Source organism: Taudactylus pleione, unplaced genomic scaffold (genome assembly GCF_031769625.1).
Source record: "Taudactylus pleione unplaced genomic scaffold, aTauple2 ptg000018l, whole genome shotgun sequence".
Lineage (NCBI taxonomy): Eukaryota > Metazoa > Chordata > Amphibia > Anura > Myobatrachidae > Taudactylus > Taudactylus pleione.
Window position 1 is genome coordinate 7,899,888 of NW_028284420.1, and position 72,089 is coordinate 7,971,976.

A 72,089-nucleotide genomic window follows, 5' to 3' on the forward strand; every position below is an offset into this window, starting at 1 on the left:
GTGCTAAAAACATATTGCATAAGATATATTATGCATCATCAAAAGAGAATACAGATATAAATTATGCATCATCAAAAGAGAATACAGATATAATGTACAAACATATTGAATATATCTATAGCGCCCTGTTTAAGTATAGAAAATAAAAATTCTCATAGTACTATATGTAAACAACTGAATAAACTAAGGGCTGTATTCAATTAGGTGCGAAAAGTTAAGTTTGGCAAAAAGCGTTCACAGGTGAAAACTTTTCACGTGTAAATGCATATTGCTCTATCCAATTGCCTGTAGTGTTGCTTAGACAGAAACCGGCAAAAAGTTTTCTCCATCTCAGATCAAGTGATAAAATGTGCAAACTCCCTATTTTTGGCTAAAGATATGGGGGCTTGGTTCAGAACCCTTTGGTGAATAGGGTGAAAACTTTGTCGGCGGTAAGTTTTTGTTTTATGACGGCTAATTGAATACCGCCCTAAAACAGATTGTAGCACAGCACATACGGTAATCTCCAACAGACATGACAAACCTGCACCAAGTTAAAGAAAGGATAGGGATAGTGTCAGAACCGGGGACTCTGGATTTCTCAGTTGAGGACCCAATACCTGCTCTCTGGTGGTATGGGAGATCTGCAATAAGGATGGTCTGATAGAAGACCTCCTCATAGATTATATACACCAGGATGGCAAATGTCACATAGTGGCACAGGGACCAAGACAGGATTATGGTGGACACTGGAGTATGGACCAGACTTGGAAAATATATTTATGAAGGAATGGATCAGAGTTGGAGCATGTACTGATAGTGGAATAGAAGGAGCATATATACTGATGCTGGAATAGTTCAGACTTGAGAAATACACTGGAGCCGGACTGGGACCAAATTTGAAGAAATACACTGTAGCCAAATTCGTCAGAGACAAGCATAACCAGCATGGGAGCTGAAGTCAGGAGCATGTATCAGCGACGAAGATCAGACACTGAATGCCGACAGGAGCAAGGCTTTATATCTTGTGACTCACAGGGATATGCGGATGCTGTCAGATGCAACTGACCTGGTTACCCATTGGAGCCATGGCGGCCAACTGGCCAGGATCAACACGGTGGCATCCAGTAACCAGGGCTGGTGAGAAACCTGAAGCCCCCCCAGCACACTGAGGACCCTCCAGTGACACACCTAGCAGGACAGGAGTCGCCAGGACAGTGGGATCGCTGCCGGAGCTATGGACCCCTGAGACCACCATCCCCCTGAGGACCCGCCGGCAGCACCCTTCGTGAGACCCCAGGCTGCGACCCCTGCCATGACAGAGCAGCAGGACCCTGAGGGGGAGTACGTTTCTTGACAGATAATCTTCTATTCCCAATAAAAGTTGTATATCAACCTATAAATTATCTTTGTAAGCTTACTCACAAAAGGGGATCCCCGAATAAAAAGGTTGATATAAAAAACCTGTAATGTGGTGGGTGTGGTTTAATAAAATGTGTGAAAATAAATTTAAACCAGGGGTTTTCAACCCTAATTCTTAAGTACCGCCAACTGGTAATGTTTTGAGGATGTCTTTAATCATGCACAGGTGAGTTAATCCATTTTGCTGGATCAGTAATCATGCATCCTGTTAGTGGTACTTGAGGATAGTGTTTTTTTGCTAGTGAACTACAGGAAGCCCTGCCATACTTAAAGTTTGTAAGTATGCTGGAGCTTCAGTCATGGAAGCTGCTATAGTTGAACTTCAAACTGAAAAAGTCTTAAGCTTTAAGGTACACACTATACAATTATTGGGCAGATTTGACAGGAGCAATTTTGAATTTACGTCGACCTTCCTTGACAAATGCTCTATAGAATGGTGAAAACTGCATCAAAATCCGTCCAGTGATTCTCGAGCATCAAAATCCATCCAGTGGTTCTCAAGCCCGAATAAACAGACAGGCGCCTACCAGGGACACCTATACTATCCATAGATTGCTTCTAGTTCTTCTATAGCACCTACCAGAAGTACAAATCAAGTTGTCTTTTAATAAAGGTCTATATGACTGAACCGCGTCAAGCAGTGCGTTTCAGACTTTGTTAACAAAATATAAACTGCCAAACCCCTGCCTGGACCCTCTACACACTGGAGTCCCCCATTAGATGTGTGAGAAATAAAGATGGAAGCAAACATTTTATTTACACATTACTAATAAGAAGTTGAACACGAAGCTATCTCAGGACAATCTGTAATTGCAAGTTTCACATTTAATAAATGAATCAGCACCCTGCAGACATAGTGTCACACAGAGATATCAGTGCTGTGTCCCTCACGACTCCTGTCTCCACTCCATACACGTCCTTCTGAAAACCAAAGACAACATGATAAAAGTTTCACTATAATAATGTGAGGAAGATCTTAGAGGGATTTCAATTAATTACAGGGCAGGAAATAGCATTGTCAGTTGAACCAGGCACTTCACTGAACTGACAATTAGAGAGAACCAGTGAGGATCAGTAACAATCTATATTTAGCAATAGATATGGTTCTGTATAGTAAGGTGGCACCAGATATCTCTTTGCACATTAGAATGGTCAATAAATACAGGTCAATTTTGCATGTATAGCAGCAGCTCGACTCACTTTAATAGGTGTGAGGTGTCTGTCACATGGATAGTCAAACCAAAAATTGTAAGGTAGAGGCGGTACATTGTGCAGATGGTAGTCAAGGGACAATTTAGCTGGGAATAAGAGAAATGTGCAGATGGGTGGAATTTATGGATACCTACCTGCTGAGTTATCTTCACTTTCACTATGGTCTGATTTAACCTGCTCTTCAGTTCCTCTTGCATCTTCAAGAGCCTATGATTGAAGGTAAAAAATAAAGAGATAATAAATGTGGTTGAACCAGCCCATTTTTACATTATCATTTTCTTTTATTCGTAAGGTGCCACAAATAGTCCGCAGCACAAACATAGGGGGTGAACAGAAAACACATTTAACAGTATTAAACAATGCACATTGACGAATAAAAAATAATTGTACAATACACAATTATAAAATGACCAATCAACAACAAATTGACAAGAACAGAACATAGAATTGCAGATCTAGCTATTGACAAGACCAAGAACATCAGTGATAAAGTAGCTTCCGTCTGAGATAGGCCAGTATTCAGCAGTATGTGTTCGAGAAACAGTGAGACGGGTACAGTGCTAGGAAGGAAAACACAAACGAAAGAGGGCCCTGCTCATGTGAGCTTATATCCAAGAGGGAAGGGGAAGGCACAAATAGAGTGTCACTAAGTGGGGAATAGAGATGATAGCAAAGTCAAAAGATTTAGGAGGGTGATGTGCTTTGAATGAATAGGTGAGTTTTGAGGGCACGCTTGAAGTCTTAAAGATGTCTGAGTGTGTTCCACAGGTCAGGAGCAGCATGTGCCAAATTCTAGAGGTGGGATTGCCAAAAGAAATGAGATCACCAATTAAAGAGGTAAGAGGAAAAAGAGTAGAGGGCCAAGAACAACTTCTCTGTGGTCAGGAGTAGATACAGAAAAGGAGCATTCGGTGAAGTAGAGGGTAAACTAGGCAAGGACAGGGTCATAAAGGCTGATGGAATGGAGGATTTGCAAAGAAAGAGTGGTCAACATTATTAAAGACAGCTCTGCTGTTTCCATTGAGTGGAGAGAGCGAAAACAAGATTGAAGTGAATCTCCAAGGGAGTTAGATAATAAAAGGTGACACAGTTGTGAACAACCCACTCAAGAAGCTTGGATGCAAAGGGAAGAAGGGGAATATGATGGTAGTTAGAGAAGCAGAGTCAAGGAAGGGCTTTTTTAGTATGGGAGATTTAAGGGCATGTCCAGAGGAGAGAGATAAGTTGGGTAGATAGAAAAGGTAGGAGCAGGCCTTAAGAGAAAGGAAACAAAGGACATGAATGAGGATTTGGTCCACAAGGTAAGTGGATAGATGTGGAGGAGAAAATGGTGAGGACTTCATCTGCAGAAACCTGGTGGAAGGAAGAGAGAGAAGGATTGAGACCCCGTCACTGGGAGTAGGTGAAAGGGAGGACAAGATGGGTAGACAGGAGAGAGGGAATTGATGTGATGAAATATCACGATGTTTGGACTCAATTTGATAGAAGTGTATGGCAAAGTCAAAAGCAGGGAGCAAGGACAGAAGGGGAGTAGGGAGTTGAGCATGGCAAGGAGGTGATGAGGTTTGGGGAAATAGGAGGAAAGGAGAGCCTTAAAGTAGGACCGTTTAGTGAGAGACAAAGCAGACATGTAAAGGAGAAAATGAATATGAAGTAACAGAAATCAGCATGAGAGTGCATCTTTTTCCAGCAGCTTTCAGCAGTATAGAATAATTTTTGTGGGTAGCAGGTACATGAGGTGTGTCAAAGTTGGGGTGGGGATAATAATGGCAGCCTGTTCAAAGGAGTCAAAAGCAGAGTTAAGTGTGCAATTGAAGAAGGATACAGCTTCTTTGCAGCAAGAACAGGTGGTGATGGCCAAAGGAAGAGAGCGCAGAGAACAGGGGAATATGATATGGTCAATGGCGTCAATGTTTTGCCTGGAGAGGATAGCAGATGAGAGGACTGTGCAGATGATAAAGAAGAGGAAATGGTGACCAGAGAGAGGGAAAAGGGAGCTGTCAGAGACAGCACAAAGGTGAGAAAGCAGGTTCATTGAGGAAAAACAAGGGCTGAGGAAAAGGAGGGAAGTTCGGAGGCAGCAGGGTCAGATGGATTGTCAGTAGGGACAGGCTGAGGGAATTAGAGATGAATAGATCATAGATGTGAATTTGTTATGCACTTTGGCATTCTAGGAAAGAGGGAGGGAGGTTAAAGGAGAAATTTTGATGATGTTGTGTGGTGTAGCTGGTTTATGGGGGTTTGCAGGGTTTTGATCGAGTGGGTGGATGAGGAATGAAGAGGGGGGCTCACAAACAGAAAGAGTAGGGAGGTCATTGGGAACTGGTGTTGAAGGTGTGAAGAGAGTGGTGCACTATGGGTAAAAGAGAAGCTGAGATGGGGCTTGACAGGGAGCAGAGGGGGGGCAAGGGGTGGAAGGGGGAGGGGATAGATTGGACCAGAGGCAGCAAAGGGGACAACGGGAGGTAGGGGACAAGGCAGAGGAAGAGTGCAGGCCTGTGAGGCAAATCAGCAGAAGAGTAGAGGAGAAACATTGGGTGGGGAGGACAAAGGGATGGAATAGGGAAGGGTGTGTGCATAAGAGAGGAGGACATGGCGTACAACAGAATATAGAGAATGAGAAAAAGAGAGAGAGGAGCAAAGCATTATAGAAGCAAAAGATAAACTAGAGATTGTATGATAGGAGTATGGCAATGAGAAGGTAGATCAAAATTGAGATGAAAGGAATGAATAAGGTACTGTAGCAAAAGGAGGGAGATATAGTGAAGGGGTTAAGGGAGTTAAAAGCAGTGGATTAGATGTAATGGGATTGGTGAGGTGGTAGAATGGAGCCAAGACAATAGCAATACAGACAGTGAGGTTTGACAGTGGCAATTCAATCAATTTGGTAAAACAATAACAGAACAATATAATGTGGAGCAATAGAGTGGCAATTACAGTAATGTATCAGGAATGAGGACACTACCAACGGAGAAATGTCAGGAGAACAGAGATGACTGTGACCAAATGAAGCATACATTATTTAGTTATGCATAAGTCACAGAGGGAACTAGTAAAGGGGAGCATGAATGAGAAAGTATAAAAGGTTATTTACAGTCAGGTGCATAAATATTGGGACATTGACAGAATTCTCATATTTTGGCCTCTATTCACCACCACAATGGCTTTGAAATGAAACAAACAAGATGTGCTTTAACTGCAGACTTTCAGATTTAATTTGAGGGTAATTACATCCAAATCAGGTGAACGGTGTAGGAATTACAACGGTTTCTATATGTGCCTCCCACTTTTTAAGGGGCCAAAAGTAATGGGACAAACTAAACAATCCTAAATCTAACTTTCACTTTTTAATACTTTGTTGCAAATCCTTTGCAGGCAATTACAGCCTGAAGTCTGAAATGCATAGACATCACCAAACGCTGGGTTTCATCCCTGGTGATGCTCTGTCAGGCCTCTACTGCAAAAATTCTTCAGTTCCTGCTTGTTCTTTTGGCATTTTCCCTTCAGTTTTGTCTTCATCAAGTGAAATACATGCTCAGTCAGATTCAGGTCAGGGGATTGACTTGGCCATTGCATAACATTCCACCTTTTAGTCTTAAAAAACTCTTTGGTTGCTTTTGCAGTATGCTTCGGGTCATTGTCCATCTGCACTGTGAAGCGCCGTCAAATAAGTTCTGAAGCATTTGACTGAATATGAGCATATAATATTGCCCGAAACACTTCAGAATTCATTCTGCTGCTTTTGTCAGCAGTCACATCATCAATAAATACAAGGGAACCAGTTCCATTGGCAGCCACAGATGCCCACGCCATGACACTACCATCACCATGCTTCACTGTTGAGGTGGTATGTTTTGGATCATGAGCAGTTCCTTTCCTTCTCCATACTCTTCTCTTCCCATCACTCTGGTACAAGTTGATCTTTGTCTCATCTGTCCATAGGATGTTGTTCCAGAACTGTAATGGCTTTTTTAGATGTTGTTTGGCAAACTCTAATCTGGTCTTCCTGTTTTTGTGGCTCACCAATGGTTTATATCTTGTGGTGAACCCTCTATATTCACTCTTGTGAAGTCTTCTCTTGATTGTTGACTTTGACACATATACACCTACCTCCTGGAGAGTGTTCTTGATTTGGCCAACTGTTGTGAAGGGGTTTTTCTTCACCAGGGAAATAATTCTTCTGTCATCCACCACAGTTGTTTTCTGTGGTCTTCCGGGTCTTTTGGTGTTGCTGAGCTCTCCGATGCGTTCTTTCTTTTTAAGAATGTTCCAAACAGTTGATTTGGCCACACCTAATATTTTTGCTATCTCTCCGATGGGTTTGTTTTGATTTTTCAGCCTACTGATGGCTTGCTTCACCTGATAGTGACAGCTCTTTGGATCTCATATTTAGAGTCGACGGCAACTGATTCCAAATGCAAATATCACACCTAGAATCAACTCCAGACTTTTTACCTGCTTAATTGATAATGAAATAACGAGGGAATAGCCCACACCTGTCCATGAAATAGCTTTTGAGTTGATAGTCCCATTACTTTTGGCCCCTTAAAAAGTGGGAGGCACATATAGAAACCGTTGTAATTCCAACACCGTTCACCTGATTTGGATGTAATTACCCTCAAATTAAATCTAAATGTCTGCAGTTAAAGCACATGTTGTTTGTTTCATTTCAAAGCCATTGTGGTGGTGAATAGAGGCCGAAATATGAGAATTCTGTCAATGTCCCAATATTTATGCACCTGACTGTATAAATATTGGTGAAACATGAAAATGAGAAGTAAGTAAGTATCAAGTGATCTTTAGTATGAGGAAACAAACAGCAAGGCAAAAAATACAAAATATATTGAGATGGCAGCTGTAAGAACCCTGAGTTTGTGTACAATTCAGCAGGTAGTGTCCAGGCAGTGATCAATGCAGGTGTGTGAGGTGGCTGATTACAGGAACACACAGGCAAGGGTTGGGTGTAGTCATGCTTTAGAAGTTTTCCACTCATAATCATAATTATTTGTCACTGTACTATAGAAATCAGAATACTTTCTTCATGGTAAATCACTACATTACATATTGTGGCGATTAGCTGTGGGGCTCATCAAAAGTGGGGAGTACTCGTCTTAGGGTATCACATGATAATCTCACATCTTACTACATGACACTCAATCTATGGACATGCAATATGCAACTTGTCATGCTTCTAAATATACAAGTCTTTAAAAAAATGCTTTATTTGACTAGGTCATTTAACAATAAATAAAGGAGAACAGGGAATCTCTATTCTGAGTGCCTACTCATCCAGGCTGTTCTTTCCCATATGGCACCAGTCGCATGGTGGACCAGGTAATATTTGTGAGAAAACATACTCACAGTAATGATAGCTTGCTCTGCTTCATTGTTCTTTACCATTCTTGCTCTTTCTAATGCTTTCTCAAAGTTTACAATAGCAGATTCATAATCCTTTAGTTTTACTGAAAAACAAATAATTCCATATGAGAAAGTCTTAAATCTTTAAACATTACTATTCCTAGTATGTTTGGTGCATCAATTGTGATTTCATATAAAGGAGCAATATGTTCAATTTAATATGGCTCACTTACCATATACTGTATATACGGCTCATATCTATCTAGGGTACAATGGATTTACATGTCATTTTGGTTGATTTTGTGATGGTATTACCTCCAGCTGTCCGTGCCTCTACAATGTGAGACAGGGCTGCTGTGAAGTTATAGCAGGTTCCATGGCCTTGATTGTGTTACTGTAGGGGCTGTGGGTTGAACCTTGATGCTCACTATCTTTAATGTCATTATATACATCTGAGAAAGCTCAGAGGTGATGAAGATTTAACGGGAATGAGAAAAAACTTTAACAAAAATAACATAAAAAAAATAATGAAAAACTCTGCCATTCATTTACCAGCAGAGAAACGCGCAAGGAAGGTTCTAGTTGCAAATTAGGTGGATACGCATCACTATGATTATCACAGGAGAGGCCCATGTCTCAGATATTCTTCTATTAGTATAGACAGTGCATCTATTTATCTATGGGAGGACTTTATTGTGACATGTGAAGCAATCTGTTTTTTGCAGCACTTGGATACTGCTAATATGTCACTAACTGATTGCAAGCTGCTACTCTTCATTGACACATCTGTTATACAGCAATAGTCATAATTCTCACTATCGTGTTGCTGTTACAGATTGTACTGTTTGGATTCCAATAAATAATTTCATTTTGGGCCACTATCTATCTTGCGTGAGGGACTTATTTAGGGCTTCAAATTCCATCCGCAGAATTAAGGACTTTCATTATCATTTATTAACCTCCTTTGCTGTTCTACTGCATGGTTATTGTATGTGAGACCGCTGATTTGTATGTTTTGAATTAATCTGACTGATCATGTTTCATACATCAGAGTGTATGTTCTATTAACATCAGTGTGACATAAGTTATGAGTTCCTGTATTACTTCTTTCTAGAAAAAAAATGTTGTTATGTAGTGTTTGAGATTGGTAATTTTTCAATATACAGCGCATCTGGAAAGTATTCACAACACTTCACTTTTTCCACATTGTTATGTTACAGCCTTATTCTAAAATGGAATAAATTCATTTTTGTCCTCAAAATTCTGCACACAATACCCTATAATGACAAGGTGTAAAAAAAGTTTTTTTGCGATCTTTGCAAATTTAATAAAAAAACTAAGAAATCACATATACAAAAGTATTCACAACCTTTACTCAATACTTTGTTGATGCACCTTTAACAGCAATTACAGCCTCAAGCCTTTTTGAATATGATGCCACAAGCTTGGCACACCTATCTTTGGGCAGTTTTGCCCATTCCTCTTTGCAGCACCTCTCAAACTCCATCAGGTTGGATGGGAAGCGTTGGTGCACAGCCATTTTCAGATCTCTCCAAAGATGTTCAATTGGATTCAAGTCTGGGCTCTGGCTGGGCCACTCAAGGACATTCACAGAGTTGTACTGAAGCCACTCCTTTGACATATTGGCTGTGTGCTCAGGGGCACCGAGAGGGGGGGCCCGGGCTTGCTGGACGGGCCTGGCACCGCTTCCTCCCCCTCTTACATCACAGCAGCCCAGCACACACTGCTGTGTGCTGGGCTGCACTGGGAGACTTCCCGCGGCTGCTAAGCAGTCTCCTATGCCTGTGGGTTATGCGCCGGGCTTAGGGGGCTCACTGCGCCCCCGTAGCCAGCGCGCAGCAGCAAAATTAATTTTTACCTAAGGGGTTGTGGCCAACCCCCGATTAGGCCACACCCTTTTTTTACCGGGGCCCCGCACGGGTCTTCACGGGCCGGTATGTGCTTAGGGTCATTGCCCTGCTGAAAGATAAACCGTCGCCCCAGTCTGAGGTAAAGAGCGCTCTGGAGCAGGTTTTCATCTAGGATGTCTCCGTACATTGCTGCATTCATCTTTCCCTCTATCCTGACTAGTCTCCCAGTTTCTTCTGCTGAAAACATCCCCACAGCATGATGCTGCCACCACCATGCTTCACTGTAGGGATGGTATTGGCCTGGTGATGAGCGGTGCCTGGTCTCCTCCAAACATAACGCCTGGCATTCACACTAACGAGTTCAATCTTTGTCTCATCATGGTCTGAGAGTCCTTCAGGTGCATTTTGGCAAGCTCCAGGTGGGCTGCCATGTGCTTTTTACTAAAGAGTGGCTTCCGTCTGGCCACTCTACCATACAGTCCTGATAGTTGGATTGCTGCTGAGATGGTTGTCCTTCTAGAAGGTTCTCCTCTCTCCACAGAGGAATGTTGTAGCTCTGACAGAGTGACCATCAGGTTCTTGGTCACCTCCCTGACTAGGGCCCTTCTCCTCCGATCGCTCAGTTTAGATGGCCGTCCAACTCTAGGAAGAATCCTGGTGGTTCTGAACTTCTTCCATTTACGGTTGATGGAGGCCACTGTGCTCATTGGGACCTTCAAAGCAGCAGATATTTTTCTGTACCCTTCCCTAGATTTTTACCTCGAGACAATCCTGACTCGGAGGTCTACAGACAATTCCTTGGACGTCATGCTTGGTTTGTGCTCTGACATGCACTGTCAAGTGTGGGACCTTATATAGACATGCCTTTCAAAATCATGTCCAATCAACTGAATTTACCACAGGTGGACGCCAATTAAGCTGTAGGAACATCTCAAGGATGATCAGTGGAAACAGGATGCACCGGAGCAAAATTTTGAGCTTCATGGCAAAGGCCGTGAATACTTATGCACATGTGATTTCTTGGTGTTTTTTTTTTATTAAATTTGCAAAAATCTAAAAAAAATTTTTTACACTTTGTCATTATGGGGTATTGTGTGTAGAATTTTGAGGACAAAAATGAATTTATTCCATTTTGGAATAAGGCTGTAACATAACAAAATGTGGAAAAAGTGAAGCGTTGTGAATACTTTCCGGATGCACTGTATATTGAGAAATTACCCATCTCAAACACTACATAACATTTTTTTCCTAGAAAGTAGTAATACAGGAACTGATAACTTATGTCACACTGATGTTAATAGAACATACACTCTGATGTTTGAAACATGATCAGTCAGATTAATTCAAAACATACAAAATGTGGAAAAAGTTAATTGAATACTTTCCGGATGCACTGTAAGAGCTGCATATTCCTGCTGTTGTTTCACACATAGGGCTCTATTTATTAACATTATTTTTACTAAAAATAAAGTGAAAAAGGGTTTTTTCACACCCTTTTCACATTATTTTAGTTTCACCTACAGTTACTAAAGGGCAATTGGAGTAGAATTCGTAAAATTCTACTCCAACCCCTAAGTACCACTTATTTTTAGTAAGCAGATCGCATTTCCCATAATTGTAATGGGAAATGTGATCCGACCAAAGTTACTAAAAATTGTAAAAAAATACCGGAGCAAGCCCTGTGATAACGCAATCTGGAGGTGGCGTTATCCAGGGTCTCCCTTGGTTACCGGACTCCTGCCCTGCTCTAACGGGGAGAGCAGAGCCGGGTGCCGGCCCCAGTGATCAGCTGTGTGGTCTAAATAGACCACACACTGATACAGTGTAAAAAAAAAAAAAATTAACTTACCTGACTCCAGGGACCGGTGGTCGGGGCTCCGGTGATGTTTCCCCTCCGGTCAGCTGGTCTCCCATGCTGCACTGCGGCCCGGTTATCAGGTGATCGGGTCCCAGTGCAGTATGGGATATCACGTGACCGGAGGACATGGAAGAAATCACTGGAGCCCGGATCATGCAGGCAAGTGTAATTAAGGGAGGGGGGCGGGGGGAAGGGGCTCTATTTACTACAATCCGCATTTGTAATGCAGATTGTAGTATGATATTACCGACTGAATTCGTATTGCGAATTCAGGCAATATCACAGGGATTTACTAAAAATCCCTTGCAGGGACAGAGCTTGCGATAAAGCTCTGTCCCTGCGAATCCCCTCTGCAGCCTTATCACGGTATTTTCTAAAAAAAAAATAAAAAAAAAATACAGTGACAAGTGCCCGCGCATGCGCTGACCGGCCGCCGCTGCTACCCCCGCCTTAAGCCCCGCCCCCCATGATCGCGGACCCCCCGCGACCCCCCTCCCTTATTTGCACTTACCTGCATGATCCGGGCTCCAGTGATGTCCTCCATTGCTCCGGTCAACTGACATCCCATACTGCACTGGGACCCGGTCACCTGATGACCAGGCCGCAGTGCAGTATGGGAGACCAGCTGACCAGAGGGAGCACATCACCGGAGCACCAAACTCCGGTCCCTGGACTCTAAGTAGTTTCACAGGTGCTGGTTTTATAATTATTATTTTTAATTATTTATAATAATTCCTGTGTTTTTTATGTGCCTATAAATAAGAATATTTAAAGGATAGCGATAATTATGTTGTCCATGACAACACCTTTTTATCATAAACTGTAAAGGTTACTAAAAGTTTGTTAATATTAGAGTTATGTACTTAGACTTTTTCTAAATAGTGGGAGTGAAATTACCTTGTGCCTGTGCCAGAAGGACACTAGCATTAAGCTGCCATTCCACATCCCCAGCTTCTTCTGCCTCCTGTTGAGATTTAAGCCCGTAGTCTCTTGCTTCTTTAAACAATTCTAGCTCCAAATAGCATCTTCCAATTTCATGGAACAGCCAGGTTTTCTCAAGGTTTGAAGTGGCCAAAGAGATCTTCTCCTCCCACCTATAACCATATAATAAATATATTTATATTAAGCAAAACCTCAAAAGAATAGTTATGGACAAGGATCTTATGCTGGGTACACACCTGAACTCCCGATGCGACATAACGATATATCACATTGCCGTACACACTACGTGGTCCGACATATGACGATGCAATATATCATTGCATGCTTCATGTAACACTGCGTCATCTGTGAAAATCATCCCATCTGATGTGCAGCACAAACGATGCAACCACCTAATTCATCAAAGATGAACTGGGTGGATTTGCCCGTACACACTATATGATGGTCGTTATATAGGTTGCTCCCATCTTTGAACTTTACTTTTGGACCTGTAAAGTCGTGTAAGATCTTTCTTCACTGTGCCCTTAGCTTATCGTGAAACAAGCAAGGGTAGTAGTTTATGTATATTTTAGGATAAACTGTTAAAATAGTTTCATTATCATGAGATTGAGGCATCTATGAGGGCTGATTGAAAAGTAATCATACTGCCACTGTTTTTCTGTCGCCCAACTCGCTATGACCAAACAAAGACGACTACGGCAGTCCAACTGCAGGTTCAGACACATCGATGTATAAGCTTCACAATAACCAGCATAGCTGTGCCATGTCTACCTACAGTATGGGACAGAAAAACAGAGGCAGTCTCATTACTTTTCAATCAGCCCTCATACATTATCAAGGCCCATATGGTCTTTACCACCTAATGTATTTTAATAATTGTAAGTGTTTCATACTTATTATGCTTAATTGTAACACATCAATCTACATTTTTGTATTTTTGTGAAGCATTAATAAAAAGATTTGATAAAAAAAATAATAATACTTATCTATGGCAGGTATTGTGTTAATCTTGTTTAAATCCACTCTTTATAATCCAATACTTACACTTCTACAGCTTCCTTAAACTTCCCAATGCGTGCATAGACTCTCCCTATGTTATCCAGAGCTCGGGATTTTGATTCAGTTAGGTCACTAAAAATAAACAAACAAACAAAACAAAAAAACATCTAATTTTAGGATTTTATTTTTAGTACTTTAAACCCAACTCACTGAAACTCTGATTCAGATTAAAACATAGTGCTATTTTACACCTAACATAGAGAATGATAAACAATGAATAGAGCAGGCTAAGATCTTCTAGGAGACACATATAATTAGAGATTTGCGTTTACTAATCGTAATATTAATAAACATACTTTTCTTTTGCTATTTTGAGGTCCATTCTGTGACTTTGTAGAGCTTCTTCCATCTGCCCCATGTCCATCTGAGCATTCCCCATGCAGCTATAAAGGTTACTCATAAACTCCTGCTTATTTGGTATGTCATCTTTCGAGCTCTGGATGTCCTTTAATACTTGTTTGGCCTTTTTATAACTGCCCTGTGCATTCCCCTCAGAAAGTACTAGAAGAGGAAACATGAAAAACCAAACATAAATCACCAAACCATAGTGTACAAAACAAGGCAGCCACCTCTCATTCGTCAGCCATTTAAATCACAACGCCACTACATAATGGTACACAAGATAACAAATTAATACCAAAGAAAAACCTGGCACTAATAATATATTTAATCATGATTGTAATGGTATCCCAAAGTTATCACTCCAGCAGCAAAAGAGTCAATGTGCTTGTGGTAGCACATATATAAAATCATCTAAAAATAGAGACAAAGAGACTCTTGGAAAATACCCTTGCGCTAATATAAAAAAGATGAATGAAGAATGGTACAATTTGTTATAAATAAAATCATTTTTATATATAAATATAAACACATTAATTATCTCAAATATAATCTAATTTGCACCGGCCAACAGAAATAACAAATTTAGAATTACATATAGAAAACTCCAGGAAGAACAGCTGACGCGTTTCACACCTTCAATGGGGGTTTTTCAAAGCCCCCATTTAAGGTGCGAAATGTGTCAGAGGTTCTTCCTTTTGGACCCCAGGATATAGTCTGTGAAATCCACCCGCTTGCCGCTGACTTCTAGAGCTCCGGAGCGACGTGCATACATTGCAACTTTTGGATGCAAACAGCCCATGAGGTCGAGGTTGAGATCGCAACATTACATTTAACAATGAAACAACAGCCTGACAGGTACTGATCAAGTAATCTACTGGTGGAGTTATCATATCTCCCTCCCTCCCTTGTCACCTTAGAGACGCAGTTTGGATCTCCCGAGGAGGAGTGCTGGCTGTCGTGCATGTGCCTAACTATTTTGGCTGTCATGGAGTTACCTTACGTCTATATAAATTTGTTTGGATAATATGGAGCCAATTTAATGGACAACTACACCTTGATTAACTGTGGTAGCAGTATACCAGATGAGAGATTTTGCATATCCTCTCTCTCAAGAGGGCATACTAATTACACTAAGGACTGCAAATTGGGTGTGGACACAGAACTTATTTACTATTGAGACATTTTACTAATATATTCACCTCCTTCAACTGTAACAATAGTTTGGATTCTATGGAGTTTTCTATATGTAATGCTACATTTGTTATTTCTGTTGGCAAATTAGATTATATGTGATATAATTAATGTGTTTATATTTATATTTTAAAATTATTTTATTTATTTATAACAAATTGTACCATTCTCCATTCATCTTTTTTACACAAGTGTCTGCAAAAGAGGATATGCTTCTCTAAAGCAACATGGCTGGATCTTTTTTCGAAACGCTTGACATCTATAAAGCTACCATCTAAAATCATCACCTAATTTGATGAAGAGGGCAGATGTCAGGTGAAACGCATCATTTATCACTGGTCAAATACCATAATCTTGTACTATATTGTACTAAAGAGACTTTGTGGCAGATATTATTCCATTATTTGTTGGAAGATTGGACTATATATAGTATATAATCTACACTAATCTGGTTAATCTTGCACCTAGGAGAAGCTAATCCTTTTAAGTACAACCCCATCATGTTTTGTAGCCTATGAAGGGTGCTATTGCTCACATTGTGCATAAGTCAGACCTATGAGTAATTTCAGATGGAATGTGTAAATTTGCACTTTGGCAAAATCATATTGTGCTGCAAGGAGGGAAGGCAAATGTAAAAATGTGTAGTCATATTTAAATTAGGAAACACACAAATAAAATGGTATTATATGTTTGCGCCAAGCTGGCTGCTTAGGTGAGATCTCCTAAGGGGGAGGTATCTATCTCCTCCAGTAGTAAAACTTTCAAAAAATATCAGGTATCCCTCCGTAGCGCCTGCTCAAAAATAATCAATTTAATACTTAGCTTATATGTATCACGGATATCTTTGGACTTCTTATTTCCAACTGGTAATGAGGTGTTACCAATATATATCGTGATATGTGAAAAAAAAGGAAGAAAAACAAAAGAGATCTAGTGCAGATGGTCAAACCATGAATACATTGAAATACACGTGGAATCTTTTCCAAGCAGTACTGATGCTATATGTAAAACGAATACTTGTGTGGAAAATACTTAATATATAAAACACATTTATTCCAAACACAAGTTAATATAAGCACATACAGTACAATACACAAAAGGTGCTCCTGGATGGATAATGAGCATCCTTTAAAACATCAATACACCATGATCACAGGTGAAGTTGGCCTCCTACCAGAATCCAGGTAAGCAGATGCATATAATAACTGGGAAGATGTAAAAAACCCGGGTTCAGCCTCAGCTATTTGTCCTCATCTTATCCCACACTGGTTCTGGATGGATCCTGTGGCCCCTCTTTGCTGCCAACGCGCTTCTACCATTAAGGTCTTTGTCAAGGCAATCAATTTGGATCCATCCAGAACCAGTGTGATGCTCATTATCCATCCAGGAGCACCTTTTGTGTATTGTACTGTATGTGCTTATATTAACTTGTGTTTGGAATAAATGTGTTTTATATATTAAGTATTTTCCACACAAGTATTCGTTTTACATATAGCATCAGTACTGCTTGGAAAAGATTCCACGTGTATTTCAATGTATTCATGGTTTGACCATCTGCACTAGATCTCTTTTGTTTTTCTTCCTTTTTTTTCACATATCACGATATATATTGGTAACACCTCATTACCAGTTGGAAATAAGAAGTCCAAAGATATCCGTGATACATATAAGCTAAGTATTAAATTGATTATTTTTGAGCAGGCGCTACGGAGGGATACCTGATATTTTTTTGCAATATTTAGATTAGGGGCAGGTGTGCTGCAAGGAGGGAATATACGTTTTATGCCATTGCACAGCCCAGCTTATCATGAGGATTATGCACGTCATCTGTGGAACAGCACAGATTGTAGCATAATTAGTATTCGTAGCAACCAATAGGGACACAGTTCCCACTACTTATAAAGACCAATCACAAACCCATTGACACCCCCCCTGAGGAAGGCCAATCAGAGACCGATACACGTTGGGACACCCCCACTGACTTTCAGAGACACTGACAAAAACTGCTGGACACATAGGAGCAGCATGCTCCAGCCACACATTGGAAACGCGGCTCATACTTACAGATTGAGCCAGCAAACGTACGCCAACCCGGCGGAAGAGGAGTAGTCCGTTTTAAATTACACTGCGACTGCAGACAACGAAGGAGTGAGCCGGAACATGTGACCATACTTGGCAGTCACCAATAAAGTAGAACGGAAGCAGAGTTTGCAGACTGCTACAAACTGTAGAACAGTCTGAACCTACAGAGTGCCTATATATGGACCTTTGAACTCAAATGAGTTTCTGGTGGACATTTCTAAAAACTGATGATACAGAGAGTGAACTGAACTAGGCAAAACGCGCTAAGGATTGCATCTGGGACATTAATCCCAAATAGCACCTGGGACAACAGAATTACCGACAGCACCTATACTGAGATGGCCCTGGAGTGGTGAGTATACGTGCGGGCCGCCACCAATATGACGTAATACCCACTGACCTACACTGATGGCTGCACAGCAGTTTCCCTGGGGGATGTATAATAGGTGACGAGAGCACAAATTATACGGAGAGCTATCCCTGAAGGAGATGCTGACACCCTTCAGTGAATTAAGGCAGAGGTGACCACATACATCTTTCTCATCTCCCCCTACCAACTATACTCTCTGATGGCTGCACAGCAGTATCCCTGGGGAACATATGGTAGTTGCCATGAGTACAAACCATACAGAGAGTTATCCCTGAAAGAGAAACTGACCCACCGCAGTGGATAGGGGAATAAGGAGAGTATTATATTCATCATACTAAACCGACAACAGGGGTCCAAAAGCCATCTGACAATTTTTAAATGCATATTTGTTTTACACTTAGCCGGAGAACATTATTTCTGACTATACATATAGACCACAATCAGTTGAGCGCACTTTTCTCTCCATAATTATTCGCAAACAACAAAGGTGGACCCCTCTTTTTTAAGTGCCGCCACAGATTGTGGAATGAATTTAGATCCCCAGAGCACAGTATATCCAAATATCATTACGCAGACGTAATGTCTGGTAGGCTATAGCACTACATAACCTGACTCCTGGGAGAGGTATCCAGGGGAACGGACCCAGCGTTTTCCAGATAGAGCTGTGGCTAAGCCTGTAGAAAGTGGCCGCCGGAGACCTCTGCGGGGCGGGATCTGAGGAGGAGAGCAGCTCAGAGCGTCCAGACTGCGGTGGAATGGCTCCATGAGCTGTGGGAGGGGCTGCTGCAATAGAGAAAGCTGACCTCCCCTGGCTGATTTTGACCACTGGGATGCTGGATTCCCGCACCATATGTACCCTGGTGGTCTAATGGTTCACGCGGTCGAGGCTGGTGTTCACTTTCAGCACCTCTGGTCTGTCCCCTGAGACCTGAGGTAAGACTGCCCAGCCACAGGCTACCTGAAGCAGTAAGCCGCCTTACCTGTCCCCTGAGTTTGATTTGCAGTCTGGGGTCCTCCGTGGGGCCGGCTAGCAAGAGCCCCGCCGAAAGTACCAAGCAATGCTATGGAGCCGCAGCGCCCGGAGGGATGATGGAGTGGCAGCACAAAAGTCCTGAGGACAGTCTGATGCTGCGCACTTAGTGATAAAGATAAATAAAATTAGAAATCATAAAAATAAAGCTTTGGGCTGCATAAGGCAGCCACTGTTATAAAGGTGATCCGAGCTCCTGCCGGACACCAAGCAAACTGATTTGCCTCAGGCTCAGGGGCGGGGTTATGGGGGGAGGGATCGTTGCATCCTGGTAGTTGAAAGCTTAACTATTTGGTGTCCGGTCCTTATCCACCACCTACACCCCATGGTATCCCTGTGGATCCCTATGGACCCTGAAGAAGAAACATAATTAACTTACTATAATGAATCATAATGTTCTAGAAAGTGTTTGATGTTCTCAAATTCAATATACATATAATAAACATGTATAAACACAAGCCTCTCTCACAGTGTAAAAACATGTACATACACAGGTCAATCTCTTCCATGCTCTTAAGGAGAGTTTGATTGGGATCCGAAAGTTTGTTCTGTTCCCGGTTCCATTTCTGCTGCATAATTTTGCGATCCCTCTCCCGGGCATAGATAGGCTTCTGCTGTCTCCAGAACTCAGTACGGGTGTCCAGGTAGGTGATGGCATTGATGATAAGGTCCTGCAGCTTTAACCCACTACGAGTGTTTCCTTTTACCAAACCTGTTTACAAGGAAACAGAACCAAGCTGTGACTATCATTTAAAATATCAGAAGATACACCTGAAAGCCAGATGTGTCTCCTAAGTGTAACTATTAATTTTATATGATTTCTGTATTACATTTAGAGCTAAAACGGAAAAGATGATAGTAGGAGCTACCTTTGCAATGTGAAATTTGAAGGACATTTAGAACTATCTGAAAAAATGGCGACTTCCATCTTACATAATATTATAACTGAAAAACATTGTAAAGGATATATCCACCTGTGATGGACTTTTGGAGTAGGCCCAAAGGGGTACTTGTAAAAAAGAAACCATACTGTGTGAGTTAAAAGGGAGTGGGGGAACACTGACCTTGGACTATCCCAAAATGGTTTTGCTAATTTCACCCCTCTCACACAGGTAGAGCTACGTGAAATACTTCAATAGTGCAGCGAAGGCTGTATTCCCTGTGCGATAGAAGCTTACCTCCCCCCGACCCTTGTTGAATGGTTCCAGAGAACAGAAACATATACTGTAGATCAATAGATGACATAATAATGTCTCCTGATGAGTCTATTCATTGATCTGGTTTGGCTGGTTGGAATTTTGTGAATCTGACAGATATAAATCTCTTATGAGTGCATCACATATCCTATATTCTTGTATATTCTGATGCCAGTCTGTATATTATTCAAGACCCTGTGGTTACCCCCACCCCCAGCCCCCCCAACAAACTCTTCGTATTTCCCTTACCCCTCCTTCTTTGTTGGTTACTTACCTGTTTTTCTATTCTTCCCGTTACTTTTTCACTCTTTTTATTCTCAGGTGTACATTTGAGATTTTGTCAATATGCCATGTTCATGCTTATATTCTATACCACTTTGTACATTTTACTACTTCTACTTAAATGTACTCGACATATTGTGTTCTGGTGTATTATCATTTTATATATGCCTGCAAATCTAAAATTTCAATAAACCTTACTTGCAAAAAAAAAAAAAAATTAATTTTTTTTTGTTAAACTCAACAAAACACCCACCAAATCTTTCCATATGCTAAGCAAGGCTTACAGGGCAGATTGTATGTCACGAGCGGCACAAAAGACTTAGGGACAGTTGAGAGGATGTCGAAGATGATGAACGTCCTGGAAGGCCTTGCACATCAAAAACAAATGAAAATATGGAAAAAAACAAACCTTTGAATTCACCATCGACTCAGTATCCGAATAATAGCAGAAATGGTAAACATAGACGAAGAAACGGTTAGGCAAGTTTTGCAACAAGATCTTAACATGACAAAAACTTTGTGCTAAAATGGTTCCAAGACTTCTCACTGCTGAGCAGAAAGAAAATCGAAAGCAAATTTGTACAGACATTTTGGAACAAATTCAAGTGGATTCACATTTTTTAGATCAAGTTATTACCGGTGATGAAACCTGGATCTTCCAGTATGATCCTGAGACAAAAACACCATCCTCACCAAGAATGAAGAAAGCATGCCAAAGCAAATCCATATTCAAAAAAATGTTAATTGTTTTCTTTGAAATCAAAGGTGTTATTTTGGAAGACTGGGTACCAGAAGGCACAACAGTGAATCAACATTACTACTACAAAAATGTTCTAGCAAGTTTGCAGAACAGAATCAGAATGGCCAGAGTTGTGAAAAAATGGTTTCATTCTCCATCAGGAAAATGCACCAGCCCACACAGCTCTCTCTGTGAAGCAGTATTTGGCTGAGAAACAGATGCAGTGCTTAAACACCCTCCAGACCTAGCACCGTGTGACTTCTTTCTTTTTCCTAAAGTCAAATCTGTACTCAAGGGAACCCATTTTGCATCAGTTACTGAGGGAAAGAAGAAAACGATGGAGCGGTTAAGACAAATGACAGATAATGAGCTACAGCATGGCTTTGACCAATGGAAAATAAGAATGTAGTGGTGTGTGGATGCAGAAGGAGATTACATAGAAGGGGAATGGAGTTAAAAAGGTACTTAATATAATTAAACAAATTATAGCATAAGTCTCATTATTTAATAGCCACACTACGTACATTTACAAAAGTGCAGGTTTATAGAAATGGAGGTGTTACCCATAGCAACCAATCAGATTCTACTCATCATTTATCTGGCACCTTCTAGAAGAGAATAGCTAGAATCTGACTGGTTGCTACAGGTAACACCTCTAATTTCTATAAACCTTCTCTTTAATAAATCTACCCCAAAGTGTGTGTGGGAGGAATCATAGACCTGCAAGGTTTTCAAAAATTCCATGTTCCCCTGCGAAAAGGAATAAAAAAAAACCTCCATGTTAGACCCATCCAATTCCCTTAATACCAATTAATTGAAAAAACTGGTGCTGGAGAATTTGGCTGGCAAGTCAGTTCCTTGAAAAAGTAGCGTATATGTTGGCCCTGGATTTTAAGAGTCAAAAATGGTAAGGTCTGAAAGTACTGCCTCAGTGCAATAGATAGCTTTGGTCATTGAAAATGAGGCCTTGAAATAGTCAACTTACTTAGAAAGATCAGAGATAGACAGAAGTAAAGTAATAGCCAAGGCAGGTCTGGGATTTAAAGAGGATACATTCAGGCACCTCCAGGATCAGGAGGCAGGAAATTCAACTAAAGACTGTGCTACGAACTGGGTGCAAAAATATCTAATTTACCGTAACAGAGTCAAGCATGTGTTTGTGATGCACAGCCATACCTTTAGCTCCAAGTCTTGGTGCCATGTTTTGGGTGTGCATGTCGTCTGTACACATTTATGTCAATGGTTTTGATGTTGTGACTAGCGAACAAAGATTGTTTGTATTAGACATGCGCTTGTGACATCACACATTATTACCTGCAATCTTCTTATTCATGGCACCAGTTTTCAATACTCCTTGCCTGAGCATGGCAATAGTTCTGTGCAAACTCCATTGTCTGTTGCTAAACTTATGTACACTTGACCTCTGCTAGTGACCTAAACCATTTCGCATTAGTCAATCCTGAGCTTGGCTTGTCACCTTCTCTAGACCCATAACTCAGCTAATGAGTTCAGCTATGTTGTCTGGGAATATATTCTCAATCCCTACTAATTCCTAGTGATGTAAGCGGCATTGCTAAAGTTCCTTGGTGCATGCGCAGTCAGCCAATAATCGCTCAACTGTGTAAATATCAGCATTGAGTACATCTCTGAATCAGGTCTCGTGACCACAATTTAATTTTGGAATCACCCCATTCTGCAGCTCCAGAAAGTCCAACCCTTTTTTTACGATAAGCTGTTCAGTTTTTCTCCTAAATACAGCTCAGTTTAACCTTATGGCTTAAATAATTAATTAAGTGAAGGATATCGGGACTGTCTTTATTATTCGTGGTGCTTGGCGTGAAGCATTTCACTACACAGTGACTAGTAACACACTTCTCTACCAGAGTAAAGCACATATGTGCAAATGGTTCCCATTGACAGTGAAGTAATTAACTCTGGTGTTTAGTAGTATATAATGATTTATATATTGCCTCCACTCAACTAGGCACACTTGCACAAAATAAGGTGCACAGTAAGCTATAGATAATATTGAACAGTTGCAGCTTTATAACCATGGTTGAAAGCCTCTACAAATAATGGTGACCAATACCAGGAAGTGGCTGATGCACATAGTTTCTAATATACTAAAGCTGCAGGTGACTTTCGGGTGGCTCCATACATATAGGATTGGAAAAATGGAAGAAGAGGGAGTTTCCTAAAGTCAGTGAATCCCTGGATCCTCCCTATATTGTAGAAGAGAGGCCATTAAACATATAATAAAGTACAATATAGCAATTGCCCTGTCTCCTCACCCAAGTGTCTGTCTAGTGCTAGCAATCTCCTCAAATTAAATTCGGGGAAGGGGACACAAATAATAATTTACCATAAGATCAGTTATCCAGCACAGAAAAGCTGAGGAGTGTATATGTATTAGGGGCGCTATCATATAGGGATTTATGTATCAAGCCGTGAAAAGCGTGTGGAAATAGAGAAGTTGCCCATAGCAACCAATCAGCTGCTACCTATTTTATAGACTACTTGATAACTGCTACTTCAAAGCTGATTGGTTGCTATGGGCAACTTCTCCACTGGTTCACTTCTCCACGCTCTTCACTGCTTGATACATAAACCCCATAGTCTCTTACGCCTCCATGTATATTGGCTATCTGGCTGCAGGTGAGACTTGTAAATTAGCTATATGTTGATATTTGATTCCATTTGGGGTATATAAGCAATGGTGTCATATGAGACTATCTGGAGGTATAGTGGCTATGTGGTTGCATGTGGTTATATGAAGGTGAAATTAGTTTTGTGAGGCTATATGAAGATATATTGCCTATGTGGTTGCATATGAGACTATGCGAATGTTTAAAGTCAGGAGTTAATCTTGTTAAGGGGAGCAAATCCGATCTTGGACAAACCACGCTTTGATGCAAATCAAATAATTTTTTTTCTGTGAAAGTACTGGTCGCTTTTACATGTAGCACAAAATACTGGACACTTCTATTTTAGCTTAGACCTAAGATGTACTCCTCCTCCCCATCCCAACAATTAATCAGTCTGTACACTGTAATCCCCCACCCCTGCACCATAATGGTATTACTGTGCTTTTATGTACCGGGGTATAAAATTGCATCTTCTATTGTTTACACCTAACTCTAAATGAGGTGCAGATGACTATACCTGAGGTAAGCGCTATTGTTTTACCTAGTGTGTACAACATGTTAGAGTATAATTTCACAAAAACTAAAAATTCAGGTTGGTTGATATGTTATTGGATAAGTTAGACGAGAAAACCTCACTTACCTGAATCACCCTGATTCGCAGAGTCCCTCTATGTGCTTAAGTTTTAAGAAAATCCATCTGGGCAAGGTAGAGGACTCTCTGGCTTGGGACAACCAAATTGGTGGAAAGCAGGTAAATTATAGTAATTATTACCTGTATCCAGGGCCGTTTCTAGGGGCGGGCGACCAGTGCAATCGCACGGGGCGCTCCGCCCTGACCCATAGGCGAAACTAAGGGGTGGTCCAGCGGTGCATCGGACCACCCATTAGCCAGTCTGCAGAAGGAGACGCCGTTGCAAAGAAACAAGCAGCAGCAGGAAGGAGGTAAGTGTGCGCTGCGCTGGGCTGGTGGCTGTGGATACATGATAAGAGAAACAGGAGGGGGTCTGGCTGATTGACAAATGGGGGGAGGGTCTGGCTTATTGACAAATGGAGGGGACGGGTCTGGCTGATTGAAAAACGGGGAGGGTCTGGCTGAATGACGGGGGGGTCTGGCTGATTGACAACCAAGGAGGGGGTCTGGCTGATTGACAAACGGGGGGGAGGGTCTGGCTGATTGACAAATGGGGGGAGAGTCTGGCTGATTGACAAATGAGGGGAAGGTCTGGCTGAATGACACGGTGGGGGTCTGGCTGATTGATTGACACACTGGGGAGGCTGAGGGACACAAGAAGAGTTGAAGCTGAAAGACACGGGCAGGAGGCTGTAAAGGCAGGAGGCTGGAGTGACGGGGCAGGAGGCAGGAAGCTGGAGAGATGGGGCATGAGGCTGTAAAGAAAGGAGGTTGGAGAGACACAAGGGGCTGGTGGGGATACACGTGGCAGGAGTCTGGTTGAACCTCTGTTATATTATGATGACATTGGTTATATTTCTACACAAACATGCATCTTCTGGACCATGTGATCTACTACATGAATAGTGAATACCAACTAAAGAGACACCATATGCCCAGGGAGGATCAGTTTTTTCAGAGGTTCCACGTTGCAGAGAAACCACCATACAGGTAAGGTGTATTTGGAACGGAATGTAGTAATTCAACTCCAAACACACGGACATGTTTTACAGCAAATTGCATTTTTTTCCTCGCATGCTCATGATTATGGGAGAAGGTGGGGGAAAAATATATATATTTTTTAAGTTAGCAATGCTTGGACAAAGTACCGAACCTCTCATACACCTTTGACAACGAATAATCAGGCACTTGGAGGCATTTAAAGAGCACGGTACGGCCAATACTAACATGACAGTTTTCAAGTGTATTTGTCTAATATATTTAAAAAATTGGTTCAATTATGTGGGACAGACCTCCCAGTAAGTACCCCTCAGTTTCCCTTCCCTCTCCCTCCCTGTAACATCTACTCATTGTTCCTGCCTTCACCCTCCTTGTAACTCCACCTCGGTTTCCCTACCCTCAAAAGTGACAAATTGGGGACATGTCACAGGGACACGCCCTCTCCTGGTTTGCCATTCCCCCTTTCCAGGAGCGCGCGCGACTTCGCCGCGCACAGTAATGCCCTTTCCACACCTCAGTGACCTGCACTTAAAATATGATTGCATTATTAGTGATGTCACTGATTACATGGCTCAGAGAAGTAAATATTATAATGGGAGGGGGGGGGGGGGGCGCATTTTGAATTCTCGCACTGGGAGCCAGATTGGCTAGAAACTGCCCTGCCTGTATCTCACCTTTTTCCATGCTACAACTTGATCATTAAACCCTGTATAAAATACTCTGCTCCTGAACATCCCACTTAATATGATAGGTGGTTTAGTACAGGAGTCTAACTTAAAGTAAAACCTAACTAATTCAGCACTGGTAACTGCAAATGATAAATAAGATGGGAAGTTTAAGTCCACATCATTTTGTACTGAGTGCATGTTACAGGGTCTGCATTAAATTCAATGCACTTCAAAGGCACTGTAAATAAATAGTTTAATTTATCATATCTGAGTGGAGCAATCTCCCCACACAGCTGTCTCACACTGGGGATTGTAAGTAGGTTCCAACCTTCATCCTTTAGTAGACTCTCCAGATACTCCATGTCATTGTAGATCTCTCCCAACAGCTGGCGTGCAGTCTTCTGACTTTTCGATGGGTCCACCTTTTTCTGCTGTTTGGGGTCTTTTTTGGGTAACTTTGCTGGTGTTTTTTGTTTAGCTTTCTTGCTCTGTGTCCAACATAGAAATAAATTAAATTGACACAGTTTACTAGGTTGCAGACTTAAATAGCAATACTAAAATGGAGAAGTAACATTTACAAAGCAAAGTAAAACAGAATTGTAATATTGGTATTTAGAGTATTACTCATTCAAATGAGTTAATATGGAAGCTTTATGAACTCTAGATCAAAAGACAATGGGATTCATTCATGAATACATTACATTTTAATTCTTGTTAGACAATATCAATGGTATATTACACCTTGGGTATTAACACTAGTTTACTAGATCTTGGAGCTTTATTACTGGCATAATGCAGTTGCTGTGTAGGTCGTTGACATACTAGAACTTGGGTTATTATCGCTAGTATATTATATCTTGTTGGCCTTTATAACTAGAATATTTCATTTTCGGCTAAACCCCCTGATGTATTACTCACCTCTTCTTGTTTACTGAGAAACTCCATCCCCTCTTTGTGTTCTAGTTTCACTGAGGTTGGATCTACATTAGGAAAATAAACAGATCGTGTTATGTGCACAAAGAATTAAATGAACAATAACATATATTATACAGACAAACAATACCCAACCTTAGCTGTATATTTAGTGACATATTAAAATATGCTTGGGAGGTGATTCAATTAAGCGCGCTGTTAATAGCGCCGGGAAGCATTTTCAGGAGCTATTTAATCCAGCGCATCGTTAGGATGACCAAAGGATTTCTTCTTGCACCCTCCTGAGACTGAAAGGAACCAGGATTCACACACTAGGCGTAAACTATCATCGGCAATGTGGCGCCAGTCCGGACAGACTGATAAAAAATCCTCCACCAATGGGCTGCGGGTGCACAGATTGATTGATGGCTGGCAGCTGGGACACTGCACATTTATCTGGCAGAACCAGCAGCACCTGCGGCCATTTGGCATCTTGGTCTCCCAGCAACCACAGGTGCTGTCCCAGTTCGGTATCCACGTTACCTGGTGACCGGAGAGGCTGTCAGACCCTGCGGCTGGTAGAAACTGTGTGAAGGTAACAAGCCGCGTCAGTGTCTTGTGACAGTACCCCTCCCTTGATGAGGGGTTAAGGAACCCATAGAACTAGGGTTGTCTGGGAACTCCCTGTAGCCTGTCCTGGAGCATTCAGAAACCTCTCAGGAATACAAGATCTCTTTTCCAGCCCATAAACCTTCCAATGGACCAGAAACTGGAGGTGTCCACATACAAATTTGGAGTCCAAGATCTTTTCGACGACATACTCCTGGTCGACCCTGAACAACCACAGGAGGCAGCCTTCTAGGGTGTCTGAGTCTAATTCTTCTTGATAATACAGCCAGTTTAAGCAGGGAGCAGTGGAAGGTGTTCTTAATACTGAGGATCCTGGGTAGTCAGAGACGGAAGACTACTGGGTTGATTTGCGCAATGATCTGAAATGGACCAATGTACTTCAGGCCCAGCTTCAGAGAGGGTTAGCGAAGTTTAATGTTCTTAGTGGAAAGCCAAACAGAGTCGCCCACCTTCAACTTACAAGGCTTCTGGTGCTTATCTGCCACAGTTTTGGAGCGGTAGGAAGCCTTCAGAAGAGCCTGATGAACCTTGTTCCAGACAGATATAAGTCAGGAGACTGATATAGGAGCGTGAGAAGTTCCGGAAACCGGATCAAAGGAATTTGCTCTGGGGTGTGAACCAGGGGATCTAGACTGTTCTTTTAGGGGGGGCGATTTAATGATTATGACTCCGCCTCTTTCCTCTATTGGCACCTCCCCTTTCTTGTTCCAACGCCTCCCCTTTACAGCTTTTATTTTGTGGCCACATGTTATAATCAATGTATATATTTATGTATTCACTATGTGACTGTGAATACACAGGTTTAGTACCAGCAGCCATCTCCCTGCTCCCCCCTCCCCAGCCATCTACTGCAACCCCCTTTCCTGTCCTAGCCATCCTCCCCTTTGTGAAGGGCTGAAGAAGCCATCTCCCTGCTCCCCCCTTCCCTTCTTCCTCTGCCCGAAGGCAGCAGGAGCCATCCCCTCTGCCCTCTGTGCGGAGGGCAGTATAGCAGCGGTGTAGGACGGAAGCTGTAGCGTCTCCCTGCAGTGTCAGTAGCGCACAGACAGTGCCACTGTGCAGGGATGAAAGTCTACTCTTTGCAGAGCAGGATTAAGGCTTGTGGGGGCCCTGGCGCAACTAAGTTGTTGGGGCCCCCACCAAGCCACATGGAGCCAAGCCCCCTCCCCCGCCACACGTTAAACACGCACATACACACATATAATACATATGTAGCAAACAAATATTTTATATAATGTACACACACACTAACACATACATACACAGTATACACACACTAGCACATATATACACATTAACACATACATACACACTAACACGCACAGTATACACACACAAACACATACTGTATATACAAAACACACACATATATACACAATAACACATACAGTACTGTATATACAATAACACATATATACACAAACACATAGGACCTGATTCAGAGCCTCTCGCTAGATGCGATCGCTCGCCCCCAGCGTATGCAAATTCGGCTAAGTGACGGCATGGCAGGTGATTTCACGGCAAGGCATAAGCACGCCCACTATGTCTTGGCGAGCGAGCACTTTGTGTATGTAGACGCCCATTAGCGTGTGTTGAGACGCCCACTAACGCACGTCATCTCCAGGAAGTGTGTGTTAACATTGGTACATCGTGGACCATCGGAAGCGATCACAGTGCTTGTGTTAGACTCTGCCCTCCCGCAAGCAGTGTAAAATACAACCAAGTGACGTGTACGGTGACACATCTTTGCCAATTATGCACACCCACAAAACTCCGTTATGACGGCCAGACACGCCTGCGTTCGCAACACCACTCCCCCGTTCACAAGCACCTTCCCCAGTTAGCACCCACAAACGCCAATCTCTGTCACTCAAAGTAGCGGCCAGTCTGTGTGCTACAAGCGCCCGAATCCCCATCGCAGAGACTGGCTTGCGCACGCGCATTGCAAATTTTACGCATGCACAGACGGGCAACTATCGGTCAGTGCGAGCAGCCGCAGCAGGTCTGAATCAGGTCCATAGATCAGAAACTTTGGACAAATGTACATTGCATTTAGCACTTCACCAGTGCTTCTATCACAATATATATTTTTGATACCAGTTGTACAGTCCTGACGAAAAGGTCTGCGGACCTTGAAACGTTGACATGCTGCTGTACTGTTTTTCAATATGATATAAGTACATATATATTTTTTCTATTTTCTAAGGGAGTGCCTCCTGCGTTTTGTTCTTCCCCTGGGGGTTTCCATATCTCACATAGGAGGAACATTGTGACTGTATGCATTGTTTAGGAAGGCACCCCGTCCTTTGCAGTTTTTCCTGAGTGCCGAACTTTTGCATTTTATATATATATATATATATATATATATATATATATATATATATATATATATACATACATACACATATACATATACATACATATACATATATACATATACATATACACACACACACACGTTGATTAAAGCACCAGTTGTTTTACCACTGCAATTAGTCCTGGAGTGCCACCTTCTTTCTGTTTACTGCATGTGGGGTGTGCTATCTCCGGGAAGGTACCCAGGCAGGGTACACCTAAGCTCCAGCTGCCGGATTCATGTTTTCATATATATCAGTATATACACACATAGTATTACACACATACAGTAAATAACAGGTAGAGAGCTCTGTTATTTAACCCTATAAGAATTGTTTTTCAGTTAAACTCATCCAGAGTGCCATCTTTCTGTCTGTGCTGGAACATGTTGTCTTCATAGGCAGAAGACCAGTGTCCAGCATATTCACCCCTGACTGATCTCACTTGGGGGTGAGATCGGTCAGGGGAGTGGAAGTTTCCTAGGGGGGTGGGGTTACTAGCAATATCAGTGTAGGCTGCTTGCATGGGAGGTTGGGATTGGGCGAGGCTGCCTAGATCTGCGCATGCTGCTGGGGGGAGTGGGTTACAGTGTGGGAGGAGGTTCTGCTATCACCGTGACTCCGGGGTGGGCACTGCCATAGGTGCGGGGGAGGTTGGTTGGGATGAGGATGCCTAGATGAGCACATGCTGCCGAGGGTGAACTGGCTACACTGCCGGGGGGTGGTGGCGGCTGCGGCTGCTATTGCTGTGACTCACACTGCAGTGCACACATCACAGGGGAGGAGCTGACTGAGGTGAGGAGCAGGAAATGGAGCCGCGCTGCTGCTATATTGTCTGCTATATGTGTCTAGTAGCACTTCAACACAGTGCATCAGGTTCTCTCCAGGGCCGGATTTTGAGTGACCCGGTCACGGGCTCCTTGGGACTCAATGGACCCTAGGTGGACACCTAGGTTACCTAATGGTAAATCTGCCCCTGTATCAGGGTCATCATAGAGCAAGCCAACAGCAGTAAAAAACAGGTTTACCAAATTCAGGGCTGAATGGTTCTTGGAGGAGCGAGATGACAATTCCCATGCTTTGAGCTTCAGAACCAGAGGACAGTGGCCAGAGAAGAAAGTACAGCTCTCCTGGAAATTTAAAAAGGCTCTTCGGCCCCCGGAAAACGGTTCAGGCAGAGTAACCTTGGGCTCTCCGACTGCTGCCTGGGCGAAACAAGCTATACGAACCTCCTCTATATGAAGGACCAGCTCCTGAACCTTCTGAATCACAGCCTGAATCTGGGTTGCAAAGACTTGCGCTGGATTCATGCTGGGATCCATCACTGCCACAAAGTCTGGCCGGTGATAATGTTACGATCACCAGTACGATGCCGTGTAAGACCCCTAGAGCCACTCTAACAAGGTCTTCCACCAATAACAGCCCCTAGACTTTCCCTTAGAGCTAGTACGCTCACCAGTACCTGGGTTGCCGTCTGGTCTTCTTAATACTCGGCGCAGTAGGGGCTTACACAGGTGCATTATACAGGTGATCACTGGAGGTGTAGTGGGTGATGGTGGTTCAGGCTGGCACAGGTCACAAAGTTAGTCACTGTTCTGAAATGGTCGCTGTATTGTGACCAGAATGACGAGGTGCGACCTTGAGGGTGGAAATGCAACTTGTGTGGCAAGTTGCGACCTTGAGAGCCGAGATGCAGCTTCTGTGGCAAGATACGGCCTTGAGGGACAACTTGTGTGCCAAGGAGCGGCCTTGAGGGCCAGGATGCCTCGAGGTCCAAGGTGCGACTTGTGCGGCAAGCTACGGCCTAGAGGTCCGAGGTGTAGCCTTCAGGGTTGGGATGCGGCCTTGAGGGCCAAGGTGCGACCTTTGAGGCAGCGGTGCATCCTTCATGGTAAAGGAAGTTATGCCATAGGCCGGCGCCATAATGGAGGTGGCATGAGCAGAAAATGTAGTTGGCACCAGGGCTGAGATGGAGATCGCCACTCTGAGGCGAATGCCTCGGGTGCGGCGAGGTCGCAGGCTGAGATTGATCTCGGAATGGCAGAGAACAGCAAGGTAAACAGACAAGGCATAGTAGTCACGAACTGGCAGGAGACCAGCAGACAGAGACACTGACAGGAACCAGGATTCACACATAAACTATCACCGGCAACGTGGCGCCGGTCCAGACAGACTGATATAAGATCCTCCAACAATGAACTGCAGGTGCACAGATTGATTGATGGCTGACAGCTGGGACACTGCACATCTATACGGCAGACCCAGCAGCTGGGACACTGCACATCTATCCGGCAGACCCAGCAGGGTCTTGGTCTCCCAGCAACTGCGGGCGCCATCCCAGTTCGATGTCCACGTTGCCTGGTGACCGGGGATGCGGTCAGACCTTGCGGCCGAAGGAAACGGCATGTTTGTTTATTGTTCTACATTGTTTATTATTCCTGCATTTTGTCGTCACACATTTTGAAGTATGGCATCTCTGTTAATCCATTTTACATTATACTTTTATGTGCAATATACTGACTGCCTTGCATGTCTCTCCATAGTGCCGCATCACTCCCTACTCTACCATCCCTCCCCTGTCCCATTCTTCCCAATTCCGCTTCCCCATATCTCCGCCCACTTCAACCTACTGTGATTTCTCACTGCATTTTATAATTCTATAAACTGCTCATTCTACCCACTGTAACCTAGTGTGCCCTAGCTGACTGCCTCGCCTGGTACTTTCAAGGGCAGGATAAACAACCCATGGAACTATTTATGCAGTGGGTATATTGCTAGTCACTGTTAATTTTATCCTTATATGTCTTATTTCCATGTATTGCTTATCACATTTTTTAACAGATTAAAGTGTGCCCAACATGGCTGCCTCACCTGTTAATCTATTGTGTAGAATGAACAATACATGGTTCTGATGATTTTGCCATGATCTCACCTATTATTTTTATCTCCCCATTATGTGTCATCTGTTCTAAGCATTGCCTATTCTGCCCAGTGTAATTCTATGTAGAGCACTTAAAATGGCTGCCTCAATTGGATCCTTTGTGGGTAGAATACTCGGAACTGATGACCCAAAATGGCTGCTGCATCTTTGTGTTATATGTAAAGTTTCTCTATTTTATGAAAATGTAAACCTTTATACTATGGTCATACTATCTGTAAAGTGCTTGTCCTATTGGAGAAAAGTGCTATATAAATAAAATGATTATGTTATATGATCTGTATAGGCATAATACTTGGTTATCGGTGCCGTCACGTTATCATAATTCAGGCTGTCTGAGTTGTCACCATAGATTAACCTCAGTGATCAGAATTATTGTATTGGAGTAATTATTTTCTGTGCTTATCTAGCACTTTATGTATATTCCCAGAGCATATACAGATAGTTACTGTAGACTATCACTCCTTTCCCATGCAGTGAATATACATTTAATATGCCAGTGGACGGGATCTCGGGCGTCGATATACCGACGCTGGAATTCCAACGCCCGGCTTAATGCTGACGACCCTATCCCGAAGACATCACGATACCAAAAATCAGCATCCCCACAGGGAGGGTTAGGTTGTGGGGAGGGGGTTAGGGACCACCCAGGGAAGGTTAGGGTTAGGCAGCACCAGGGGAATGTTAGGGTTAGGCACCCCCCAAGAATGGTTAGGGTAGGCACCACCAGGGGAGGTTAGGGTTAGGCACCACGAAGGGAGGGTTAGGGTACTCACCGCCACTGTCAGGAATCTGCACCTTCGGGCTTCCAGCGTCGGGATTTGAACCGGTTACAATTCAGCCGCCGACTATTCATACTCAACCCCAGTGAACATCTAGACTAGAAACTAATGGCTGCAATCCCATGCACAATCATCCAAGGATTAGCCTGCCACTGGAGGCCTCATGACATACAGTCAGGTGCATAAATATTGGGATATTGACAGAATTTTCATATTTTGGCCTCTATTCACCACCACAATGGCTTTGAAATGAAACAAACAAGATGTGCTTTAACTGAAGACTTTCAGATTTAATTTGAGATTAATTACATCCAAATCAGGTGAATGGTGTAGGAATTACAACTGTTTCTATATGTTTCTCCCACTTTTTAAGGGGCCAAAAGTAATGGGACAAACTAAACAATCCTAAATCTAACTTTCACTTTTTAATACTTTGTTACAAATCCTTTGCAGGCAATTACAGCCTGAAGTCTGGAACGCATAGACATCACCAGACGCTGGGTTTCATCCCTGGTGATGCTCTGCCAGGCCTCTACTGCAAATGTCTTCAGTTCCTGCTTGTTTTTGGGGCATTTTCCCTTCAGTTTTGTCTTCATCAAGTGAAATGCATGCTCAATCGGATTCAGGTCAGGGGATTGACTTGGCCATTGCATAACATTCCACTTTTTAGCCTTAAAAAACTCTTTGGTTGCTTTTGCAGTATGCTTCGGGTCATTGTCCATCTGCACTGTGAAGCGCCGTCCAATGAGTTCTGAAGCATTTGACTGAATATGAGCATATAATATTGCCCGAAACACTTCAGAATTCATTCTGCTGCTTTTGTCAGCAGTCACATCATCAATAAATACAAGGGAACCAGTTCCATTGGCAGCCATACATGCCCACGCCATGACACTAGAACCACCATGCTTCACTAATGAGGTGGTATGTTTTGGATCATGAGCAGTTCCTTTCCTTCTCCATACTCTTCTCTTCCCATCACTCTGGTACAAGTTGATCTTTGTCTCATCTGTCCATAGGATGTTGTTCCAGAACTGTAATGGCTTTTTTAGATGTTGTTTGGCAAACTCTATTCTGGACTTCCTGTTTTTGAGGCTCACCCATGGTTTACATCTTGTGGTAAACCCTCTATATTCACTCTTGTGAAGTCTTCTCTTGATTGTTGACTTTGACACATATACACCTACCTCCTGGAGAGTGTTCTTGATTTGACCAACTGTTGTGAAGGGGTTTTTCTTCACCAGGGAAATAATTCTTCTGTCATCCACCACAGTTGTTTTCCGTGGTCTTCCGAGTCTTTTGGTGTTGCTGAGCTCTCCGGTGAATTCTTTCTTTTTAAGAATGTTCCAAACAGTTGATTTGGCCACACCTAATGTTTTAGGCTCTCTCTCTGATGGGTTTGTTTTGATTTTTCAGCCTAATGATGGCTTGCTTCACTGATAATGACAGCTCTTTGGATCTCATATTGAGTCGACAGCAACTGATTCCAAATGCAAATGTCACACCTAGAATCAACTCCAGACCTTTTACCTGCTTAATTGATAATGAAATAACGAGGGAATAGCCCACACCTGTCCATGAAATAGCTTTTGAGTTGATAGTCCCATTACTTTTGGCCCCTTCAAAAGTGAGAGGCACATATAGAAACCGTTGTAATTCCTACACCGTTCACCTGATTTGGATGTAATTACCCTCAAATTAAATCTGAAAGTCTGCAGTTAAAGCAGATCTTGTTTGTTTCATTTCAAAGCCATTGTGGTGGTGAATAGAGGCCAAAATATGAAAATTCTGTCAATGTCCCAATATTTATGCACCTGACTGTATATACTGTCACAAGCAAATATAAGATTTATTTGTAAATCAACATGAAGTTAATTATATTGCTGTTTCTCTTAAACATCAATAATATCCCTTTTACACCAGAGCAAAAACCTGTTTTTTTTCTGGGTCTACCCGGGTCGCAGCTCAGTGTAAAAGGGTCCCTGAAAAATAACCCAGGTTAAGTGACCCAGCAATCCTACCCAGGTAGCTACCGGGTGATGGTGCAGTGTAAACGGTGCAACCCGGGTTATCTGACCTGGGTCATGCCTAAAATGAGCTGATTGATGGTTGTGGAGCATTCACCTCCCACTTTTTATGACCTCACAGGTTTAGCAGGGCAGACCTGAGTTCAGTGTGAACAGGGCTGACCTGGGAATAACCCAGATCGAAGGTGCAGTGTAAATGGGTCTGACCAGGGTTGGAACCATGTCCAAAAACCCAGGTCGGACCTGGGTTTTGGGTGAAAAAGAGGTATTATTTACAAAGTAGGGCTCATGAATACAAGCCCCCTTTGCTACATTAATATAATTTAAGTAATCATCTGCTTTATGTGTCATTTCCATTTGTTAAATGTATCTATCTTCACAACCCACAGACACCTTGCTGTGCGCCTTAGGATCTCTGTAAATGCAATTCTGTTAGGTTTAATGTTTCTGGAGGTCGCGAATAATGGAAGCTGCAGGCATACATACTAGTGTGTAAAGACAGCCTTACTTTGTAACAAGCAAACTATAAAAGGACCAGCCAGCAATACTCACTTCCAACTGAATTTTCTATGGCTTCCTGAGCCTTCTGTATGCCCAAGCGAAACATCTGGAGTTCAGGACGTAACTTGTACCCTCTATGGTAAAACACAAGGGCAAATTCAAAGTCTCCCATGGAATAGAGTGCCTCTGCTTTCTGGTAAAGACCCTATGGGTAGGAAAGAGCAGTTCAGTTATCTGAAAAAACAGAATATATGTACATAGAGGAGTCTCTAACTGTGTATATAGTCCTACAAAATAACACTTGTATAATGTTAGATTAAATAGGAATATGTAAAATAAAAAATATATAAAAGTACAGTTCATTAATAATAAGATGCTTATTGTTCATTCACCATCATAAAGATATGCAGAAAAATGATTTATTTTGCTGTGAATCTCAGTTATAAAACAACAATAGCCAGAACTATGATTTATTCAGACACCTTACATCAATTCAGCAGCCACTAAATTGTCTGCTTTGAATACCTACTGTTTAGTAAATATAACTCACGGGAAGGAATGTAATAGGGTCCGAGTTTCCAAAGTGCAGATTTTTTGCTGATTTTGACACTGGACTTAAAACAGCGATTTTATTTTAAATTAGCACAAAAGAGAAAGAAGAGCAGTTTCAGGGATGTGGAGAGACCATTAATAATTTAAAAGAATATATTCTTTATTGATATGCTTTAAAAAGATCTCATTGATATCATGAATATGGTGAAATATTAAAAATATAAAAGTGTGAAATAAAGATAAGGAAATAATGTGTAATAAAATGTATACAACACTTGTGGCCTTGGATAGTGGCCGCTGTCTATGTTCTTAAATAACATTATGTAAGATCAGTTGGAAACCTGTTATTATGAACCAATATCAGCATATATACTGTCACAGGCAGAGGGACATTTTTAGTAACCTGACGAACTTATTGTAGAAGAGAGCGGTGTGTTTATATCGCATGATAAGCATGAGTGTCCGTGGAGCAGACTGAGCCGCGCGGTGTAACATAGTCGTACAGTAGTAGAACGGCAGTACATAAACACACTTGACTTATAGGACCTACAAGTGCTACTGAAAAGGAATGAGAATATCCATTTAATTAAAAGAGCCATGCGAGTTAGTATAGTGCACAGGAAATGGGTTGAGACGGCTGAGTGTATTATGACACAGTGACTATTGCCGTTTGACTACCAATGCTGATACTGATGTCCGATAATGATAAAATCAATAGAAACACACAGAGGAGACCTGAGTTTGGACTTTGGGCCCAATTCAGACCCGCATATTACACTGAAGTGCTCGCAGTGCTTGCGGTAGGGTATGGTCAGCCACAAGTGCTGCGTATGGGTCCGATGGTACCGATGGTTGCATACACTTCCTAGAGATTATGTGCGCAAGTGGGTGTCTTAAAACAGGCTGGTGGGCGTCTGCATACACAAAGCGATCGCACCCCAAGACATAATGGGCGTGCTAATGCCTTGCTGTGTGATCGCTTGCCTTGTCGAATTTGCATACGCATCGAGCGAGCAAACGCATCTAGGCCTATATGCCATGCAGTATAGCTCATGAGAACACACAGGCAGTTCTGAAATTATATGTTATATATGAGGAACTGTGTGACGCTGATTTATAATATCTATGAATGACCTGTGGTACATGCTATATAAAGAGAAATCCTAATATACAAACTAATTGGGACAAAACTGCAATCCAAGCGGTATATTTATAACTGCTTGTAATTGAGTAATACCAATTATATTCCACTAGTTAAAAGGACAGAGTCCTGGTAAGTAGGGGACCACCAGTAACTGGATTGATATGATTTGAAACTGGGGTTTCTTTCTACAAACTACATATGTAAGATATAGAAATCACTGATCAAAAACCGGTTTGACAGTTAATAACAGAACTATCTTGTATGGCTGATGATAAAGCTGTATAGCACAGTGTAAGTGTGACATCTAGTGGTGTTTTGACATATGGAGGAGGGACAAGTAGCAAGGCATGTAACAGTTTTGTAACACTGTATCAAACTAACTGAACTGATGAAACTTTACTGTGTCTCCAATATAACCGCAAGGATTTGATACACAAAACTGTGAACTGTCTCATTAATAACTGAGGTGTATTTACCGTCAGAAAAGGGATGGTTATAACTGATAACATAATACTCACTAATAAGCCATTTAGCTTAAATAATTGGTAGTTAGTAATAGGAACTTTTTAAGACAGTGGCCACAATTGTTGCATAAGTTTCACACTTTATATTTTTAATATTTGATCAAATTGGAGACAGCGCCATCTGTTCACAATATACAAAATGTATTTAGACATATGAAAAGGATAATGATAAAAACCAGTATCATCCCTCGTTCCACATAGGGATATATACAACAATAAATGAATATGCGATAAGAATGGTGAGACCTCTGTATATTAATAGTATTAAATGATACTATCACCATTCTGATCGCATATTAATTTATTGTTGTATATATCCCTATGTGGAACGAGGGATGATACTAGTTTTTATCATCATTATCCTTTTCATATATCTAAATACATTTTGTATAGTGTGAACAGATGGCGCTGTCTCCAATTTGATCTAATATTGTTATTGTGTATATGAAGGTCAGCTCCTCAGGTGTTTGAAACAGCAGCAGTCTGTCACAAATCTTTCTAATTATTACCTATTCCAATATAGGGGAAAACTAGCGCTTTTAAATTAGGTTTTTTGTATTTTTAATATTTCACTGTATTCATGACATCAAGGAGATATATTTTTAAAGAATATCAATAAAAAAATTATTATTTTAAATTAATAATGGTCTCTGTGCACCCCTGAAACTGCTCTTCTTTCTTTTTTGTGCTAATATGGAATGTACGTTCTGAGTTGTGGATAGCACCTTTTGTAATAAAATTGATTCTTTCTGGAAAGTTACAGACGGATACACAATACAAAATATCAAAAGAGTACGAGACCAAAGGATAAATATAGTAATACCCAAACCCTGGTGAGGGATTGATTTTGTTTGTGATTGTAAGCGACTTTATTTTGCCTATAAGAAAATCGCTGCTTTAAATCCTGCTGAAAAAAAAACTTATTAAAAACCCCTACAGGATAAGACATCTACTAACTATAAAGGCCAAAGGCCTGATTCTGAGTCGCATGCAATGCTACTGCACATGCATGAAAATCCCTAAAAACTGGTATAGCGCATGTATTACACGGTGTGTACACAGTTGCGATTGAGACGCATGGTATGTACTGGAAATGTGCTGGGCGTTCCTGCATGGTGGCATTTCAGATGCACGAAAATGGTCTGCCCATTGCGCGTGTTATGGAAGTGTTACTGAAGTGGTTACATACACAGATGCCTAATCGCTGATATTGGAGGCCATACTCAGACAGAAAATCTGCACCTATCATAGGGCTGATGCAAGTGTCGATGGTGCGACTGATGGTGGAGTCTATAGATGCACCAAGCGGTATTACAGCTCAAAGTGGCCGTCTCAGACATTGCACATGTACAACAGGGGAAGGGCTGATGCTAAATTTAGCATAGTCACAGATGAGTCCTACGCCAAAACATGCTAAAGTGGTCGCAGTAGCGTGCTACTCAGAATCAGGCCCCAAGTGACTACTGGCTCTCCTAGTAGTCACTTCACCAAGCTACACTACAGATACAAATTACATAATCACCTCCTTCACTTACAGCGTCTCCTTTCCTTACCAGTTCCAAATCTTCCCATTCCCTACTGGTTGCCTAGCTCTACTAAAACACATCACCGATGATATGTCTGGTAGTTTTTGACTTTCTATGTCTCTGTATTTTTAGCTTCTTCAACTTTTTTCCTTGCCGGATTGTAAGGACTTTAGGTTACAGGAATACTGAACCATGTACTGTATGTTGTTGGATACGGTATAATTTTTAAATGACTTGACACACCATATACTACCATCGTACGATGCAGGGGGGTCTGGGCCATAGAGAGCTGTGTTCCGGACCCAGATAATTGGAGGTCATGGCCTAATGTAAGGAGACGTGGCCACACGCACAGCCAGAGGAGACAACTGCAGGCCTCCTTGGACTCACCAAGCCACTGGAGAGACACAGGCTGCTGCCACCAACAGGTAAGGGAGTGGAATTGGCAGACCCAGTCCCCCATCGGGCCCCTCCATCAAGCCTGGGCAATTAGTACCTGCTTCCCTCCCCTCTCTGCGCTCATGTGGGGCGTGGGTACTGAGTACCATGACCGTTTGTGCCAAAAAGGCACAACCACACCCCAAATATGGTATAGCTATAACTAGGGGTGAGCGGGTTCGGATTTCTGAAATCCGAACCCCCCCGAGCCCCCCCGATCCGAGTCCGATCCGAGTCAGGCTCGACTTTTCCCGCCTGACTCGGATCTGAAATCGAGGCAAAACGTCATCATCCCGCCTTCCGAGTCTCGCGGGTTTTGGATCCTATATAAGGTACCCGCGTCGGCGCCATTTTCTCACTCGGCTGTGGACAGTGAAGAGGGAGGGTGGGAGTTAGGGCTGTGTAGTGTAGTGTAGTGCTGCTGTTGTCCACTACTTCAATGTCCATAGGGGCTGGCTGTGTTGTGCTGTGCTGCTGTTGTTAATAGGGGCTGTGTCCACTACTTCAAAGTCCATAGGGGCTGGCTGGACTGTGTTGTGCAGTCAGTTCTCCATAGGGGCTGTGTCCACTCCAAAGTCCTGTGCAGTGTCCCAGTCCTAAAGGAGTGCTGTAGTGTTGTCCAGGGGGTGCTCTGTCCATCAGGGGTGCTCCCCCCAAGTGCTAAAAAAATAATATATTTTCTGTGTTTGTGAATTGTGTGCGCAGTAGCCGCACGTGCATCAACAAAGTAGTGCCAAGCGTGCGCCTGTGTCACAAGTAAAGGGCCGGCTGGCTTGACCGTTAAAGGGTGCTGTAACCCCCGAAAGTACACTCCAGTCCAAACCAAAAAAAAATTATTTTCTGTGTTTGTGAATTGTGTGCGCAGTAGCCGCACGTGCATCAACAAAGTAGTGCCAAGCGTGCGCCTGTGTCATAAGTAAAGGGCCGGCTGGCTTGACCGTTAAGGGTGCTGTAACCCCCGAAAGTACACTCCAGTCCAAACCAAAAAAAAAATTATTTTCTGTGTTTGTGAATTGTGTGCGCAGTAGCCGCACGTGCATCAACAAAGTAGTGCCAAGCGTGCACCTGTGTCATAAGTAAAGGGCCGGCTGGCTTGACCGTTAAGGGTGCTGTAACCCCCGAAAGTACACTCCAGTCCAAACCAAAAAAAAAATTATTTTCTGTGTTTGTGAATTGTGTGCGCAGTAGCCGCACGTGCATCAACAAAGTAGTGCCAAGCGTGCGCCTGTGTCATAAGTAAAGGGCCGGCTGGCTTGACCGTTAAAGGGTGCTGTAACCCCCAAAGTACACTCCAGTCCAAACCAAAAAAAAAATTATTTTCTGTGTTTGTGAATTGTGTGCGCAGTAGCCGCACGTGCATCAACAAAGTAGTGCCAAGCGTGCGCCTGTGTCATAAGTAAAGGGCCGGCTGGCTTGACCGTTAAAGGGTGCTGTAACCCCCGAAAGTACACTCCAGTCCAAACCAAAAAAAAATTATTTTCTGTGTTTGTGAATTGTGTGCGCAGTAGCCGCACGTGCATCAACAAAGTAGTGCCAAGCGTGCACCTGTGTCATAAGTAAAGGGCCGGCTGGCTTGACCGTTAAGGGTGCTGTAACCCCCAAAGTACACTCCAGTCCAAACCAAAAAAAAAATTATTTTCTGTGTTTGTGAATTGTGTGCGCAGTAGCCGCACGTGCATCAACAAAGTAGTGCCAAGCGTGCGCCTGTGTCATAAGTAAAGGGCCGGCTGGCTTGACCGTTAAGGGTGCTGTAACCCCCGAGAGTACACTCCAGTCCAAACCAAAAAAAAAATTATTTTCTGTGTTTGTGAATTGTGTGCGCAGTAGCCGCACGTGCATCAACAAAGTAGTGCCAAGCGTGCGCCTGTGTCATAAGTAAAGGGCCGGCTGGCTTGACCGTTAAGGGTGCTGTAACCCCCGAAAGTACACTCCAGTCCAAACCAAAAAAAAAATTATTTTCTGTGTTTGTGAATTGTGTGCGCAGTAGCCGCACGTGCATCAACAAAGTAGTGCCAAGAGTGCGCCTGTGTCATAAGGGCCGGCTGGCTTGACCGTTAAAGGGTGCTGTAACCCCCAAAGTACACTCCAGTCCAAACCAAAAAAATATATATTTTCTGTGTTTAGCCGCACGTATATATCAAATCGATATAACATAAATGGAGGACCAAACTTTCTCCGATAAAAATAAAATAGAGAAAGATCAAGAACCACTTCCTCCTAGTGCTGAAGCTGCTGCCACTAGTCATGACATAGACGATAACATGCCATCAACGTCGTCTGCCAAGGCCGATGCCCAATGTCATAGTAGAGGGCACATACAATCCCAAATGGCAAAGTTCAGGAAAATGACCTTGAAAAAGACATTTAAATCAGCTGAAGAGAAACGTAAACTTGCCAATATGCCATTTACGACACGGAGTGGCAAGGAACGGCTAAGGTCGATCCCTAGTATGTTCATGACTAGTGGTTCAGCTTCACATGACGATGGAAGCCCTCCTCCCACTAAAAAAATCAAAAGAGTTAAGCTGGCAAAAGCACAGCGAAGAACTGTGCTTTCTAAGAAGATATCACAAATCCCCAAGGAGAGTCCAAGTGTGGTGGTGGTTGCGATGCCTGACCTTCCCAGCACTGGACGGGAAGAGGTGGCTCTTTCCACCATTTGCACGCCCCCTGCAAGTGCTGAAAGGAGCACCCACAGTCCACTTGCTGATATGCAAATTGAAGATGTCACTGTTGAAGTACAACAGGATGAGGATACTGGTGTAGCTGGCGCTGAGGAGGATGTTGGCGAGGAGGATTCTGATGGTGATGTGGTTTGTTTAAATCAGGCTCCGGGGGAGACAGTTGTTGTCCGTGGGATGAAAAAGCCCATCACGGTCATGCCTGGGCAGAAGACCAAACATTCCACCTCTTTGGTCTGGCAGTATTTCTATCCAAATCCGGACAACAACTGTCTTGCCATATGTACCATATGTAAAGGTGAAATAAGTAGGGGTAGGGACGTCAACCACCTAGGAACATCCTCCCTTATACGGCACCTGCAGCGCGTTCATAAAAAGTTACTGTCAAGTTCAGAAACTTTGGCTAAGACCGTAAGCAGTCCAGGGACACCTAAATCCCGTTGTCCTGTTGTATCCAAGCGCCTGCAAACCACACCGTCAACTCCCTCCTCGTCAATTTCCTCCTTAGTCAGGATCGGAAGTAGTCCTGCAGGCCATGTCACTGGCATGACTGACTCTCCTATCCGGGATTCCTCCGGAGGATCCTGCATTGCTACGCCTACTGCTGCCGCTGCTGCTGTTGCTGCTGCTGGGAGTCGTTCATCATCCCAGAGAGGAAGTAGGAACACCACTACTTTTACTAAACAATTGACCCTCCAACAGTCCTTAGCGAGGAGGATGAAGTACGACAGCAGTCATCCTGAAGCAAAACGTATAACTGAGGCCTTGACTGCTATGTTGGTGTTAGACGTGCGTCCGGTATCCGCCATTAGTGCAGTGGGATTTAGACAATTGATGGAGGTAGTGTGTCCCCGGTTCCAAATCCCGTCTAGATTCCACTTCACTAGGCAGGCGATACCGAGACTGTACAGAAACGTCAGAAAAAGTGTCCTCAGTGTCCTGAAAAATGCCGTTGTACACAATGTCCACTTAACCACGGACATGTGGACAAGTGGAACAGGGCAGACTAAGGACTATACTGCATATGATACTGTCACCATTGACAGAATGGTGGAGGATTACATCGGTGACAGCATCCAAGTAGGCATGTCAGACAGTCCATACCTGTACTGGCAGGAAAAAGAGGCAATTTGGAGGCCCCTGTACAAGCTGGCTCTATTTTACCTGAGTTGCCCCCCCTCCAGTGTGTACTCCGAAAGAGTGTTTAGTGCAGCCGGGAACCTTGTCAGCGAAAGGCGTAGGAGGTTGCTTCCACAGAATGTGGAGAAGATGATGTTCATCAAAATGAATTATCAGCTCTTCCAGGCAGACCAGCCTCCAGAAGGTACAGAGGGACCTGTGGTGGTGGATTCAAGTGGGGACGAGTTAATACTTTGTGAGGATGAGGATGTACACACTGAAGAGGGTGAGGAATCGGTGGATGAGGAGGATGAGGATGACATCTTGCCTCCGTAGAGCCAGTTTGTGCAGGGACACATTAATTGCCAGCTTGTTTTGTGGGGGCCCAAACGAACCAATCATTTCAGCCACAGTTGTGTGGCAGACCCTGGCGCTGAAATGATTGATTTGTTAAAGTGTGCATGTCCTGTTTATACAACATAAGGGTGGGTGGGAGGGCCCAAGGACAATTCCATCTTGCACTTCTTTTTTTTCTTTGCATTATGTACAGTTTGGGGCCTAGTTTTTCTAACTGCCATCCTGTCTGCCACTGCAGTGTCACTCCTAGATGGGTCACGTGTTTGTGCCGCCCACTCGTGTCGCTTAGCATAGTCATCCAGCTACCTCGGTGCAACCTTTTGGACATGAAAAAACTATTGTGAGGTGTGAGGTGTTCAGAATAGACTGGAAATGAGTGGAAATTAAGGTTATTGAGGTTAATAATAGCATAGGAGCAGAGAAACCAACAAATTCTGTGATTTTAGCTGTTTTTATGCTTTTAAAAAAAAAATACAGATCCAAAACACAAAACCCAGAACCCAAAACACGGAAGGGTGGTTTTGGCAAAACCAATCCAGATCCAAAACACGAAGAAAGATCCAGATCCAAAACCAAAACACAAAACACGAAAAGTGGCCGGTGCACACCCCTAGCTATAACGGGTTGGGTATGGGATGTCCTTACACAGGATCTTGGCGCTCAGAATCCCGACGCCAGCATTCCCATTGGGGTGCGGTATACTAACCCTACACCTAAACCTAACCATGCCTCTCCGCAGCCTAAACCTAACCCTCCCCCCCCCTGCAGCCTAACCCTAATGCTTACCATCAGGATGCTGGCACTGGGATTCTGACTGACTGGTCAACATTCTGAGCGCCGGCATCCCAACAGCCCCCTCCAGTGGCACATCATTGTGAATCATGCCCTGAAAGTCCTAATGTGGTGTGGTCATTATTTATTTATTAACAGTTGCTTATATAGCGCAGCATATTCCGTTGCGCTTTACAATTGGTCATGCCCACACATCATGGCCACGCCCCCTCTTTGTACTGAAGCCTTACATTTCTAATGGCATACCTGAGCCTAAACTGTCTTTCACCAGAAACCATGTGCCAAATGTAATAGAGTGAGAGTCTAGAAAATGTGAGAGTTTAGCTGTAAATCTCTGACACTATTACATTGATCGAGTTGTAGTTTCAAAACCGGAAACACCTGGATGAGAGTTTAACTCTTGGGAGTTTTCTGAGTCTGAAAAACATGCGAGTTTGTCTGTTCTGTGACTTTATTACATTGGCTGAGTTTAAAAATGTGACAGTTTTCTCATTTTCTAAACTCTCATCCTATTACATCTGGCCCCAAATGTATTTTATTTATCCTGTCTATTGCAGGAAGTGATAATACCGTGGCGAAAAATAAATAGTGCCGAGTGAATACAGTCCCAGCGGGTTCGGGATATAGACCGGCGGCATTTAGTCCACCGGTCTATAAACTGCATCACGTCCCAGCTCATGGCTGAGTGATTATAAAAAGTCTTCTGATCAGCAAAAGGCCAGGAAATAAGGAGGGTCTGTGCAACAGAAGAAGAAGTGGGCTAAATTGCACTGTGTTTCCTGACACTTTCTGTATATCCCCGGATTACTATTCCAGGGGCCCAATATCCTGTGCTTTCTCCACTGCCTCAGCTTGTGTCCAGAGAATAAAGTGATGGCCCATTGGGTCTTTAAGCCCCACATACATCCACATCAACCTTAGACAAAAGGCTGATAAGCAAAGTGGATGATATTACTAAAGATGAAACTCATTTCACAACACTGTACATCAAATTGAAATAATTTGGAGAGTTACCCTGAAGAAGTCCTTATCTTCCTGTAGAGAGGCCTCTGCATCCCTCAGTGCTGCTACTGGATCTCCGAGTTTTAAGAAACATTTGGATCGTGCTACAAGGCAGTGTTTCTCAGTTGGTTGTAAATCAAGAGCCTATGAAGTAGGAGAGAGATTAATTAAATGCATAATTCATGTAATTCTATATGCACAAGACTGCCAAGCTATGCCTCTATAGATAATATGTTAATTATAGATCATAAGACTGAAGATAGGCTCAGTAGTGAGTAATCTGTGATTTTCTAGCTGTTCTTTTTAACAATACCGAACTATTGTAAATACAGATGGAGAAGCTCTGATATCCACACACACATTCCCAACTACAGTACCCAAAGCTACATACACACTGGTGTCCAATTACAGTTCATTTTTACATGCCTGTGACTTCAAGATAAATGGCTAAAACTAAAGGCCCCCATACATCAGAGATGGATTGCAGCAATCGTGCAATTTGCAATCGATTGTGTATAAAATCTTTCCCTTTTTCAATCGATTGTGGCATTTCTGCAATCGATTGAAAAAGGGAAAGATTTTTATACACAATCGATTGCAAATTGCACGATTGCCGCAATCAATCTCTGATGTATGGGGGCCTTTACTATGCTGTGCTTTCCAAAGCCGCCCTTCTTCAGCGGTTTCAGACATTGAATTTAAAAACAGAAGAAATAAATAAAACTGCGCTGGTGACCCCAAAACAGTCAGAAACTCATAACAGTTACAAAGTATAATCTAGTTTATTGGTAACAATCAAGTGATACTAATACTAAATTGGATAAACACAAGATCAGTAATAACAATGTTGCTAATAAGAATATCACATTGATTTGCTGCATAAAACCAATTTGTACAAAATTAAGCATGTGAACTAATAGCCAGAACAATAAATTCAACACATATATTAAACAGTCTCATTAGGATGCTAGGAATTGTGTCTCAGCTTAATTGCACATTAAGAAGAGGAATAAGGAGAAAATGCCTGATGACAAGTAAGAGTTACTACCTATATTTTTTAGGGGTGACCATATATCTCCGCTTGTCAGTAGTTTGGACAAACACGTTCGGTTACCTGCTTCTTCGTGTTCCAAAGCTTAGATAGCAGACAGTAGGGAGCCAGCTGGGCTCTTATTCATGCGTATATGATATTATAGGAATGCTGCACTGAGGACCTGATTCATTAAGGATCGCTACTGATAAAGCGTACGTAGATGGGTGATTGTTGTGTACGTTAGGGGGAGTGATGGGTGGGCGGAGAAAGGCAGGCGTGCCTTGCTGTATGAGCACTGTTGCATGGGCGTGCATAAATTGACCAGTGCGATTGCATATGTAGCTTGAGTACTCACTGCGTGCAACGAGGTTAGCAACTTTTAAGTAAGGTCAAGGCTGTTGTAATTCTGCATGAGGGGCCGATGGTACTTGATGTTACCAATGTTTATGGAGGTTTGCAAGGTATTACAGATGTGAGATAGCGGTAATGGGAGGCAATGGGCGTCTCTATGCTGGCTGTGCGATGGCATTGCAATAGCATTCATTAACATTTTCACAGCAGACCTGCATACGATTAAGGAGCTGCGATCGCAATATCGATCATTAATGAATGAGGCCCTGAGTCTGGACTTCAGTGCAGTAAATCTGCGGCTGTCACAAGCTTTAGCCAGTCTCGTTTCCAGTCTTCGTGTGGTGTGCTCAGGCTGCAGGACCCACTTGCTTTAGAATGCTAAGGAGCAGGTAACCTAACATGCTTTTTCCAAACTACTGACAAATGGAGCTATATGGTCACCCCTAAAAAATATAGTGAGTTATACCCCTTTTACACCGGAGCTAAAACCCAAGTTACTGCAGGGCTAACCCAGGTAGCTCCTTGGTGTAAAAGGGGACAGGGTTGGTTTCCCAGGTCGAGTGACCCGGCAATCCAACCCAGGTAAGGTAACTTGCAGGGTTTTACACGGGAATGACACATGAAACCCTGCAGTGAAAATGGCGCGATCCGGGTCACGATGACCTGGAGCACACTGCATGCCTGCCAATTGGCCGGCTTCAGTGGCGCTTGAAGATTACATCATCTCCAAGTGTCCACTTCCACGCCGGATGAGCCGGGTCACTGCAGACCTGGCTCCGGTGTGAACGGCACCAACTCTGGAATATCCTGGGATCGGCGCCAACTAAATTCCGGGTCTGATCCGGTTTGGAACCCTGTTCCAACCTCTGGGTCAGACCTGGAATTTAGGTATAAAAGCAGTATTACTCTTATTGTCATCAGACATTTTCTCCTTAGTCATCTTCTGTATGTGCAGAAGAGACACAATTCCTAACATCCTAATGGGAACTTTTTAATATATGCTTAATTTTTTACAAATTGGTTTTATGCTGCTAATCCATGTGATATTCTTATTAGCAACATTGTTATTACTGTTGATCCAATTTAGTATTAGTATGGCTTGATTGTTACCAATAAACTAGAGATTATACTTTGTAACTATTATGAACTTCGAACTGTTTTATAAATGTATTCTGCTTTTATTGTGGGGTTTGCAATTTTCCCCTTTTTGTATTACTGCAGCAGGTGATTTCCCCATAGGTGTGATCCAGGCGCTGTGATACCTCTACTCTTTTAACTGAATTTAAAAGTACAATTATATTCAATACAACACCAGGAGGTGTTAAGTAATAGGTTCCGATATCACAGAACAGGGGGATTACAGCGAAATTGCAGCTAAATGCTAAGTGACACTCAGTGACAAGGCCAGGATTATAACAGATTGGCTTTTAAATTTAGTGGCAATTTCGGTGAAATCGGAACTCATTGATTTCTAATGAATATAAGTGCCCCCATTAAATCCAACATCTGAAGATGCAGCAGCATTGATAGGTGCCCCATAGCGCAATATGTTTTAAAAAAAAACACAATAAATGCAATGTGGTTTATGCTTTTTTTTTTTTTTAAAGATACACATCCTAGACACATAAGAAAGATCATACATTCACTATTTTTCCTGCTAAATATAAAGTATCGCTATACCTGCTTCCTATTACTCTCAGCTATAGAGTAAAATTAATCCCAATGCAGCTAATATTCATATCTCTGCTTATTACGAATATCTCATGCTACATTCTCTTACATTACTTATGTGAACCGGTGGCCAGTCCGTGGCTCTCCAGCTGTTGTGGAACTATAAGCAGGTCAGCAGGGTATGCTGGGATTTACAGTTCCACAAGAGTGGATGAGCCACAGGTTGCCTTGCGCGTATGCCCCTTCTCACATTGCTGAAGCTCTCCTTGGACTTATTGTATTCCCCCCGCTGGTAGAGCTGCTCCCCCTCGGCCATGTAGGTAATAAATGTGCTGCGTGGGGCCTGCTCCTCAGCCGCCTCCTCTGCCATCGTCTCACCGCCCGTGTAACGCCCGCAAACACAGCAGCACCGGCCGAGTGTTGTCCCGAGTGTTGCTAACAGCGTGCGCCGTTACCTAGCAACATAGCAACAGTCATCACGTGACTTCCCTCCCCCCAATCAGATACTGGGGATTAGTGTATATGTGTTTTTCATGTGTGTTGATGTTCAGATGCGTTTAATGCATCGTCCCTATTACATGATTTCTTTCAATATTATTAAGGTAGTTAGCTCTAAGGTTAGTAAAAAGATCCTGATTAAAGGTGATGCCATAGTTATAATAATGCATGCGGTATGGACGAGGCTGAAGTTGGCTACTTATTCATTTCTTATTCACACTTCTTATTCATTTCTTATTCACTTATTACTCAAGCTCCAGCTTCTTATTTACTTCTTGTTCATTTTCCAGTTTCTTATTCAGAAAATGTTACATTAAAACATTTAAATAAAGTTATATCACTAACACTATGTAAACAAAGAATTGTGTCCCTCACACAGTTTACAATTATTATTTTCCTGGCACAACAAGGATTTTGGCATGAAAAGGGCAGTAAAGCGGGCACAGGCACCAGATTATCTCATTTTAAATAAGAAGCTGTAGTTGTGCAGGGGTTAACTAGCTTCGGTCATCAAATGTTACACTTGAAACCCACAGAGGGTGGTCTGGTACATATGACCCACTTGCCATTTCACTTGACCAACAATGATTTTGGCATGAATAGGGCAGTAAAGCGGGCACAGGCACCATATTTTGTCATTTTGAATAAGAAGCTGTAGTTGTGCAGGGGTTAACTAGCTTCGGTCATCAAATTTTACACTTAAAACCCAAAGAGGGTGGTCTGGTACATATGACCCACTTGCCATTTCACTTGACCAACAATGATTTTGGCATGAATAGGGCAGTAAAGCGGGCACAGGCACCATATTTTGTCATTTTGAATAAGAAGCTGTAGTTGTGCAGGGGTTAACTAGCTTCGGTCATCAAATTTTACACTTAAAACCCAAAGAGGGTGGTCTGGTACATATGACCCACTTGCCATTTCACTTGACCAACAATGATTTTGGCATGAATAGGGCAGTAAAGCGGGCACAGGCACCATATTTTGTCATTTTGAATAAGAAGCTGTAGTTGTGCAGGGGTTAACTAGCTTCGGTCATCAAATTTTACACTTAAAACCCAAAGAGGGTGGTCTGGTACATATGACCCACTTGCCATTTCACTTGACCAACAATGATTTTGGCATGAATAGGGCAGTAAAGCGGACACAGGCACCATATTTTGACATTTTGAATAAGAAGCTGTAGTTGTGCAGGGGTTAACTAGCTTCGGTCATCAAATTTTACACTTAAAACCCAAAGAGGGTGGTCTGGTACATATGACCCACTTGCCATTTCACTTGACCAACAATGATTTTGGCATGAATAGGGCAGTAAAGCGGGCACAGGCACCATATTTTGTCATTTTGAATAAGAAGCTGTAGTTGTGCAGGGGTTAACTAGCTTCGGTCATCAAATTTTACACTTAAAACCCAAAGAGGGTGGTCTGGTACATATGACCCACTTGCCATTTCACTTGACCAACAATGATTTTGGCATGAATAGGGCAGTAAAGCGGGCACAGGCACCATATTTTGTCATTTTGAATAAGAAGCTGTAGTTGTGCAGGGGTTAACTAGCTTCGGTCATCAAATTTTACACTTAAAACCCAAAGAGGGTGGTCTGGTACATATGACCCACTTGCCATTTCACTTGACCAACAATGATTTTGGCATGAATAGGGCAGTAAAGCGGGCACAGGCACCATATTTTGTCATTTTGAATAAGAAGCTGTAGTTGTGCAGGGGTTAACTAGCTTCGGTCATCAAATTTTACACTTGAAACCCACAGAGGGTGGTCTGGTACATATGACCCACTTGCCATTTCACTTGACCAACAATGATTTTGGCATGAATAGGGCAGTAAAGCGGGCACAGGCACCATATTTTGTCATTTTGAATAAGAAGCTGTAGTTGTGCAGGGGTTAACTAGCTTCGGTCATCAAATGTTACACTTGAAACCCACAGAGGGTGGTCTGGTACATATGACCCACTTGCCATTTCACTTGACCAACAATGATTTTGGCATGAATAGGGCAGTAAAGCGGGCACAGGCACCATATTTTGTCATTTTGAATAAGAAGCTGTAGTTGTGCAGGGGTTAACTAGCTTCGGTCATCAAATTTTACACTTAAAACCCAAAGAGGGTGGTCTGGTACATATGACCCACTTGCCATTTCACTTGACCAACAATGATTTTGGCATGAATAGGGCAGTAAAGCGGGCACAGGCACCATATTTTGTCATTTTGAATAAGAAGCTGTAGTTGTGCAGGGGTTAACTAGCTTCGGTCATCAAATTTTACACTTAAAACCCAAAGAGGGTGGTCTGGTACATATGACCCACTTGCCATTTCACTTGACCAACAATGATTTTGGCATGAATAGGGCAGTAAAGCGGGCACAGGCACCATATTTTGTCATTTTGAATAAGAAGCTGTAGTTGTGCAGGGGTTAACTAGCTTCGGTCATCAAATTTTACACTTAAAACCCAAAGAGGGTGGTCTGGTACATATGACCCACTTGCCATTTCACTTGACCAACAAGGATTTTGGCATGAATAGGGCAGTAAAGCGGGCACAGGCACCATATTTTGTCATTTTGAATAAGAAGCTGTAGTTGTGCAGGGGTTAACTAGCTTCGGTCATCAAATTTTACACTTAAAACCCAAAGAGGGTGGTCTGGTACATATGACCCACTTGCCATTTCACTTGACCAACAATGATTTTGGCATGAATAGGGCAGTAAAGCGGGCACAGGCACCATATTTTGTCATTTTGAATAAGAAGCTGTAGTTGTGCAGGGGTTAACTAGCTTCGGTCATCAAATTTTACACTTAAAACCCAAAGAGGGTGGTCTGGTACATATGACCCACTTGCCATTTCACTTGACCAACAATGATTTTGGCATGAATAGGGCAGTAAAGCGGGCACAGGCACCATATTTTGACATTTTGAATAAGAAGCTGTAGTTGTGCAGGGGTTAACTAGCTTCGGTCATCAAATTTTACACTTAAAACCCAAAGAGGGTGGTCTGGTACATATGACCCACTTGCCATTTCACTTGACCAACAATGATTTTGGCATGAATAGGGCAGTAAAGCGGGCACAGGCACCATATTTTGTCATTTTGAATAAGAAGCTGTAGTTGTGCAGGGGTTAACTAGCTTCGGTCATCAAATTTTACACTTAAAACCCAAAGAGGGTGGTCTGGTACATATGACCCACTTGCCATTTCACTTGACCAACAATGATTTTGGCATGAATAGGGCAGTAAAGCGGGCACAGGCACCATATTTTGTCATTTTGAATAAGAAGCTGTAGTTGTGCAGGGGTTAACTAGCTTCGGTCATCAAATTTTACACTTAAAACCCAAAGAGGGTGGTCTGGTACATATGACCCACTTGCCATTTCACTTGACCAACAATGATTTTGGCATGAATAGGGCAGTAAAGCGGGCACAGGCACCATATTTTGACATTTTGAATAAGAAGCTGTAGTTGTGCAGGGGTTAACTAGCTTCGGTCATCAAATTTTACACTTAAAACCCAAAGAGGGTGGTCTGGTACATATGACCCACTTGCCATTTCACTTGACCAACAATGATTTTGGCATGAATAGGGCAGTAAAGCGGGCACAGGCACCATATTTTGTCATTTTGAATAAGAAGCTGTAGTTGTGCAGGGGTTAACTAGCTTCGGTCATCAAATTTTACACTTAAAACCCAAAGAGGGTGGTCTGGTACATATGACCCACTTGCCATTTCACTTGACCAACAATGATTTTGGCATGAATAGGGCAGTAAAGCGGGCACAGGCACCATATTTTGTCATTTTGAATAAGAAGCTGTAGTTGTGCAGGGGTTAACTAGCTTCGGTCATCAAATTTTACACTTAAAACCCAAAGAGGGTGGTCTGGTACATATGACCCACTTGCCATTTCACTTAACCAACAAGTATTTTGGCATGAAAATGGCAGTAAAGGGTGCACAGGCACCAAATTATGTCATTTTGAATAAGAAGCTATAGTTGTGCAGGGGTTATATAGCTTTGGTCAACAAATTTGACAATTGAGGACTTTCCCTATATTAGTAAAAGTCCCACACTTCTGAGCATTGTCTGGTATTGGAATACAGGAATTGAAATCGGTGTGGGGATCACCTTTTATTTTGAAAACCAGCACTAGGCTGGTTATAGGGAGGAGGGGGTAACACTATAGAAGGGAGACACACTTAGCCTGGTGTCCTGCTGCCATCACATTATCCAGCACTAGGCTGGTTATAGGGAGGAGGGGGTAACACTAGAGCAGGGAGACACAGTTAGCGTGGTGTCCTCCTGCCATCACATTATCCAGCACTAGTTTGGTTGTAGGGAGGAGGGGGTAACACTATACCAGGGAGACACAGTTAGCGTGGTCAGGCCCGCTGACAGCTGCGGCGGACCCGGGTAATAGGGGGCGTGGCCTAATTGTGGGAGGCGTGGCCACGAGCAGTCTCCACTGCAGCTCAGCACACGCTGTGTGCTGGGCTGCTGTGAGGGAGGGGGAGCGGCGCCGGACCTGGGCCCCCGCCGGGCCCCTCAGGAAGCCCAGGCCCGGGTAATCTGTACCCGCTTGCCCCCCCTCTCTCGGCGCCCCTGAGCGTGGTGTCCTCCTGCCATCACATTATCCAGCACTAGACGCCCGGCATTTCACCCTTGCCGGGATAAGACAATCGGGAAGCTGGCTGCCGGTATATAGGCAGTCGGCTTCCCGATTGCTTCCCCACTATAGCAGGGAGACACACTTAGCCTGGTGTCCTCCTGCCATCACATTATCCAGCACTAGGCTGGTTATAGGGAGGAGGGGGTAATACTATAGCAAGGAGACACACTTAGCCTGGTGTCCTCCTGCCATCACGTTATCCAGCACTAGTTTGGTTGTAGGGAGGAGGGGGTAACACTATAGCTGGGAGACACAGTTAGCTTGATGTTCTCCTGCCATCACATTAACCAGCCCTAAACTATTCAGCACATTTCTGGAATCTCTCAGAAAGCTGGTACACTGGCAGTGGCGTAATAAGGGGGTTTGTGTAGGGCACCTTGAACTGGGTACCATCTGACAAGCCCGGAAGGGGGGGAGCTGATGGCCAGGGCGATGTCCAATGCTCAGTGGCGTAACTAGGGCAGGGCCGCCATGGCCGGCGATGCCCCCCGCAACGCTGGCCACGGTACTGGCCCATCCTAGTTAGCCAGTGTAGTCCGGACCGCAGTGAGTGCGGTCAGCACTACACATTTACTCAGGACCGGTGCTAGACTTCCCTGAGATTAGCACTATCCTGTGCTGCACAGCCGCGCCCCTTCTCTCCCCCTGAGTGCTTACCTAATAGCGCTAGGTGAAGGGTGGGAGGCGGGCTCAGGCTAGCCCATAGAGCCGTCAGTGCATTTACAGCAGCCAATGAGAGTCAGACAGACTCTCATTGTCTGCTGCTGTGCCCACTGCAAGAGCTGGGATGGAGCTCACTCATAAGCTCCGCCTTCCAACTCCTGCAGTGGGTTATGGGAGAGACGTCATGATGTCTCTCCCATAATGCAGAGTGCGCCAGCCCGGGAAGACTGCGTTGGTGTGGACGGCAGCGGGAGCTGGAACCGGAGCGGGGATTCAGGTAAGTATTTTATTTTTTTTTACTCGTGTGTTTGTCTAATAGGGGCACTGCATCGGGGGGGGGGGCATGTGACCACTACTAGGGAATACTACTAACGGGGGGAGGTAACTACTATTGGGGGCACTGCATCGGGTGGGCCCTACTGGAGACTACTACTGGGGGGGACTACTACTGGGGGCACTGCATCAGGGAGGGACCATTACTGGGGGCACTACTGGGGAGGGGACTACTATTGGGGCTCTGCATCGGGGGACCACTACTTGAGGGCACTGCATGGGGGCACTACTACTGGGGATCACTACTGTGGGCACTGAATAGGGAGGACCACTACAGAGGGCACTATATAAGGGGCACTGGATAGGGGGATCACTACTGGGGGCCTGCATGAGTGGGACCATTACTGCGATCTGCATGAGGGGGACCACTACTGGGGACACTGTATAAGTGGAACTAATGGGGTGCTGCATATTGGGGACCACTGCTAGAGGTACTGTATAAGGGTACTACTGAGGGCCTGCATAAGAGGGATCACTACTGTGGACATTGCATACTGGGGGTACTGTATAAGGGCAGTACTGGGGGCCCTGCATAGGGGGTACTGTATAAGGGGCACTAAATTAAGGTGCATATGGAATGGAAAGGAATGTTCAGAGTGATAAGATAGGGATGTGTGTCATGTTGACGCGCCCCATTTTGAAGTGTCCACACCCATTTTTGCACGCACATAGGGGGTTGGGGGGCTCCATTTATAAATTTGTCTTGAGCTCCATATACTCTAGTTACGCCACTGCCAGTGCTGTGACCAAGTGCTTGATCCCAGCGCCTTAGTCCTACAGTCCGGTGAGATGTATCAGTATGTCTGTTTTCAGTGCCGGTCAAGGACCAGCAGCGGCTGACATGTGGTGCCGGCTGCTAGCTGAGTGCAGCTCATGGACCGCCGGTCATTGAAGAGGGGTGACAATTTGAATTTGAGCCAATCAGAGTGGTGACAATTTTGACAATCTCAGCCAATCACGGCACGCACCGAAAGCCAATAGAAAGCAGCCACAGTGAGCCAATCATTGTAAGCCGTGTCATGGCTGGCTACGCCTGTGGCGTCTAGCATCAGATGTCTCTGCGAGGAAGAGTCAATTTGGTGGAAATGGGTGAAGAGCTCCAGAAGACACCAGGCACAAAAGAGAAGAGCTCCAGCGGCTGCAAAAGATGTTAGGCTCAATAGAGAAGAGTTCAGGCGGCGCCGCTACTGGCCAGAATGGGCCAGTAGACAGAAGAATGCAACTGAGAACCGGAGAGTACTGCAGTGGTTGGAAAGTAAAAGAGCGAATGAAGCTCCTCACTGCAGCCTCTCCCACCAGACAGGTAGACCCTCTTTGAGGCCTTACCATCATTAACCTCTCCCTAGACCACCAGGTTGTCAGGTAGTAGGCACATAGGGGTCATCAGGCCTTAAGCCTTTGGCACAAATAGGTGGGCATTAGGCCCATGCTCCTAAGGCTATAATTGACCCTGAGCAAATAAGCGAGGTGCCAACTTCTCATCTTGCCCTGGGCGCCAAACACCATACTTATGCCCCTGGACCTTGGTCACTGCTACCTGGGTGAAGACTGCTGTGGCAGTGGGAGTTTGCCAGCTCAAGGTGAAGACTACAGGAAGCACTGAGATCGTGGGAGTTGGCCCACCTCGGGTGAAGAATACATAGTAATTGTAGATGAAATAGGCTTAGTTCAGTCAAAGACTATTGGACTTGTAAGTCTAATTGCATTGTATTTTCATCCAATTGCATGCTATTTTAATTGTCAGGCATTAGGCCCGTGGCCACTGTGGGAGTTAAGCTCTAATCAGCATGGACGGCCTTTGTTAGGTGGACAATAAGCCTGAGCCAGAGAGGGCACTAGCCCCACAAGGTATAAGGGGCATTAGGCCCTATAGGGTTAATTTGGGATCCACATCATTAACCCATTGTTAGGTAGGCAATAGGCCCTACATAGTGTCATTGATCCCCTAGAAGACAGGCACTAGGCCTAAGGCAGCAGAAGACCATTAAGCCCTGTAGTACTGTTGTTCTGATTTGATAAGAATGTATTGAGGTTTGTAACCTTGTTACATCGTCATTTCAGCTCCTGCAATGAGGACTCCATTAAAAGGTAGGCTGTAGTAAGGTACCTGTTTGTGATTATTGTAATGTTTTGTAACTGCATTATTCCCTTGTCCTGTAACAATTATTGCATTATTGGTGTAGATGCATTGTTGGGGAGCATAGGGGTAGCATGGTGATATGGAGTGCACTACATCCAGCCTGGATTGCTGTTGGCAGGGTGCTAATGTATGTATGAGTAGTCAGGTTGGTGTGTGTGGTCAGAAATGTCACCTACCTTGGTGACACCTAGTGTGGGTGCTCTCAGTCCTCCTGCACGCCGCAGGTGGGCGCTCCCGGAGGGAGGCGTGGCTTTGTGGGAAGGGGCATGACTTCGCCTGTGAAGCCACGCCCCTTATGTTAGACGATCTTGGGGGCATTACCGCCTCCCGTTCTTGGCACAAAGTGGGCTTCCTCAGCGTTCTAGCAGCTGCTGGGGCAGCCTACAGTCTCTCCCTGCCTCTTTCCGTGTCATGGTGACACCATCCGATGGGTTGACACCAAAATAGCAAAGCAACTCTGCTATTTTGGTGTCACCCCCTTCAGATGGTGTCACCCAGTGCGGTCCACACCCCCCTTGTGACGCCAATCTGTGTGGTACACAGTAAAGAAAGAAGTCAGTCTAGTGAAGCCGTGTAGGTGGCTGTTTTTTTGTGTTTATGTGCAGGTACCGAAATCTGGACCCTTTGTCTATTGCCCAAATTAATTATGCCAAAATCATTGTTGGTCAAAGCAAATGACAAGTGGGTCATATGTACCAGACCACCCTCTGTGGGTTTCAAGTGTAACATTTAATGACCGAAGCTAGTTAACCCCTGCACAACTACAGCTTCTTATTCAAAATGAGATAATCTGGTGCCTGTGCCCGCTTTACTGCCCTATTCATGCCAAAATCCTTGTTGGTCAAGGCAAATGACAAGTGGGTGATATGTACTTGACCACCCTCTGTGGGTTTCAAGTGTAACATTTGATGACCGAAGCTAGTTAACCCCTGCACAACTACAGCTTCTTATTCAAAATGACAAAATGTGGTGCCTATGCCCGCTTTACTGCCCTATTCATGCCAAAATCATTGTTGGTCAAGGTAAATGGCAAGTGGGTCATATGTACCAGACCACCCTCTGTGAGTTTCAAGTGTAACATTTGATGACCGAAGCTAGTTAATCCCTCCACAACTACAGCTTCTTATTCTAAATGTCAAATTATGGTGCCTGTGCCCGCTTTACTGCCCTATTCATGCCAAAATACTTGTTGGTCAAGGCAAAAGACAAGTGAGTCATATGTACCAGACCACCCTCTGTGGGTTTCAAGTGTAACATTTGATGACCGAAGCTAGTTAACCCCTGCACAACTACAGATTCTTATTCAAAATGACAATATGTGGTGCCTATGCCCGCTTTACTGCCCTATTCATGCCAAAATCATTGTTGGTCAAGGTAAATGGCAAGTGGGTCATATTTACCAGAACACCCTCTGTGGGTTTCAAGTGTAAAATTTGATGACCGAAGCTAGTTAACCCCTGCACAACTACAGCTTCTTATTCAAAATGAGATAATCTGGTGCCTGTGCCCGCTTTACTGCCCTATTCATGACAAAATCCTTGTTGGTCAAGGCAAATGACAAGTGGGTCATATGTACCAGACCACCCTCTGTGGGTTTCAAGTGTAACATTTGATGACCGAAGCTAGTTAACCCCTGCACAACTACAGCTTCTTATTCAAAATGAGATAATTTGGTGCTGTGCCCGCTTTACTGCCCTATTCATGCCAAAATCCTTGTTGGTCAAGTGAAATGGCAAGTGGGTCATATGTACCAGACCACCCTCTGTGAGTTTCAAGTGTAACATTTGATGACCCAAGCTAGTTAATCCCTCCACAACTACAGCTTCTTATTCAAAATGTCAAATTATGGTGCCTGTGCCCGCTTTACTGCCCTATTCATGCCAAAATACTTGTTGGTCAAGGCAAAAGACAAGTGAGTCATATGTACCAGACCACCCTCTGTGGGTTTCAAGTGTAACATTTGATGACCGAAGCTAGTTAACCCCTGCACAACTACAGATTCTTATTCAAAATGACAATATGTGGTGCCTATGCCCGCTTTACTGCCCTATTCATGCCAAAATCATTGTTGGTCAAGGTAAATGGCAAGTGGGTCATATTTACCAGAACACCCTCTGTGGGTTTCAAGTGTAAAATTTGATGACCGAAGCTAGTTAACCCCTGCACAACTACAGCTTCTTATTCAAAATGAGATAATCTGGTGCCTGTGCCCGCTTTACTGCCCTATTCATGACAAAATCCTTGTTGGTCAAGGCAAATGACAAGTGGGTCATATGTACCAGACCACCCTCTGTGGGTTTCAAGTGTAACATTTGATGACCGAAGCTAGTTAACCCCTGCACAACTACAGCTTCTTATTCTAAATGAGATAATTTGGTGCCTGTGCCCGCTTTACTGCCCTATTCATGCCAAAATCCTTGTTGGTCAAGTGAAATGGCAAGTGGGTCATATGTACCAGACCACCCTCTGTGGGTTTCAAGTGTAACATTTGATGACCGAAGCTAGTTAACCCCTGCACAACTACAGCTTCTTATTCAAAATGAGATAATCTGGTGCCTGTGCCCGCTTTACTGCCCTATTTATGCCAAAATCCTTGTTGGTCAAGGCAAATGACAAGTGGGTGATATGTACTTGACCACCCTCTGTGGGTTTCAAGTGTAACATTTGATGACCGAAGCTAGTTAACCCCTGCACAACTACAGCTTCTTATTCAAAATGACAAAATGTGGTGCCTATGCTCGCTTTACTGCCTTATTCATGCCAAAATCATTGTTGGTCAAGGTAAATGGCAAGTGGGTCATATGTACCAGACCACCCTCTGTGAGTTTCAAGTGTAACATTTGATGACCCAAGCTAGTTAATCCCTGCACAACTACAGCTTCTTATTCAAAATGTCAAATTATGGTGCCTGTGCCCGCTTTACTGCCCTATTTATGCCAAAATCCTTGTTGGTCAAGGCAAAAGACAAGTGAGTCATATGTACCAGACCACCCTCTGTGGGTTTCAAGTGTAACATTTGATGACCGAAGCTAGTTAACCCCTGCACAACTACAGATTCTTATTCAAAATGACAATATGTGGTGCCTGTGCCCGCTTTACTGCCCTATTCATGCCAAAATCCTTATTGTGCCAGGAAAATAATAATTGTAAACTGTGTGAGGTTTACATAGTGTTAGTTTAGTGATCTAACTTTATTTAAATGTTTTAATTTAACATTTTCTGAATAAGAAGCTGGAAAATGAATAAGAAGTGAATAAGAAGCTGGAAAATGAATAAGAAGTGAATAAGAAGCTGGATCTTGAATAAGAAGTGAATAAGAAATGAATAAGAAGCCAACTTCAGCCTCGTGCGGTATGGGGTGTTTCAGAAATGCAGAGGTCTCTTCTTCATGTAAACATATTTTGTTTGACTTTTGCCCTGTACCTTTTTCTATTATTTTACTCATGTAATAAATGTCCTCCTTAGTGGGTGGGAATACAGGCATTTTCCAATTACTTAATCTCCTCAATTAAAACCGCTTATTGCTTTAAATTGTGTTACATTAAATATTTACACAATGCAACAAGGAAAAATAATGCTGTATCTTTTAAGTAAACTATAAAAGTTGCAATTAATAAAGGGTTATGAAGTAGTATTATTATTATTAGTACTATTATCTGTTATTAGTTCTGCACAAGCACACACAAAAGGTACGCTGCAAATAGTGGTGTTAAGAGATATAAGCTCCTATGAGCAGGGCCCTCTACCCTCTTGTGCTTCTCCTTACTCTACCTTCATCTACTTCTTACTCCCTACCAGGGCACCTAACACTTGGTTGCTTTGCATTGTTGCTTATCTGGGTGTTATGGTCGCGAATGTAGCAATGTATATTATCCATGCCCTGTAATGTATGGTATTGTATTGTACTGTAAGTCACTGTAAATCTATTTATGTACTATGTAAGGCGCTGCGGAACACTTGTGGCGCCATATAAATAAACGATAATAATAATAATTCATTGGGAAATGAAGGAGTAAATGGAGGCCAAGTCTAGTAAGTTAATGATCATGTAATTGCAGCACATTCTGATTTTGGAAGTACCTGCAGACATGTCTGTCAGCAAGCGTATCTGTTGCCGGTGGTCAACCTCTGGTGCAAGGTTTGTGCGGCTGATGAAGACCCTGCTATCATGTAAAATAAATAAATACATGTTTGAAAAGTACTAGCTGCTGTTCCCAAACCATCAGTCCTGGAGTCCCCATGAATGAGCAGCAAACAGCACTAGTATATAACATGATAGACAAAAAAGGATGGGCCTCTGCACTAATCTGTAAATTGAATCTGATCAATACCCTGTATACTTTTAGATTGGTTATAACATTCGAAAACAGGGGTGCGGCCAGTGACAACTGTAATAACTACTGGAAACTTGGAGAGGAAGAAAACATGTTGTCCTTGGAAGGTGCACTTTTAAAAAAAAAATATATAACTTTTATTGTATCATTTAAAGTGACGACAAAGGTGAAATATTGTGAGGATAAAACATTTAGGGGCATATGTATCAAAGCTTGATGTGAGATATACATCACCAACCAATCAGCTTCTAACTTACATTTTACAGGCTGTGTTTAAGAAATGATAGTTTGGAGCTGATTGGTTGGTGATATATATTTCACAATTTTATCTCACATCAAGCTTTGATACATATGCCCCTTAGTAGTGAATGATGTGCAAAATAAAGAAAATTGTGAAGAACAAACGGCCTGATTCAGAGCCGTTCGCTAGTTGCGGTCGTTCGTTCAAAAACAAGGGGTGGCTATTCAAATGATCCGTTCGCAAATTGCAGTCTGTTCACACCTCTAAGTCTGAACGAGCGAGCAAAACATACGCTCGTTTACTTGTTAAAAACGCCCCCTGGCCGCTCGCACCATACGTCATGTCCGCTATTTATTAGATTAATCGAGTACATCGACCAGCGTATGAACTGCTCGCTATTCTTGTGGTTGGTGTTTGCTACCATAAATTTGCGAGCAGTTCTGGCTATAAAATAACCCAGTGACGTGGTCAATGACGCTGCTGTATTAATTATGCACACCCATAAAACGCCCGTTTTGACCTTTAAGCACGCCTGCGTTCGGATCTCCACTCCCCATTTTCAAGCACCTTCCCCTGTTACCACCCACATACGCCTCATTCTGTCACTCAAAATAGCAGGCACTCGCTATATAGCGTACAAACGATTTTTGGCCGCACTGACTGGTTCGCGCATGCGTACTAAAAACCGTACGCATGCGCAGATGTGCAAACATCGCTCGGAACGAGCGTACTGCCGCTAACGAGCGGCTCTGAATGAGGGCCAAAATTCGGCTATATCACTTTATTGCTTTTCTTTCTATCCTTAGTGTGTGTATAGGTGTGAAGTAGTTGTATTCATGTAATAATTAAAATTGGAATATCTTAGGTAACTGTATGCAATTAACCATATATCCCTGTTTGTTTACCAAATTCCATAATATCATCATGTATATAGATAATACTAATGCACAGGAGTGTAATACCAATAGTCAGATTTGAGAATTCACTCCAAAGTAAACCCACCAATTGCTTAACTACCAGATCTTTTCTGGACTATGGGCCTGATTCAGACCCGCTTGCGAGCTCATAGTGCTCGCAAGCGGGTCGATGGTGGGCCATTGCGCACGCACCTGCGCGAGCCCCGGAGTGAGTGAGAACTTCACTCGCTTCGGGGCTCGCAGCAAAACGGGGCGGCTGTCAATGTTGATCGATAGCTCGCCCCGTTTTGTAGGCGAGTAGGGGGAGTGGCTGAACAAACGGAGGCGTTCCCTTAGGAACGCCTGCTGTGTATGGGCGGCCCTACTGACATCACTCGTGATGTCAGTAGTGGACTTCCTGCTCTATTAGAGCAGGAAGTCCACTCGGGCTTGCGGGAGCCGAGACCCTACCACAGGGTCTCGTTGCAACCCCGATGGTCGCGATAATCACGACCATCGCCAGGCCGCTCGCACAAGCTGTGGGTGGTCACCCACAGCTATGCGAGTGGCCTGGAGGCAGAACCAAACAAACAAAAAAGGCCCTGATTCAGAGCGAGCGCTCGCAAATAGCGAGCGCCTCTGAATCAGGCCCTATGTTTTTATATTAGGTTCTAATAAAAATCAAGAGATATATTAGTTTGTAATGAAAACCAAGATATATATTAGGTTCTAATAAACACCAAGCAGTGCAATAATTCTTTTTATTTAATCATATTCATTCCACCTTCTAGTAAAGGTATCTGGATGATATTTTCATATTAGGTTCTAATAAAAAGCAAGCAGATATATGATATGTATTATCCCTTTCACACTTGCTGCAATAAGCCGGGTTATTGCACATGAACGTGCAGCAACCCAGGTGTCACAACCAGGGTTTCGCAGCATGGAGGTTTGCTGTCCTTACCGGTGAGGACGCTGTGGCGCTGTCCTTCTGGCAGGGGAGCTGGCGTGTGGAGACTGGCATTGCGTGTACGCAGAGGTTTGCCAGCATTGGGCCATCCTGGCAAGGGTAAGTCTAGTGGCGTCTCCGCGTCACGGTTGTCTGGGCGCCACCATATTGTCTTTGGCCATGTGACATAGCAGTCCAATCGTCTGTGGGTCACCTACTCTCTCTGGCCTGTCATGTTCTGTTACTGGGTACTTAAGGGTGTTTGGAGCGACCTGTAGTTGCCAGTGAAACGTGTTCACAGCATCAGCTATGAGCTCTGCGCCCCTGAACCTTAGACTTGTGTTCCGGTGCTTGCCCTAACTCCTTGCCAGCTTCCGGCTCCATGCATAGCCTGCACCACTCTGCCTTGCCTCGTACTCCACTGGGATCAGCCCTGCATCTTCCACTAGACCCACTCCTGCCTGAACCTGTCTCCTCAGTTAACCCATTCCTGCACAGCCATCCAGTGGCGGAACTCCCGGAGACAATGGAGTCATTTGCCGCCAGGCGTCAGCCCTGAAGGGGGCACCTGGCTCCATTGTCCCCGGGAGCTGTGCTCCACCTCCATTGGCGTAACTATGGAGGGTGCATGGGGTGCGGTTGCACCCCCTGCACCCTCCATTTGCCGGGCACCCGCTGAGTGTGTTACCAGCGGACGCCCGGCTCCTACTCAAACCCCGGCGGCAGCCGGAGGACGGAGCTCCCTCCGTCTTCCGGGTCCCGCAGTGTACTACGGGAGTGACGTCATAACATCACTGCCATAGTGCCGAGGAGCGGACGCCGGGGACGGAGCTCAGGAGCTCCATCTTCCAGGTCCCGCAGTGCACTATGGGAGTGACGTAATGACGTCACTCCCATAGTGCCGAGGAGCGGACGCCGGGGATGGACGGCAGCAGCACTGGAGCGGGGATAAAGGTAAGTGTTTTTTTTTTGTGTGTGTGTGTGTGTGTGTGCGCGCGCGCGGTGTGGGCCATCACTACTGGGGGCAACTACAGGGTGCTCACTACTGGGGGCAACTACAGGGGCCTCACTACTGGGGTAACTACAGGGGGCAACTACAGGGGCTCACTACTGGGGCAACTACAGGGTGCAACTACAGGGGCCTCACTACTGGGGGCAACTACAGGGGGCTCACTACTGGGGGCAACTACAGGGGGATCACTACTGGGGGCAACTACAGGGGCCTCACTACTGGGGGCAACTACAGGGGGCTCACTACTTGGGGCAACTACAGGGGCTCACTACTGGGGGTAACTACAGAGGCCTCACTACTGGAGGCAACTACAGGGGTCACTACTGGGGGCAACTACAGGGTGCTCACTACTGGGGGCAACTACAGGGGCCTCACTACTGGGGGTAACTACAGGGGACTACTACTGGGGGCAACTACAGGGGGCAACTACAAGGGGCTCACTACTGGGGGCAACTACAAGGGGCTCACTAATGGGGGCAACTACAGGGGGCTCACTACTGGGGGCAACTACAGGGCCTCACTACTGGGGGCAACTACTGGGGGCAACTACAAGGGGGCTCACTACTGGGGGCAACTACAGGGGCTCACTACTGGGGGCAACTACAGGGGCCTCACTACTGGGGGCAACTATAAGGGGCTCACTACTGGGGGCAGCTACAGGGGGCTCACTACAGGGGGCTCACTACTGGGGGCAACTACAAGGGGTTCACTACTGGGGGCAACTACAGGCGGCTCACTACTGGGGGCAACTACAGGGCACTCACTACTGGGGGCAACTACAGGGGCTCACTACTGGGGGCAACTACAGGGGGCTCACTACTGGGGGCAACTACAGGGGGCTGACTACTGGGGGCAACTACCGGGGGCTCACAACTGGAGGTACTGCATAGGGGGACCATTACTGGGGAGCACTACATAGGCGGGCACTACATAGGGGGACCACTACTGGGGGCATTATATAAAAGGAACTGCATAAGGGGGGCTGGCATAGGTCTTGGGGGGTGGTACATTTTAGTTTGGGGGGGGGCACCAACATTTATCTTGCCTCTGGGCACCTGGGATGAAGTTACGCCACTGCAGCCATCATCACAGCATTACTGGATTCTCCTTTCAGCCATCATCACAGCATTACCAGATTCTCCTTTCAGCCATCATCACAGCATATTCTAGTTATCCCTCTCAGCCACTTTTCAGCATAACAGGATATCCACTTCACTCTTAGGGGTAAATTTACTAAAGTGAGAGTTTTTAGAAGTGAGTTTTAAAAGTATTGTTGCCCATAGCAACCAATCAAATTCTAGCTATTATCTTCTAGAAGGTGCTAGTTAAATGTTAAGTAGAATCTGATTGGTTGGTATGGGCAACATCACTTTTAAAACTCTCTTCTAAAACTCTCACTTTAGTAAATTTACCCCTTATAGTCTATCTGGATTCACCTCATTCATCTCTGTCACTGATCTGGACATTCAGTTATTCCCACTCACTACAGTTCCCTCTTGCCACATATAGTAGTTTGTTATTACTGGACTTTAGTTTATCTTATTGCTCATGTCTACCAACATTCACATTAAACAACCCACCTTTCAATTTAAACCTGTTCCGGTGTTTGCTCCTGTTACCACTCCGGGTCCACAACAAACACAGGGCCTAATTCAGACCCGCTCGCGAGCGCATGCGTGAGACCCGGATAGCGACGGACAACCCGACGCTATGGCTCTCGCTACAAAGGGGGCGTGCTGTCGATGGTGAGTGACAGCACGCCCACCAAAGGGGCGTGGCTGGCCAGACGGAGGCGTTCCCATGGGAACGCCTACTGTCTGGGGCCGGCCCCACTGACATCACAAGTGATGTCAGTGGGAGTGCTTTCGGCTCTGATAGAGCCAAAAGCACTCCAGGGCTTGCGGCAGATGAGACCCTACCACAAGGGTCTTGTTGCAAGCCCAATGGTCGCGATGGTCTTGACCATCGCGACCATTTTTTTGGCCGCTCACTATAGCTGTGGGTGGTCACCCACAGCTATGCGAGCGGCCAGGAGGCCGCTCTAAAATTAGGAAGGACGGCCCTGATTCAGAGCGAGCACTCTGTCAGAGCGTCCGGCTCTGAATCAGGGCCACAGTCTCTAACACCGGGTTACTGAGCAGTGTGAAAGGGCTAGGTTGAAATAAGCCGGGTCGAGCGACCCAGCATTTGAACCCTGGTTATGAGAAGGGTTGAACATGGGTTCAACACGGCTCGTGGTGCAGTGTGAAACGGGTAACCTGGGTCGATGCGACCCGGGTCTCGTTCACTGTATAGGAAGAGCCAGTGCTGGGAGATGATCGCATCTCCAAGCGTCGGCTCATCACATGATAGTGCTGACGTCGTAGACCCGGCATTAATGTCGGGTCGGGCCGTAAGTCTGAAAGGGGTCTCAGCCAGATCGTACCAGGGGTGGATCTGTTAACAAAATCTTGGGTGCAACATGGCATACTGATGTGAAAGGGGTATATGAATTCCTCTAATTTAATCACATTATCCACTTCCAAAACCTTTACTGGAAGGTGGAATTAATGTCCAGCGGCGGCTCCTTACCTGTCTGACCAGGAGGTCTGCACATCATAGGCCATAGGCTGGAGATCTTTCCTCCCTGCCATCCTGGTGATTGACAGCATGGGAGGCGGGGCTTAAGTACTGCTGCCATGATGGGTGGAGCCTAAATGAGAAGGCATGGCTTAAACCCAGAGCTTCCAGCAAACAGGCTGGCTTATAGGGATTGTATGAGTTGCAGCTCCTAGAATCCAGGTAGGGCTGCCGTAATAGTAGGGGAGTGGTCTCCCATGGGAAGCATTCTCTCTGCTGTTGCAGTCCAGACTAGCAGTCCCAGGGGTAGGAAAATTGGCCAATACAGTGTGACGGAATGTGACGCAACATTGTCACAAGAAGAATGCAGTCACCTTTGTCTTTCCAGCTCAAGTATTAGGTGGCAATGTACAATCAACAATTACAACTGCACATTCTTTTTCACTTTACTGCAATCAGTACTTTGCTAAAGGTTAAGTTAATTAGGGCCAAGACACTAATAAAGGCCCCCATACAGCTACCGCCGGATCACCGGATCCAGCGTTGGGATCGGAAACGCCGTTCCGCCTTTCAGATATACCGACCAGCGTCCATTGATGTTTCACGATCTGGAGGTACTGTATTCAATTGTCTGTACGGCCAGGCCCCTCGTATTAAGCAGCTTCTCCCATGCAGTTAGGGCGCACCCAGCACTCACAACAAGGTAAGTCAGTGTCTACACAATGCCCTCATTTTCAACGCCAGTATATGTCATTTTACATAGAAACCTTCTGATAAGCATTCCCTTTTATTTTCTGAATTCCATTAAAAAAAAATGGAGAGGTATTTTAAGAGTATATTGAAGATTCAGGAAACTTTAGCTATTTAAGTCTATATAAATGTAGTCCAATGATAACAAAAATTGTTGATTTGCGCGGCACTTTCACCCTCAAATGCTCTGAATGCGAAGTAACATTTTGCTCCTAAGCATGCATATATAGGGCCTGATACATTACGGATCGCAATTGCAATAGTGTACACAGTTTGGCCGATGGTGCTGGTTGGAATGAAAACCTGGTAATCTATGGGAACAAATGTCAGTCGATCATTTGGTTTTAAACACTGAAAAAAGGACAAAATAAATTGTTCAAATTGGTTAAATTTGTGTGTTTTAACCAATTTGTCTGAACAACTATTTTTGGCTATTTTCCAGTATTTGTGAGCAAATGGACGATTGTCATTTGTTCCCATACATTACCAGGTTTTCATTCCAACCAGCCAGATTGGACAGATATCTTACAGATAATTGTATAGTGGATGCCCAGCTTATCACACCTCTGTTGTAAAAACAATACGCTGTTAGGATCTGCGCTTAGCAGATCATTTTTTAATTGTGCGGCCGGATCATTGCGGTCATTTTTCGTTCGCTCGTATACACAGCGAACAGGAAGTGACCTATGTCATTTGATTGACAGAATGTTCCGTTTATGGGTGGTAACGGGGGTGGAGATGAGAAAACGCAGGCGTGGCCAGCCGTTTTTTGGGCGTACATGTATTATCTTGTGCGAACGTCCAATGTGGACGCTATTTTGTACACGTCACTGTGTGATCCAGTTTCCATTATGACTGCTCGTTCAGCTTGTGGTAGGATATTGGATCTCGCAAAGACGATGGTCTCTTCGTAGCTCCCTTAGCGAATCGATGTTTTGCTATTCTCCTTTACAAGGCACAAGACCAATCACCTAATAATTGGATCACTTGCGAGAAGGTGATTTTCAATGGCCATGATTTATTAGCTAAATTTGGAGCGCATATTGTGTTCCTATTTGTTTTGTGTTTTGTAATCACAGCAATCACAAAAAATAAGTTTAAATAAAGGTTAAAATGCTTGTTTTTTTTGCTAAATTCCGTACGCATGTTGTTTTTTTTAAAAAGGCCAACACCTTTTTTTTTAATGTCTAATTTTTTTGGACAATTTGGTTACAATACAGAAAGACAATCATCTACTAATTGCTTTGCTTGTGTTATTGTTTACCTACCTGTTAGCTTATGTTTTTTGGTTTTAAATATTTTTTTAAGTATATGACCTTTGTTATGTATTTAATTATGTTTGTTCCAGTCCCTTTCAGCCATTTGCTAATGAATTGGACACACATTTTTGGAAGAATGGATTTCTATTTTTGCAAAAATTAAATGTTGACATTTTTTGCCAAATGTTGCTTTTCTTACAGCCAATTTGTTTTTTTATTTTACATTAAAAAAAAAAAAATAATGTAAAAAAAAAAAAAAATCACAAGAAAGGAGAGGGAGGTTTGGTGTAGCCAAAATATGGGGCAAACACAGAGATGGAATTTGGGGAAATTAGCCAGTGCTGTCAAAGCCTTCTCCCCCGCTTGGCTTGATGTTGGAGGGAGCATGATTTTGTCTGTCTGGTTGTACGGCGTGACTGGGCAGAGGTAGCTGGTGTTTCCTCTGGGCTAGGCATAGGGCTAGGCACATTTGGAGGGATGGCCGATGTTGCGCCAGAGGTGGAGGGCCCTGATGTTCCGGCGGGAAAGGGAGGCCGGCTCCAACATGCGCAGGCGGACGAGCTGCTCCAGGGCATTAGCTATTCTGACATTGGCCGCAGCGTTTTCCTCCCGGGCGTCCGCCACCCGTAGCAGATTGGCGTCTATCCTCAGCAGAATCTCGGTGTTTTTATCCGTTTTATCATTGAGATCTGTGAGAAGGGCCACTGCCTGCGAGGGGGAAGGCCCTGGACTGTCCGCCACAGGGTCCCCAGCCGGAAATACTGCTTCCTCCCCTGCGGAGCCAGCAGATCTACTGCGGCCAAACCTCAGTTCTGGAGCAGACTCGTCCTCTTCTGTGCCTGTGTGAAAAAGAGAGATCATAAAAATATTAGTACATTTGTCTTTGTATTTAAACAAGTTGTTCAAACATTTTTTTAAAAATTACCTGCAGCAACATGTGGAGCCACAAAGTCTGGCATGTCTGTGTCCATGTTGGACACGTCAAACACCTCCTCTTCCTGCACACACCCCTGTGCCAGTTCCTCCAAATCGGTTAACTCCAATGACACAGGGATTGGCCCACCACCTGTCCCCCCTGCATGCCTAGCCCTATCAGCCAGTTTTTGTTTGAGCCGATATTTGAAGTCGCTCCATCTGTTGTTTAAAAATGTATGTTTCGTTTTTTAACTAAGTTTTTCGAATTGTGGAAATAGGTTATATCATTTACTTACCGGCGTTTGACTTCTTTGGTTGAACGGACAAAATCACCAACACCATTGACAGCACTGGCTATTTCCTCCCACAGTTTCCATCTATGGCTTGCACCCATATTTCGGGGTGCCTGTGCCAGGTTATCCACGCACTGTTGCACCAAAGCCTCCATCTCCTTTCTTGTGAATTGTGGCTGCCTTTTTCATTTGGCCCTGGCCTGGGTACTAGGCCCCGCAGCCTCCTCATTGTCAGTCTCAACACCTTACAAAAAAAAAAATTATTATTATTTTTTTTTTTTTGGTGTGTTAACTTTACATTTGGAGCTACTTACTGTTTGGTCCTGGAATTTGGCTTTGCTGCTGTTCAGTGGACATGATTAAACCCTTGAATTCGGCAGACCCATTGTGGCCTCTCGTGACATTTTTATAGATGCGTGTGCATTATACGGGCGCATCTATTGAGCGTCATTGATTTGAGCTGGAAAGTTAGGTCTATTTAAGGCTTTTTTGTGGCCTTGTTTCGGGGTGGGTTGATAGTAGTGGTTGGTGGATGTTCTATGTGCGGAGTTGTTGTTTGGGAAGGTGTTTGGATTTGCTGAGAGTTGTCGAGTGGTTTTGTTTTTTTTCGCATTTTTGCATTTTTGTAATAAGCCTTTTTTTTGGTTTTGAGGTAAGTTTGGTGGTTCGCTTTTTTTTTTTTTTTTTTTTAGTTTTTTTTTATTTTGATCTCCTTTCGTCTTGTGGACTGCATTTCGAGTTTCGGGATTGTCTTTGTATGGTAAGTATTTACATTAGACCCTGTTTATTGTTAACATTTTTTCATGTTTTTTTAAGGGATCTCATTATGCATTTTTTTATTTTTTTTGCCCAAATGATTATTTGGCCATCAAAAATGTGAAATGTCTGGTGTATATTTTGCACAGCTCCTGTCTGTGACGTTAGCGTACCATTTAGCGGTATTTTTTGTCCTCTATTGCGTATATTTTGCACAGCTCCTGTCTGTGGCGTTAGCGTACCATTTAGCAGTATTTTTTGTCCTCTATTGCGTATATTTTGCACAGTTCCTGTCTGTGGCGTTAGCGTACCATTTAGCGGTACTCTATTGCGTATATTTTGTACAGCTCCTGTCTGTGGCGTTAGCGTACCATTTAGCGGTAATTTTTGTCCTCTATTGCGTATATTTTGCACAGCTCCTGTCTGTGACGTTAGCGTACCATTTAGCTGTATTTTTTGTCCTCTATTGCGTATATTTTGCACAGCTCCTGTCTGTGGCGTTAGCGTACCATTTAGCGGTATTTTTTGTCCTCTATTGCATATATTTTGCACAGCTCCTGTCTGTGGCGTTAGCGTACATGGATTAATAGAATAAAATCAGACACT

The 72,089-nt window shown here is 43.8% G+C and overlaps 1 protein-coding gene across 1 annotated transcript; it reads right to left on the reverse strand.

Annotated features, from left to right (window-relative positions):
- Positions 1 to 2,133: 2,133 nt before the first annotated feature.
- Positions 2,134 to 49,658, reverse strand: ODAD4 (outer dynein arm docking complex subunit 4). The gene is made up of 12 exons (XM_088482657.1): positions 49,461 to 49,658; positions 46,168 to 46,299; positions 36,072 to 36,225; positions 26,795 to 26,856; positions 26,205 to 26,364; positions 19,207 to 19,428; positions 13,998 to 14,202; positions 13,687 to 13,773; positions 12,598 to 12,794; positions 7,975 to 8,075; positions 2,748 to 2,820; positions 2,134 to 2,322 (listed from the first exon to the last, which is right to left on the reverse strand). Exons 1-12 carry the CDS (start codon positions 49,578 to 49,580, stop codon positions 2,261 to 2,263), a joined length of 1,575 nt encoding a protein of 524 aa, XP_088338783.1. The 5' UTR covers positions 49,581 to 49,658; the 3' UTR covers positions 2,134 to 2,260.
- Between the last annotated feature and the right edge of the window lie 22,431 nt (positions 49,659 to 72,089).

What these genes read in the sequence shown, in the direction of transcription:
- ODAD4 (XM_088482657.1), bottom strand. Translation starts at nt 49,580, where the DNA reads ATGGCAGAGGAGGCGGCTGAGGAGCAGGCCCCACGCAGCACATTTATT. An exon ending in CCAAGGAGAGCTTCAGCAAT is followed by an intron (nt 46,300 to 49,460) that starts GTGAGAAGGGGC and finishes CCTACTTCATAG; the next exon opens with GCTCTTGATTTACAACCAAC. An exon ending in CAGAGCAAGCTATCATTACT is followed by an intron (nt 2,821 to 7,974) that starts GTGAGTATGTTT and finishes CTTCAATCATAG; the next exon opens with GCTCTTGAAGATGCAAGAGG.